This window comes from Telopea speciosissima, chromosome 3, assembly GCF_018873765.1.
Source record: "Telopea speciosissima isolate NSW1024214 ecotype Mountain lineage chromosome 3, Tspe_v1, whole genome shotgun sequence".
Taxonomy (NCBI): domain Eukaryota; kingdom Viridiplantae; phylum Streptophyta; class Magnoliopsida; order Proteales; family Proteaceae; genus Telopea; species Telopea speciosissima.
The window spans coordinates 62084366-62145313 of NC_057918.1; the positions used below are offsets into that span (position 1 = coordinate 62084366).

General features: G+C 38.6%; 1 protein-coding gene across 3 annotated transcripts; it reads right to left on the minus strand.

Annotated features, from left to right (window-relative positions):
• Window positions 1-24355: 24355 nt before the first annotated feature.
• On the minus strand, window positions 24356-47862 carry LOC122656321. Of its 3 annotated transcripts, XM_043850800.1 has the most exons (9): window positions 47214-47856; window positions 38963-39148; window positions 35412-35504; window positions 27737-27919; window positions 27551-27653; window positions 27278-27463; window positions 25586-26811; window positions 24965-25407; window positions 24356-24875 (listed from the first exon to the last, which is right to left on the minus strand). In XM_043850800.1, exons 1-9 carry the CDS (start codon window positions 47484-47486, stop codon window positions 24815-24817), a joined length of 2754 nt encoding a protein of 917 aa, XP_043706735.1. In that variant the 5' UTR covers window positions 47487-47856; the 3' UTR covers window positions 24356-24814. The 3 variants fall into 3 exon arrangements, with proteins under 3 accessions (XP_043706735.1, XP_043706737.1, XP_043706736.1); XM_043850802.1 differs by lacking the exon at window positions 47214-47856 and having other exon boundaries at window positions 35412-35526; window positions 38963-39112; XM_043850801.1 differs by lacking the exon at window positions 24356-24875 and having other exon boundaries at window positions 25185-25483; window positions 47214-47862.
• Window positions 47863-60948: the final 13086 nt, after the last annotated feature.

Consider the following 60948-nt stretch of genomic DNA (forward strand, 5'->3'; position numbering starts at 1 on the left):
GACTGGAGAATCAACAGTCAAGGAATTAGGCAGCCGGGATAGATGGTCTGCAATCAAATTTTCACACCCTTTCTTATCCCTAATTTTAAGATCAAATTCTTGTAACAAAAGGACCCACCTAATGAGGCGAGCCTTGGCATCTTTCTTCTGCATAAGATATTTGATAGCTGCATGGTCAGTATAAACAATCACATGTGATCCAACCAAGTAGGGCCTAAACTTCTCTAAAGCAAACACAACAGCTAAAAATTCTTTCTCAGTGGTGGTATAATTAAGCTTTGCATAATTAAGAGTTCTACTTGCATAATAAATCACATGGGGCAATTTATTGATTCTTTGCCCAAGAACAGCCCCAATAGCAAAATCAGAGGCATCACACATAAGTTTAAATGAAACTGTCCAAATTGGAGCTTGAATAATGGGGGCTGAAGTCAACGCTCTTTCAATTGCTCAAAACTATCATGACACTCAGAAGAGAAATCAAATGGGCAGTCCTTTGCCAAAAGAGAGGTGAGAGGTCTAGCTATCTGGCTAAAGTCCTTGATGAATCTCCTGTAAAAACCTGCATGGCCAAGAAAAGATCTAATGTCCTTCACACTCTTGGGTGGTTGTAAATTGGCAATAAGGTCCACCTTAGATCTATCAACCTTAATCCCTTCTTTGGACACAATGTGACCAAGAACTATACCTTGCTTTACCATGAAGTGGCACTTCTCCCAATTCAGGACCAAGTTCTTTTCTATGCATCTTTTAAGAACCAAATGAGATGATGCAAGCAATTAGAAAAAGTAGAGCCGTGAATAGAAAAATCATTCATAAACACCTCTAGGAAGTGCTCTACCATATCAGAAAAGATACTCATCATGCACTTTTAGAATGTAGCAGGGGCATTGCAAAGCCCAAAAGGCATACGCCGGTAAGCAAAGGTTCCATAAGGGCATGTGAAAGTGGTCTTGTGTTGGTCCTCTAGAGCAATAGGAATTTGGTTATAGCCTGGATAAACATTAAGAAAACAATAATATTCATGGCCAGCTAGTCTCTCTAACATCTGATCAATAAAAGGTAAGGGGAAGTGGTCCTTCCAAGTTGCCGCATTCAATTTCCTATAGTCAATGCACACTCTCCATCCCGTTTGGATACGGGTTAGAATCAACTCATTATTAGCATTCTCAACTACAGTGACTCCTCCTTCCTTAGGCATAACCTGCACAGGACTCACCCATTGGCTATCAGAAATAGGATAAATGATGCCATGATCCAAGTATTTTAGGATCTCTTTCTTGATTGCCTCTTTCATCACAGGATTAGCCCTCCTTTGGGGTTCCCTAGAAGGTTTGGAACTCTCCATCAGATGTATATGATGTTGAACAATGGAGGGGCTAATACCTTTGATGTCAGACATGGTCCAACCTATGGCTTCCTTATTATCCTTTAGAAGCTTAATCAACTCTTCTTCCTGAATAGAAGTCAAATCATAAGCAATAATAACAGGAAGAGTATGATCATGTCCTAAGAAGACATACTTGAGGTTGGAGGGCAATACCTTCAACTCTAATGTGGGGGGCTCAATAATAGAGGATTTGGGAATGGAAGTGGATAGGGGTCCAAGGGGCTCCAAAGGTGGTTGGATGCTCCAGACCTCAGATAAGGGAGTATCATCAACACCCTCCAATTCTTGCATACATTCTTGAAATCCTGAATCAAAATTAATCTCAAAGAACGTATCAATATCATCAGGAAATCCTTGAAGCATATGCACCTCTTCATCCATGTTAGGCTGCTTGCCTAACCTAAACACATTAAAGTCAACAGAAGTATTGCCAAAAGATAATTTCATGAGACCATTCCTGTAATTGATTAAAGCATTACTGGTAGCTAGGAATGGTCTACCCAATATGATTGGGATTTGGTCCTTGAAGTTGGCAGTGGGTTGGGTATCTAAAATAATAAAATCTACAGGAAAAATAAATTCCCCAACCTTCAACAGGACATCCTCAATCATTCCCTTAGGAACTTTAACCGACCGATCTACAAGTTGAAGAGTAATTTTGGTTGGTTTCAGTTCTCCCAATCCCAGTTGTTGGTAGACATGAAAGGGTAAGAGGTTCACACTTGCACCAAGGTCCAATAAGGCATGATCAATAGTAGTATGGCCTATAGTGCAAGAGATGGTGGGGCTTCCTGGATCCTTATGCTTGGCTGCTACTGGCTATGAGATTAGAGAACTAATGTTAGAAGCCAAGAATGCCTTTTTGGGCACATTGGTGGTCCGCTTTTGGGTGCATAAGTCTTTGAGGACTTTAGCATAAGCGGGGATCTGGGCAATAGCATCCAACAAGGGGATATTCACCTGAACCTGTTTGAACACATCCAATATCTTCTCCACAGAAGGAGACTTCTTGCTAACCAACCTATTTGGGAAAGGGGCAGGTGGGGTATAAATTCTTTCGGGGTTGGTCTTTTAACTTCCTCAATAGAATCCTCTTTGGTTTCCTCAACCAAATCATCCGGTATATCTTTAGGTTCATCGACGAACCTGAAGCAGAGGCACTTCAATGGCCTCTTGAGAAGGGGAGAGTCAACAGGAGTATGAGATGATAAAGAGAGGTGCAATAGCCTGTTGATACTCACGGCCACTCCTTAAAGCATAAACAACATTTACTGTCGGAGGGCCCTTGGTGCTGTTGGCCTTGTGCAACATTGGTTGGAGGAGCTTGGGTACCTTCTTTGAATATGAACCTAATGCCTAGGATTTGGCTCAGTGGCTAGGTAACTTCCCTGCTTCCCTCTCATATAGGATTGTGACAAGCTGGGTGAGTTATTTTTCCATGTTATTGTGGCTTGTCATGAGAAGAGCTATCTTGTTGTCCATCTCATTCAGTCTTGTTGCCTCTCCTATATTGATAAACCCTGGGGGTTGCTGATAAGGTGCAAGGAGAGGAGGCCTAGCAGAATTAATAGAAGGTCCTGGATGAGGACGAGGGGGAAAAGGGTTAGGAGACATTCCTTGACTTTGTGGTGCATAGTTGGTCCTTTGGGCACCAACCTGGCCTTGATGGTTAAAGTTGGATGGGCCTGCTTGGTTCCCTTGATTCCATGAGAAATTGGGGTGATTTCTCCATCCTGGATTGTAAGTATTGCTATATGGGTTATTTTGGTAGAGAGCACTTACATTCTCAGTGCTGGAATTGCCCACCAAGGTGTTGGGGCATTCCTCAGAAAGGTGTCCAGGGGTTTGGCACCAACTGCATACCGACACATGGTTGACCTGGTTAATCGGATTAACTGGTATAGACTCTTTAAGAACTATGGACTCCAACCGTTTTATGAGGCTATCAAGTTTGGCCTCCTTGGCTGGCATACCCTTAATGAGATACCCCTTAGTGGTCCTTTCAGCTTCTTGGGAAGATTCCCATTCCCTAGTCTTATCAGCCAAGTTGGTTAAGAATGTCCATGCATCATTCTCCTCAGAAAAAGAAGTAAAGTCTGCTGAACACATAGACTCTACAAGTTTCTTGGTCTGATAATCAATACCCTCATAAATAATTTGGCATAGCTGCCACAAGTCAAAACCATGGTGAGGGCATTCTAAGAGGAGGTCCTTGAATCTTTCCATGAATTTAGAAAAGGACTCATGTGGTTTTTGCCTGAACTGGAGGATGTCACTTTTAAGCTTATTGGTCTTGTGAAGAGGGAAGAATTTTCTCAAAAAGACAATGGTGAACTCATCCCATGTATTAATGGAGTTTGTTGGCAGTTCATAGAGCCACTTCTTGGCCTGGTCTTTCAGGGCAAAGGGTATAAACCTAAGCCTAACTGCATCATCAGTCAAATTCTGGACCTTAATTAGAACACAGACCTCCTCAAATTCCCTAAGGAAGAGATATGCATCCTCATTAGCCATCCCATGGAAATGGGGTAGCATGCTAATGAAGTTGGTCTTGAGTTCATAGTTATTCCCTGTAACAACAGGCAGACTAATGCATAAGGGCTGTGCAGCCCTGGTGGGGTAAAACCTATCCTTAAGAGTCTTGGGTTGTTGGTCACCCATGGTCAAAGGTGGTAGAGAAGGTGGTCTTCTAATAAGACGATTACTTGAATCACGAGTCCACACCTTAGCCACCTAAATAGATATGAGGTCTCCTTTAGAAAAATTAAAGAAAAATAAAACACTTAAAAAAAAAAAAAAAAAAAAAAACTAGAAACAAGAGGGACCCCAAGGTAGATAGTGCATCTCTATCCCTCAAAAATCGAAACAATGGTTCAAAAGCTATAAAGATGCCATATAGGTTGACAGTAAGGGAACCCGTATAGTCTTCTATAGCCACCTACGTGCGACTCCAATATGGATTCTGATGTAGAATGGAGGTCTACTATACGTTTATGTTTCCAACACTCTCACTATGTCGTTTTCCTGTTATCAAGAGTGGTCACCTCCAAAGATAAGTCACATGTCAATCCACCCAACCAAGTCAAGATGTAGCGTCATGGGTAACTTAATCCTATGAGGGACACCAAAAGATGGAGGGTTGAAGCATATGAAGGACTTTAGATTGGGCGCACACTATTTGAAACAGAAGAGAAACAAGAAGAGGTTTTCAAAAACTGATTTTTTTTAATTTTTTTTTTCAAAAAAAAAAGAAGAGAAAATAATAAACTAAAACACTTTGAACTATTTAAAAATCAGATAAATAAAATGGACAATAATCTCCCCGGCAACAGCGCCAAAAACTTATTTGAGTTAAAATAAAACCGCAAGCGTACGGGTCAATCGTAGCTACGGGTCGAACATGAGGAGATATACGCCACTCTATTTAACTAACTTAAAAGTAATGCAAAATGAACCAAATTAAAGTGTTAAATTAAACTAATTAAACTAACAAAAATCAATGCATCCTAACTCATAAGCATCTAACAAAATTAAGGGATTAAATCGGCGTCCTAACACATGAGCATCTAACCTATCAAACTAAAGCGAATTGAAAGGAATAAAAATGCAGCCACACATACTAACCACATAAAAAGAAATAAGGGAATAAAAATGCATCCATAAACCACAACCATATAAAATTAAAATAAAAGAAATAGAGGGGGAAGAAGAAGAAGATAGAGAGAGATAGAGGAGATGGAGAATGAGATTGAGAGTTTAGATAGTAAAACCTGGATGTGCTTGCATGAATGTAAATGAAAAGCTTAAATACTTGCATAAACTTACCATGGCCTCCTCTTCTAAATCTTCAAGTCTTGTCATCAACTTAAGAACTTAGACTAGAAGGCTTAAAACCTAAACTAGAATTAAGAAATTACAATCCAATTGAAGACTTAAATTGAAATTAAAGCATAAACTAAACCTATTATAACCATTAACTAAAAATTATAAAAGAAAACTAGAACTTAGAAAAGCCAAAAATCACAAATTAGAAGGAGAACAAGAGAAGAAATTTCACTAAGTGAATGAGCAAATTTTTACAAGAGAGGTAGGGGGTATTTATAGGTGAAAGAGAGGAGAAGAGAGAAGATGGAAGTGTAGGAGAAATATTCCCTAAGAAAAGAGAATATTCTCTTCTCTTTCCTCTTTTACAATGCCTTGAATCTTAAGAAAAAAGAAAAAAATAGAAAGAAGAAGAAGAGAAGATTGTTTACATAGACCTTCTATTTCTAGAAAAATAAACTTCCAATTCTAACAAGTGCTTCCTTTTCTTTGTAGATATCTTCTCCAAGCAATAAAATCAAAGCATCTTTGATTTTTCAACCTTTCATAGATGAGAAAATATAAATCTATCCCAAGTAGAATTCCAGAAGTGCCCTTGAGAAGTTGGAGGAGAGAGAGAGAGTAAGGGTGATGACTAGGATTCCTTCAAGAATAAATAAAATACCCATTCTATCCTTCAGAAAACGTGGAGCATGGGGTGCTTATATAGGTCTCACCATTGTGTTCCTTGCGAAAAATCACACAAAATAGACCCAAATTTCATCCAATTCGGAGTTGGGGAGCCCAAGATATCTCAAGTTGAAGTTGGACTGTCCAGAGCCTTCCAAATGGAATCTTTCGGGTACAGTAAAGTAACTTCTGATAATTGCATTAAGGCCCCTAAAATCCAAACTTCTGCTTCACTTTGTCCCCATCCGACTGTCAATAATTATAAATAAACCCCTGTAGACCATTTTCACGCGTCGTTACGGAAACGGCCATAACTTCTTCGTTTCAACTCGGAATTAAGTGCCGTTTGAACCATTGCGAAGCTGACTCGATGGGCTATGCATCCATTTACACTTCTAAAAATCTTAAAAACATCTCCTTAGCATCATCTCCTTCATTTTCACAAGAATTCACCTAAACCCTGAAAAGCACAAGAAAGCACCGAGTAACTCTATCCAATGTGGTAAAATGTATAATTTATGCCCTAAAATTTCACACATAAATGTGCTCATTATTTCTCAAGGATGTTTGATACATAAAGTTCTCTAAGGCTTGTGAATACATGAAATTCCTTAAGGCATGTTGGTTCCACTAGGGAGCTTGTTGGAAGCTTTAGGTATTCAATGGGAGGCTTTTTTGACTCTTTGACCTTATTGTCTTATCTTACCTGTGAGTCGAGTCTTGCTAGTAAGTCTTTTTTCTTACATTACGTAACATATACTATTCACAAAAGGTTAGTACATGATTATACGATTATACGGGGTACTGTCAACCATGAGCGTGAGGATGACATTATGAAACTCCACCGAGGAAGAAAGGTCAAGGAAGCAAGCCACTTTATGAAATTTTAAAATTGACATCAATGGTTTTAAGCCACTTTAGGAAATTTTGAAACTGGCATCAATGGTTTTCTTTTGAAATTCTTTTACTTCTTTATTCTGAAAAATAGTTGGCACTCTTGTTCATGACCTTGTAAGTTGTAATGCATAATTTTGTATCAGCACGTCACTCATATCCCTATCGCCTGCATTGGCTCGGTGAACCAATAAGGATTAATGGGTGAAATATGGAAGACGGAAAGGAATTGAGGATTGTTGTGAATAAAATAGATGAATAGGTCATTCTTCTTATGATATTTTTTCTAGTTTTGCAACATTCCTCATTTCCCCTCATCTTCATCTTCATCTTTTAGATGTGAACCATCCCATCAACACTTGTTCACACTTTCATGATAACATCATTGGTAATCACAAGGGTAAGCATATCACTAACATTGTGAGAACGAGCACTTCTCTGGCCATTCCAATCATATCGACAATAATTATAAATCTCAGTGATCTTTATGTTGGCGGACCAACATCCTTTTGTTCTTTCTTTTTTATCACCAAATTAGTGAACTATCGCCTTATGCCTAGGTTAGTGAATGGTCGCTTTTGCCACTAAATTTACTGTGACAGTGGATCTTGTTACAATGCAAGGGGAACCAAAATCGAAGCGGTCACATTGCCTCAGGTTTAAAACCTAAATTCATTGTGTTCACCTCCGAACAACGATGCTTAATCTACTTTTGATATTTTTTTTTTTGTTTCCTCATGAAATGACACACACCTACCCTTAGGGGAGGAAAAACAACAAGGCTTTGTGCGTCCTGATACAACTTATCCTCAATTCTTCTGCCTGCACCTATGAGGGAATTGAAGGACTCGATGTGTTGAAAATATAAAAAATTGTTATATTATGGTTGTAGATCCCATGTGATCATATCTACCTGCTCTTGCTTTGTGTGGCGATTCCACATTATTGTGATTGTCTCCATATTCTTTGTGATGAACTTAGAAAAACCTTCCTCAGGATCTTTCCTTAAAGTCTCCAATTCACGACAGATCACATTAACTTTTGTGTTATATGAATACTATTTGGTGAACACCTGGGTTATATCTCCCTAAGTCTGGGTCTGGGATGGGTTCAACTGCATAAGCCACCAAAAAAAAAATCCTGTAAGGGTGAACTGAAATGTCTAGCCCATTTGGTCATCAGAAAAGCCCCATATTTCATCAAATTTACATAGGATCTCAGATGTGTCCTAGGATCACAAAATCAATCAAATTTATTTAACGACCACTTGAAGTTTTCTAGGATTCTAACATCAGGGAAAAAACACATCCCCTTAGTATCTATCACCTGGTCTTCTAGACCCTTGGTGCTTCTAAAAGCATGCTCTAAATTCTCAAGCTTCTCTCTCATTTTTCACTCTCTTTTGGTCTTTGGTGCTTCCTGAGGGACGTTCATCATAACGTCGTATTCCTCTTCTTATAACACAATCTGTGAGGGACTCAAGGCGCATCTAAGGGTGCCCTAGGTGTATAGATGTAGCCTGGTTATGGTCCCCTAATGATGGTGACGTGCTGATGTTGACCTGAGCCTGGCATATTGAAGGAGTTGGATCATTACCCACCTTATTTCAACCATCTCTACTTACAATTGATCTATGTGAGGATGTACCAGGGCATCCCCACGCTCATTTGATGGACTAAGCCTTAACAAATTAAATCAAATGTAGAGAAAAATATCCAAAACGCGCTCATCAAATGATATCTTATCATGGTTTCTCAGTACTTTTAAGTGTTTATTTTTGTTGTTGATGATGATTAAACCTCGGGTGATAGTGGCAATTTTCAGCCAGCTTCTTGAAGATGTAAGCCTGATTCAACGTGCTATTTTATAAAATACAATGTATTATGTAATGTGTATTGTAAATATATATATATATATATATATATATATATATATATATATATATATATTTATATTTCATTAATGATGATAAGATTTTATAGGATATTTAGTTACATAATCTATATATTGTTTTAATTTTATAGCTTCTTCAAAACAAGAAACCTTGTTTGCATTAGGCAAATTTTGATGTTATCACTTATGCTAATAGAAAATAGAAGAAGGTTTTTTTGAGCAAGCAACATAACGGAGTGCACCAATGAGGTGAGACAGAATGGTTTTGAAGATAGGAGGGCAACTAGGTCATTTCATGTGAGGATAAGAAAGATAGAGAGAGATGGCGTACCCTCCTCTAGAGGCTCAAGAATTTTTTTTCATATTATAATTAATCTCTTTAATTTACTTATAATTCGGACAAAAGTAAAAGAAAAACTTATTAGAAAGTGTCTAGTTAAGAAGCATCCCCCTTATATAATTCTATCATTTCATTAAAATCCTATATAATCAATGGGCAAGAGATCACTGCCTGGTTGCATGGCCCTTGCACTAGCGCAGGGGCCAATTAGAACGCGCAGAGGCATTAACATGGATGGACTTTTTTATTTCACAAAGAATGTTTTGCATGTCCCAATGTTGGCACAGGAGCCATAGCAATCATGAGACTTTCCTTTTCCTAGTACCCCTCTTTTTGTGGTTACTACCAAGTTGAAGAGACTAAAGGTGCATCTCAAGCAGTGGGCGAAGGGTGTTTTTCCTCATACTGATTTGAAAGTTTTACGCATTAGAGTTTGGCTTGAGGATGTTCAAGAAGCTATCGAGAGTATTGGGTTTAACGATGATTTATTTGAAAGAGAGAGAGTTGCTAAGCAGGGTTTTCAGAAAGCTTTGGATTTTCAAGTTTAGATATGGGCCGAGAAATCACGTTTGCTTTGGTTAACTTGTGGAGACCGTAACTCTAAATTTTTTCATCTTACTATCAAGATCAGAAGAGAAAAATGTGCTATTCAAGAAATTCAATGGGATGATGGTTCCTTGATTTCTAATGTCTCTCTAGCAAGTCAATTTGTTGCTTCCCATTTTGAGAATTTTCAAAAAAGGGATTCCTCTACTGGTCTTGCTAATATTCTAGATTGCATCTCTATAGTGGTGACTGAAGAGGATAATAATTTTTTTTTATTGTCTATCCTATCTACAAATGAAATTAAAATGGTTGTTTTTGCTTTGGATGGTAGTAGCGCTCCTAGGCCGGATGGATTTTCTGACACTTTCTTTCATGTATGATGAGACATTGTGGGGATTGAAGTCTGTGTGGATATCTAGAATTTCTTTCAGGAAGGTGTCGTAACTAAAGGTATTAGCAACAATTTCTTTTCTCTCATTCCTAAGGTAGTATGTGCTATTAAGGTTGGTCATTTCAGACCTATCTGTCTTGGGAATTTTTTCTTTAAATTAATTATCAAACTCCTTGCTACTCGTCTCTCCACTATTTTACCATGTTTAATTTCAGAAGAATAAGGGGCCTTTTAGAAGGATAAGATAATGTTATCTAATATCACTCTGGCTTCTGAGCTTACAAATCACATGTTTTCCAAGTCTTTTGGTAGTAGTTTGGGTCTTAAACTAGATATTCAAAAGGCTTTTGACACACTGGAATTGGAATTCTTATTTGCTGTTATGCACAAATTTGGTCTCTGTGACAAGTGGATCGACCATATTCATTAGCTTTTAGTCTACTAAGATCTCAGTTTTTGTGAATGGTGGCACAGTTTTTTTTTTCTTTTGGGACATAATATGGTCTCAAGTAAGATGACCCGTTGTCTCTCATATTTTTTATTTTTGCAAAAGAAGTTCTCTGTCGTAGTCTTTCTTTTCTTCAGAATTAAAGAAAAATCCGGCCTTTATTTGGTCCTAGAAATGTTCGGGTTCCAACTCATTTGATGTATGTTAACGATATTTTTGTTTTTATAAATGCTGATATTAGATGCATCAAGAGGCTAAAGTCATTCCTAGATGACTACCAATCTTACTCAGAGCAGCGTAATAATGCTAAAAAGAGTAAACTTTTCTTGGTGTGTTCTCCCCTTAATCAAAAAAAGAAGAATCAAAGAGATTTTAGGTATGGAGGAGTGAAAATTCTCAACTCGATATTGTGGACTTGATTTGTTCAAGGGGAAATCTAAGAAGGAGCGTCTTCTTCCTCTGGTAGACAAAATTAAATCTAGGTCGGCGGGTTGGAAGGAGAAATTATTATCTATGACAGGTAGAGTTGAATTGGTCAAGTCTGTTATTTTCAGTTTACCAATTCATAATTTTTCGGTTTATCTGTGACTAATGTCTTTGATTAAGATCACGGAACGGTGGATGCAAAATTTTATTGTTAGTGGTGATTTGGACTCCCCTAAAGCAATCTCAGTCAAATGGAGCTCCATATATTTGCCAAAAAGGGAGGGTGATTTACATCAGTCGTTTACGGGATGCCAACATCGCTATGATTTCTAAACTTTGTTGGTTGATGCTTAATGAGGATTTCCATCTTTGGAAAATTCTTGAGAGCAAAATACTTGCACTCTAATGGCAATTTTCGTAAGACTGTGAAATGTTCCTCTATTTTATCTAGAATTAAATCAGCTTTTTGGCCTATTGTGGATTAGAATTCAAGATGGGTAATTGGTGATGGTTCTTGCATTTATTTTTGGAAGGATCATTGGTTGGGTAATATCAGCATTACTGAAATTACTTCTTCTATAAATTTCTCAACTTCGATTTTTCAAGATTTTAAAACAAAGGTTGCTTATATTATTATTAATGCAGATTGGAGTTTTCCTCCCGTCACCCCTGATGCTTTGCAAGAAATCTTGATAATGCCAAAGAGATTCCTCTTTCGTTGCTTCGTGAAGATAAACGGGTTTGGTCTCTCTCCCAATTTGGTTCTTTCTCTATTAAATCTACCTAGAATAATTTACTGGTGAAAGCTCCTATGCTATCCTGATTTTCTATTGCTTGTGTTAAGTTTAAGGGTATTTTTGTCTTTCTAGTATTTTTCGGCTATACTTCCCAGTCTTATTGTAGAGTCGTGGGGTTCAAGGGTATACTTGTCTTTTGTACATATGTTATTTCGTGGTTCATTATTGTAAACATAAGGAAGTAGTCCTGCGGCTAGGTATTCTGTCCAAGCCACATGCTGTCCTCTTCTCTTGGATAGTTTGCTTCTTCTCATCCTCTCTTCTCCTCTCTCTCTCTCTCTCTCTCTCTCTCTCTCTCTCTCTCTCTCTCTAATCTGATTGCAAGGTCTTGATATTGTAACATGGTATCAGAGCACTTATAATCAGATCTGAGATTTCTTTCAATCATTCTCTGTTGGCTACAATTATTATGAAGTAATCACTCATTCTCTTATATATGGAGTGCATTGTACCTGTTTCTGCTCGAGTATCCTATTGTTGATTGAAGTCTACATCAAATTCTGATTCACTCTTGATGTATCCATCTTAGGCAGAATCCTGATAAAAACAATCTCTCTTATGTTGCTGGTTTTGGTGTTTTTTTTTATGGAGCTTATGGGTTCGTGGCTCTTGGTTGCTGTTGTTGTTGATGCCACTTTGTCTTTTATGGTTCTCCATTATTTTCTTGGAATTGAAGTTATTAAAAGCAAAAAAGGGAATCAACCTATCTCGAAGGAAATACGTTTTGAAACTCTTGTTTGACACTAGTATGATTGCATCAAAGTCAATGGATGTTCTTATGGACGCTCATCAGAAGTTTAGGGTTAATGATGGTGAACTTCTCAAGTATGTGCATTCTTACAGAAGCCTAATTGGGAAGTTGATATATCTGACTGTTACAAGAGCGGACATATCCTTTGCTATTGGTGTTCTTAGTCAATTCATGCAGTCCCCTTATAAGGCTCATTGGGATACTATCATTCAGATCCTTCGATACTTGAAGGGTGCTCCTGGTAAAGGAATTGTTTATTGTCCCAATAGGCATATGGAGTTGGTGACATACTCTGATGCAAATTGGACAGATTTGACTTTGTGATTGTCGTTCTACTACAAGGTATTGTACCTTTGTTGGAGGTAACCTGGTTACATGGTGTAGCAAGAAACAGACCACCATTGCCAGGTCCAGTGCTGAGGCAGAGTACAGAGCCATGACTCATATTATTTCGAAGTTGATGTGAGTTTGATCTTTACTCCTTGAGATGGGTTTTACTGTGACAACCAAGTATCTATCTACATTGCTAGTAATCCTGTCTTTCGTGAGAGAACCAAGCATATTAAAGTGGATTGTCACTTAGTTCGGAGTGTAGTATTGAAGAAACTGATTGAGACTCCTTTTGTTCCTTTGTCAGATCAAGTTGTTGATGTGTTCACTAAGTCCTTGTTTGCTTCTAGTTTTCGTCATTGTTGTATCAAGTTGAGCATGGGTTATATATATGCTCCAGCTTGAGTGAGAGTGTTAAGTTTAAGGGTATTTCTATCTTTCTAGTATTTTCGGCTCTATTTTCTAGCCTTACTGTAGAGTCGTGGGTGTACTTGTCTTTTATACTTATTTTATTTCATGGTTCATTACTATAAATATAAGGGAGCAGTTCTGCAGCTGGGTATTTTGTTCAAGCCGCAGGCTATCCTCTTCTCTTGGATAATTTGCTTCTTCTCTCTCTCTCTCTCCCTCTCTAATCTGATTGCAAGGTCTTGATATTGTAACAGTTTTGAATCATTGTCTCACTCCTCGTTTAGCTATTTTTTTTTGTTGGAGATTAATGCATCAAAGCCTCCTGTGTGATGACAAGATTATTCAGAGAAGGGTGCCTTTGGTTTCTTGTTGTTCTCTCTGTTGCAAAGACGTGGAATCTTTAAACCATATTTTCTTGGAGTGCTCTCTTTGTGTGCAGGTTTGGAGTTTATTTTTGAATATATTTGAGATTTTGAGATTCATTGGCTTGGTTTCCCCTCTATCCAAGAACTTTTGTCATGGTGGAAAAGAAAATCTAGAGTCTCCTTTGAAATCAATTTGGAATGCAGTTGGAATCATTATTCGTGATATTATTTGGTCAAAGAGAAATTCTAGAAGGTATGAAAATTTAGCTAAAGACTGTAATACTTCCATCAAGTCCATTATGCAGCGTCTTTTGAGGCTTCTTATATCTCTCCAGTCTCCGCCAAATCTCTTTAAGAGCTTCTAATTTCAAAAAAGTTAGTCAGATTCATGAAGTCATTTGGTTTAAACTTAATTTTGATTGGGTTAAGGTAAATATTGATGGTAGTACTTTGGGTAATCCTAGCCATTCAAGTGCTGGTGGAATTATTAAAAACTATTTTGGCATGCAGCTTCATATGTGAGCATTTCCTCCAACTTCAGGGCTGAATTCGCTGCTTTCTTTGATGGCCTACGGTTAATTCAGGATCTTGGTATTCAAAAATTCTGGGTGGAATGTGACTCAGCTTCTGTTGTGGAATGCATAAAAAATGACTCGATTCTTTTTTTTTTTTTCTCCCAAAAGTGACTTCTTTCAGCCATTTTAATAGACTTCGATTTGGCGTATCACTATAACTATTGTCGAGAGATGAACTCTATCGCAGATTCTTTGGCAAAGCAGACTGCTCTTTCTCATGCCTTTACTTATTGGTCTCTTCCTCCTTTTATTGTTGAAGATTACATATGGGATCTGGAAGACTGCCCAAGATTTAGATTTTGTTAAGCTATTTTAGCTATTTTGTTTGATTAGCTTCCACCCTGTTGATGGCATTGTCGAAGGTGAGATGGGAAGCTGATTTTTTTTTTCTTGGAGATTATTTGTCTCTCATTTTTTTTATGTATGTTCTTTCTCCCATTTTTCTATAGTAATATATCTCTGCTGAATTTTAGCCAAAAAAAAAAAAAAAATCCTTATCGGATCAGGTCAAGGTATAATCGAATTTAATGCATTCACTTATAATTTCTTAATAGATTGAATCATGAGTGAGCACTTATCCGAATAGATTTGGACTAAAATCTGATCCATTGACAGCTCTAATGAAAGCCAGATTGATCTATTGATGTGGAGATTTCTAGAGAATTTCAATGCTAAACTAGCAAGTACATTAGGAGGTGCAACTAGGGCTGAATTTAAGCTCAATTTTGAACCAAATGGGTGCAAGCTTTATAGGGTTAGGCTTAGTGCGGGTCAAAGTTCATTAGTTCATCAATTTTCAAGGTCATACAAGTTCAATCCTTAGTCCTGCGGGAGAAAGTTTTCACAATAGACATGCAAAAACCTTTTTTTTCCCTTTATAAGGGAAAATGATATACACACTATCGGTAGTACATGTTCTTTCACACCGTCTCTTCTTTGACACTCTTTAACACTCCCCCTCCTCTTTGACCATATAGGTCCTCCTATATACAAATCATGAGACACTCCCTTTTATGCGCCCATTAACTTAGTGTGGGAAAAAGGGCTGGTAAAGTTACACCTTAATACAACTTTGCCAGACTTGTACCTACTCTTCTATATATACAAAGATTCTTTTTTTGTTTTTTTTTTTTGTAAAAAGAAGATGATCTTAACTATGAAAAAAGAAGAGTCTACATCATCTACTACAATATTTTTAGTTTTATGTATCATTGCCTTTAAAACTAGGTTATAAGCCAATGATATTATCCTACGATCCTATTTAACAACAGTCACATTCAAGAAATCACTTCATTACATTATTAATATCTTAAAGAATTGTAAATATATCCCAAAGCCAATAGCAATGCTTTGTTGTGACAGGTCCACCAAGCTTTGACGGTCAGTCCAAATGCTTACGGAAGTGACTTCCAATTATTTTGCTGCTTGTATTCCTTCGAGCATTCCTCTTGCTTCGTCTTCCAATCTGCTCCCTGTATACCCAAAATTCATAGAAGCACTAACAAATTTTTTTGTCAAACGTAACCACAGATGCCCATCCTCTTTCAGAGTAGTCACCAGAGAAGCTCCCATCATAGATAACAATGAAAGATTTTGATAAGAACAACTCATGGTATTCAGATAGGGTCATATCAGGGAACTAGGTTGGAGGTGGATTATGACTAGGAAAGAAATGCAGAATACCTAGACTCACTATCCACCTATCAATATTTGATAATTAAACACTAATTCCTAGCCATCCACAAGAAATAATAAGTAATAGAAAATACTGAAATTATGAGAAATATATTTTTACTAAGAAAAGAGTAATGATAGCGATGGAGCTTGAAGAAACTCTAATTTTAAACCCAAAATTTTTTATTGTCCAAATCTTTTTTGAGAAAGCACAAGATAAAAATAGGTGTCAATCGGTCTCTCTTTCATAAGAACAAAAAATGCAGCTATCCTAAATATGCAAAAAGTAGCTTAACGAAGCCCTTGTGGTGATTCCATTGTTAAGTATCTTTCACATAAAGTGTTTAAACGTAGGATGAATCTTAGATTTCCAAAGAAAAGACCATATGATTTGGTTACTTCTTTGAGAATTCAGATGATCTAAACTGTTATCTGCAATATGTGTAGATATAAAATTTGTTCCTACTATAGTTGTCAGTATCCCATATTTTGTTAATGGAGAGAACAAGAAATTATCATGAGCAGACGCCGCTAAGGGAATTCTTACAATCTCCAATGTAATGTCAGGATTGAATGTTGAATTAATTAAAGGCTGGGAAAGAGAACGCCACCCGATCGCGCAATGCATGTTGTCCCTGCACCGACACAGGGGCGTGCAAAATGATCACCACACCCTGGTCATTTCCATCTTTCCAGCGCGTGTGGTGGCCATTATGCACGCCCCTGTGTCTGGGCGCAGGGCGACGTGCGCTGTGCGGGTGGCATTCTTTCTCCCTTAAAGGCCAGTCCAACTTCTTCTAACTACTAAAGTAGAACCATTCTCAATGTGGGGTGTATGAAATCGACATATCCATGCCCATATAAATGCTTGGCCAAAACCCAAGGGTCCTTCCTTGAAAGCGTAGAACCAACTTTCCAACAAACTACTTTCCTTAATATTGGGATGATATGGGAAACAATTCAACCCAAGAGTCGAAGGGTATAAAACGGTTTGTTTCAGATATTTGATTCAGTTTCAGAGAGTGTTGGTGTGAACTGAGAATCGAATCGATTTTGAAAACCGATACTCAAACCGAACCTGCTAGGTCCAATTTATTTCTTACATGGTTCATATACTATAATATATTAGTATTTTAAAATATAATATACTATATATCCTACAAAAATTTTTTATTATATATAGTATAATATTATACTATAGTATAGTAGTATTACAAAATCTAGGGAAAAAGAATGCTACCTGGTTGCGTGGCCAGCGTGGCTCTTACACCTAGACACAAAACCGCCTTGCCCCATGGAAAGTAACACCCCACCCCCATGGAAAGGAGACCAAGTCAATGCTTGCACATGCGCTCCCATTGGCTAGTGCACGCATGCAGGCTTTAGAGGCCCAGGCAGCGTTCTATCGCCCTAAAATCTAATACTAATATTAGTAAATATATATTATAATATATTAATATACTTTCATATATTAGGATTCCAATGATGGTTCGGTTTTGGTTCGAACTGATAATTCCTATGTTGGAACCGGAACCGAACCGAACCAAACCGAGTTCCTACATTCCATAACCGAATTGGAATGAAATTTATTCAGTTAGCTTGGTTTGGCTTATTCGGTTCAATTTCGATTATCGGATCCAGTTCCAATTTGACACCCTTACAAGAACCCTTTTTTGGGACAAAATTATATGACAAAATACTAGATTGTGAAAAATATTTAGCTTTTAAAAAGTGACTCCATAAAGAAGGGTTATTGTGAAACCTCCATCCGAACCAAAGCATTAGAGCTTCATTATCCATATAATTCATCCAAACACCTAATCCTCCCTCTCTTTTAGCTTTGCAAACATTAGTCCAAGAGATTCAAGAAACCTTCCTTTGGTCAAGTCTTTCCCCACCCCCGGAATTTGGTAATGACTCTATCTAACTGCAAACATGTTGCTGATAGAATCCAACCTTGCTGATGTGGATGTCCTGTAAGAGATGAACAGATGATGGGATGATGAACCCAAAAACTCCGATGATAAAATCAGTTCCGGGCAATAGTTAATATGAAAAGTGAAATTTGGTAAGAGTAATAAATGTGATTACCTACCCTTGATTGTTACTATTCCTTTTAGAGTCTAGGTTGATTGAATTGTTACTACCCACTTGAGTGGGTAGTCAACTGTAACAACCCTAGAGTGGTGGGTCGGTCATAGTGACTCACTTGAATGGAAGTAAATAGAAGATTCGAAATCCCAAATATCCCAAATGACAATGGATCACCTGCTTATCAGGATCTCCATGTATTTTGCCCAAGTGTCAGTTGTATAATAAAATATTTTTTGTGTACATCAGATTCCCCCTACTCCCTTGGACATAGAGTGGGTTTAAGGGAGTAAAATTAAAAGAGGGCTTTTCAATATATTTCTGTCTTCTAATCCTTTTCTTGATTTTGAAACTGGGGATATCCTGATCCAAAATGCTCGTGTTGGGACACTAAATAAAATCCTCGGTAGGTAATACCTGACTTCAATGCTGTGACATCCAAGCAAAATAGGCTGAGGACTCACATCCTCGGTAGGTAATGCCCAACTTCAATGTTGTGGCATCCGAGCAAAATGGTCCATGGATTCACATCCCCGGTAGATAATGCCTGACTTCAATGTCGTAACATCCTCGACAGGTAATGCCCGACTTTAATGTCGTTACATCAAAGCAAAATGGGCTGAGGATTCACATCTTCGAATAATAATAAATGTCACTGCCAAAATCATTAAATTCTTCTAACATTTCGAGGGCCACATCAGCTTGGCTTTGAAAACTTCAAAGAGTTTTACCTCAAGAAAGAGGAAATGTCACATTTCGCTCTAGAACTTTCTTTATAAACGAGAGGGGGTTCACTTGGAGGCCTCATTCTAAACTTCCAAATCTCTCTCGTTTGCTCGAAGGTGTTCACGTTTGATTGGGCATGCTCGGTTTTGGTTTCGCCGGTCTCCCTTTTCTTCCAACCAGTTAATCGTCTTGCTTTTAGAATGTCTTCTTCTTTAGTTCATGTCGCAGTTAAAGATGTTTCCTCGTCTCATTCCCAAGCCTGGACAAATAGTGGGATTGAAGCCTCTACCAATGCATTCCCGAGAAAATCTTGGGGAAGAAACCTATTTTAAGGATATCGCAGATGTCGTAGCAACGACCAACCTTTCCCTTCAAGTTGATGTTTTGGACAAGGTTGGCGGTTTATCCCTGTCTGTCCAAGAGCACACTAGGATAGCGTATGCTATCCCGGACTCGTTCATACTGAGGCTCCCGACGGATGCCAAGAGGCTTAGTTTTAGAAATTATGAGGACGCATGCTTCTATGAAGATCATTTTAGGGCGGGCCTCCGACCTCCTCTTTACTCATTGTAGCCTGAGATATTTTTGCATTACGGTGTTGTTCCGACACAGTTGGACCCCAACTCATTTAGAATTATTATGGCTTTCATAGCCTTTGTCAAGTGGTTGGGAAGGCTAGCTACCCTCGAACTTTTCAACAATTGTGTGTTGCTTGCTCCTTTTCTAGACGGAGATGGTTGGTTCTATTTTCGTCAGAGGAAGAATGTACAAGTTATCTATAAGGTGATCTCATCAATCCATGATTGGAAGACCAAGTTTTTCTCTGTTAAGGCCTCAGAGGGATTTCCCTTTTGCACTGCAACCGATCAAAGAACAGCTAATAAGCCTTTTTCCCTTAATCCAAATGATATCGAGACCTTAAAAATGATCAAATCTAGGAGGTTTTCAGTGGTCCGACGCAATCGTCTCGAGGAGGAGTCTTTTCTCATTAGATATGGGATTAGCCCTAGTGAAATATTTAGATTTAAAATGCTTTCCAAACTTGTTCGATTCTGATGGGTTTCTAACCAACCATTTCCATTGGTGCAGTGAGCATAGTTCCTAAAGAGTTTGCTTGGATTATCACCTAGTAAAATGCAAAGATGAAGCGCCAAAAGAAGCAAGAAAAATAATAAAAACGGAAAGGGAAGAAGAGAGGTGCTGAAGAGCCTGGTCGTGGTAAGAGCAAAAAGAAGAAAAAAATTTCGACCGAGGATCCACAATTAGCAATCTAGGCATTGGAGACCCGTGCTCCTTCCCATCTGAATACGGGGGGCGTTGACGATTTGCCCGAAGGATCTACTGCCTGCACCCGTCCTCATACTCCCTTGACTCCTCAAGGTGATATTCCATTTACCACTGCCTGGGGGATAAAGACAACGGACATCATGGTCGGGAGTGTGCATGTGGCGCAAGAATATCTATGTTGGGGACGACTTCCTACTGATTCTCAGCGTGTGCGAACGCTCACCAATTTGAACTTGGCCGCATCTACTTACATTGCTATTGTTGGGATAAATGTTTTATATATTTGTATATATTTTATAAACATCTTTTTAGCCATACTGACTTTTCCTCACGTAGATAATGCTTTATACATCTAAGGTTACCTCTCGGCTAGAGGAGGTCACCAGTTTATATAGCAACACTAGTAAGGAGGTGGAGCTTCTAAAGAAAGAGAAGGTCGAGCTTCAGAAGAAATTGTTGGAGAAGGAAGAGGATTTGAGATCGGCTACTCGACGGCTTGATGATGCTACTTCAGCTAAGTGTGCAGCCGAGACAGCAAAGAATGAAGCCATTGCTGTTGGTAAGGAGGTTGCAGCTCGTGCAGTTGAGTTCTCCACCAAGTTGAGTTGATGCTCCGAGCATAAGCTTTAGCCTTCCTTGTTGAGGATGAACTTTCATCGGTCGCGGGTCTTCCACAGATAGTGGATATTACCCCAGCTAGGGTGCGTCGTTCGGCTTGGTTCCTGGATTGTCCTTTGCTCGGATACTTATTCCACCTTTTATCACCTTGTCCATAGTTCCTACTAGGTTCCCCATCATCGCGGCGGTCACATTGACCACTTCTTTAATTACTTTGGGTCTCTCGATTGCTTCAGTCAATAGGGATCTCTCGGTCATGTCGAGTATCCACATACCAGCCAAGTTAACCTCTTTGGATGAGACTTTCAATCTCGCTCTTGAGATTCCTTCACTCATCGGTATAGTGGCCGTTGCTGCTATGGAATCTACAGAACTTCTCGGGATTGCGCCTCCCTGAATGATTTGCCATCTTGGGTGGCCATTTGATGAACTTCTCGTTCTGAACTTGCATCAAGATCTCGGATCGATTGTGAGTGAGTGGAGTCTACTAATCAAACTGCTTTAGTGGGCTCCCAGATCAACGCTTATCATATTGCTGCTTCTTGTGGTCATCCCTGCGGTCATCCTTCTTGTCTCGCTCCATCCTCTTCTTTTCTGGCTTTCCTTGTGAGTTCTCCTTCTTTGCCTCCATGGTCTCGGTTGCATTCATGTATTTCTCGCACCGAGCTAAAAGTACATTCAGATCTTCCAGGGGCTTTTTGCATAACGATAAGCTTAAATCCACATCGATGATACCGGCTGTGAGTGCGGCTTTTCCAACTGACGGGTCAAGATCCTCAATTTCCAACTTCATACAATTGAAACGAGCTATAAAGTCCCAAAGTGACTCATTTCTTCTTTATTTCAGATTTGTGAGGCTGACCGAGGTTTTCTTATGACTCCGGGTGCTCGTGAAGGTGGTGGCAAAGGCTATGCTCAATTCTCAGAAAACGTGAATTGATTTTGGAACAAGACGCATGAACCAAGTTCTTGTGGCCCCTCCTAAGGTAGTTGGAAATCCTCGGCACATGATTGGGTTAGATGCCTCATTAAATGCCATTAAGGAGTTAAATCCTTCAAGATGTTGTACGGGATTTGTGGTCCCATCATACTATTCGAGAGCCAGCATCGTGAGCCCTCTTGGAAATGGAATGTTCATGATCTTGTCTAATAGTGTTGTTTTGCCGGAAAAGACTAGCTTCTCGGCTTCAGCTTAGACTCTCACCATCTTCTGCACTTGTTCTTGCAACTCCTTAACTTGTTTGTTAAGGTGCTCCACATCTGTTTTCTCTTTAGAGGGCTTTTCCAATTGTCCCCGAGAGGTTGCTGCAACGTGCCTTGCATCAACAGGCGACGGTTTGATACCCAAGCAGTTCCTTGGATTGTGTCGTGAATTTGTAGAGTAAAAAATGTTCTGTCCGCTGATGTTGGCCTTTTGTGTCACCGAGAGCAATTGCTCACAAGAATGGGCTTGAGTGCCTATTCGGGTGTTTTGCTGGATCGCCTTTGTTAGATCTAGAGATGTTGCAGAGTGTCAAACTGAGCTTGAGTTACATGGGCTTGTTGATCACGATGATTTGTTCCCGGATTGGGGTTGATCGGGTTATCATAGTGATTTTCTTGTCGAGACATGTGACCCCAACTTTTTCCACCACAACTTGTGTTGTGTGGTGGTGCTGCAGGGTTGGATGCTTGACTGAGTGGAGATTGATCAGACTGTCAAGTAGCACTGCTCTCGACAATATTCAAATTTCGTTCTTCAGAAGCTTCATGGGAGGCCTACGGATGATTAGAGGTCGTTGGACGTGATGCGACGCTCTAGTTATCACCATGTTTTGCTTTGGTGATGATCACAAATACTCGTGTCATTTCCCACAAACGATGCCATTCTGTTGCCGATATAATCCGACCTTGCTGATGTGGATGTTTTATAAGAGATGAACAGATGATGGGATGATGAACCCAAGGTTAATCTCCGATGATGAAGTCAGATCCAGGCAATAGTTAATATGAAGAGTGAAATTTGAAAAGAGTAATAAATGTGATTACTTACCCATGATTGTTATTATTCCTTTTATAGTCATGGTTAGTTGAATTGTTACTGCCCACTTGGTTGGATAGTCAACTGTAACAACCCTAGAGTGGTGGGTCGGTCATAGTGACTCACCTGAATGGAAGTAAATAGAAGATCCGAAATCCCAAGTATCCCCAATGACGGTGGATCACCTACTTATTAGGATCTCCATGTATTTCGTCCACATGTCAGTTATATAATAAAATATTTTTTGTGTACATCAAAACAAATTATTTAAAAAAAAAAAATAAGAACTTGACATTAGGTATGTAGGGACAAAGCATTAAGACCGATAGAATAAGAGTGGGACTCCCTCCTTATATATACATAGAAATTATGTCCAAAAAGGCAAAAGTACCTATGGATGAGCTAGATTATTATAATTTTACCATGTGGAAGAGTGATTTGGCAATTTTGATTGTTGGGTGTGTAAGAGAAATGGTCTGGATTGACCACATGCAAAATTTTAAATCCAAATTCAATCCATTAGCCTCCCTTGTAATGGGATACATCTATCGATAGTTCACACCCCTTATTGGTGATCTTTAGTTTGCCATTTGGAAAACTCTATTTAGACTAAATCTTTATTTTGCTATTTGGTAAACTTTATTTAGACTAAAACTTGACATGTGAACAAGGGATACAAATTTCTACCTCTACCATCTTGGCCTCTGGGTATCAGTTAGAAAAATCTGAACCACTGAAATAGAAGATATGCCACCAATCTCTTAGGCATGTTCCAAATTTAGGATCCTAATTCAATCATATGTCCCATCTTATTATGCACAATTTTCCCTTTTTTCTATTCTTTTATCTTTTAGGTGTGGACTAAAAAGAGTGCAAGGGTATTTAACTGAATTCAACTAAATTTTGACACAGCCAACTATCTTGTATCCAACATTCAAAGCAACCACATCATTGGTTCATGTGGCATTTTTCCTTTTTCATAAAATATGTTTTAGACAAACTGAACTATTGGGTATCACCAGATTAATTTCTCAAACTAATGAATTCAAGAAAACCACCACCAAGAAACCCCTTGATGTGCACATCCAATCCCCCCCCCTCCGCGAGGGGCAAATATATATGGGCAAGAGATCGTTGTCTAGTCGTGTAGTGCCTGCACCAGCACAGGAACCACTGAGAACGCACAAAGGGGCATCAACATAGTTGTGATTGTTGATTTCATGTGTGTATTTATGTAAGTAGGGAGTGGGATCGCTGCCAGGCAGCGTGGCCCCCCGCAGCTGTGGGAGGGGGGGGGGAAATCAGGGGCGAGAGATTTTTCATTTAACAAGGGTGGGATGGACATTTCACCTCCCTGTGTTGGGCACAGACTCCATACAGCCTGACTGCCTTCTTTTTCCCAAATAAGTAATAGGACAGATGTTCTCTGTGCTGCAGTGCAGCCTACGCCCAGACACATGGGCCTGCCATTCATTTGGGCAGGGTGATCATTTCCCCACCTCCATGTGTCCAGGCGCAGCCTGAGCCCCGGCATAGAGAACATTTGGCCTAAGTAATAATTCCTCACCCATCTCTCAACCGAAAAATAGAAAAAAGGGGAGGGGTGTGAGGAAGAAAAAGCAATGAGCAAACTAAAGCACACCATAGAATTCATTGCTGCCAAACGCAACAACCAATTTACAAAAAAAAAAAAAAAATTCACAAAGAAATAATGCCATAAGGCATCATGTTGCAATTCCACATGTCAGTTAAGCAAGAGTAAAGATTGGCAAGTACTCAAAAGTCACTGAGACAAGTCAGAAACTCGAAATGTATCCTATAGCTGCAAGAATTCACCATCACAGAAATAGGTAAAAATGAATAACTAAAAACAATCTAGAAGACACAAAAGAAAAGAAAGGAAACTGTAAACCTTGTGTTTTGCCTGAAATGCTGGACACCATTCTGGTGCGCTGCAAAAGAGCTGAAAAAGCTTCTAGCAAAAGTACATTCTGTCTAAACAACAACCAAGCTCCTGTACAATCATCGTCACCCATTAAGGGTTTGCAAGGAGAAAAAGGAAAAACAGGGTGAAAAGCATAATCAGAGACATGCATGTAAACCACCTAAATGGAAAGCAAAGAGATGATGGAAGCTCAAAGAAAAGAGTCAGAAGAATGTACAAATAAATGCCTTCTTCCACCACTGACGAAAAATTAAAAAAGACTCCTTTTGTGAAGTTTGAATCAGCCAGATTGGGACTCAACGACCCAAAAGTTCAAGCTTCTGTCCCTGTTTGTTAGCATTTACTGTTGCTGTCTTTTCATCCTTTATCTATACATAACTATTTCCTTCCCAGTTCCCACTGCTATCAAATGGTCAAAGGGGGGAAATCATCATCATCTTTCAGATGGTATGACTGTACTGCAATCCTGCAGGTCCAAACCAGAGAGAGCTCAAATTTTTTATCATCCTGAATATGAGTGCCCAGAATTTTTCCTAGGTCAGAGAGTTCTCATACCTTTCCTGATTCATACTCAATGACGGTCTCAGTCTCTGCACTGTGGGTGATCGGAGGCTTGAAACTGATCCCCGAGTGTTTGGAGAGCCAGGGTCTAGCTGCTGCCTGCTCACATCTGGCAAGCGTGTACCCAATGGCAGTTTCCCAAAAGATCCAAATTCAGGCTTCTCAGAAGGGACAGAGAACCCATTGGGATGGGAGAACCCTTTAATAGTGGGGTGACCTGACTGGATAAATTCCAGTGATTCAGGCTTCCCACGTCCAGGAAAAATCGGGATTTGTACCTGCAACTGCTCCTGAGTGCCTTTTTCAACTAAGTTTGTCTCAGGCGGTGCTGCAGCCCCATCATTGTTACGAGATGCTCTCTGCAACTGACCAAGGGACACTGGAGTTGTATTCTTTCCCCTCCCCATGGAGGGTCTGTCCCTGTACGAACCATGGTTCTGCAAAATTCCAAGCATAAAAGCACTTTGAGACAATGGGACCCCACCATCTGGGCAGTTCAACATGAAACACAAGCTGCAAAATGAACCAATAATTGACACAGAATTGCAGCATTACATGATTAAATTAAATACAATTCAAATTTCCAAAACACCCAAGAGCTTGAAGTGAATGTACCGTGATAGGAATGTATGTGCCAGTTCCCCGTGGTTTAGGCGCTTCAGCACCAAAAGCACCACCAGACACCACGTGAGGGTTCCCAGGGTAGAATGTTGGTCCTGGGACAGCACCATTGGCATTAGGATAAGGAAACATGTTTCGCTTAAACTGCAGAGACTGATGAAAGGGTTCCCAACCATGCTTATTCTGGTAAGAAGATGGAGGAAATGGCATAATAGTGCACAACCGACCATATTGGAGACTTCTGAAGTGACTCTCGATGTCACCACTAAGATCTGCCAAAGAACCCACAGTTTCAGTGCTTCCAGCAGTGCCAGTTGTATCTATAACCCTGCATCCAAGTGACAAATCTTCCAAGGGATAAACAATTGAGTTCACAAATAGAATATCATTTGCTGAGCCAACAGAAGTTGTATCTTCAGGATTACTAAATGAGTAGCATGAACTATTAGTGACTGTCTCACTCCCCTCTTGCTGTAAACTGAAGCTCTTCTCTTCATCAGGAAAAAAAGGTAGCCAAGAAGACACCTTGGGGCTACAAGAATTTAATGGCTTTGTTCGTTCAGAATTTCCATTTACAGGCTTCCCACTTTTTGGAGATGAGCGAGAGAATCTGAGATGAGGTGCATGATGTGCTTTTCCAAATGGTGAACCACCAGTCTCACTACTTGGAGACATAGATTTAGAGGTCTCGCTTGTGTTTCTCAGACCTTGAATTCTGGAGGTAGCAAGATCTTTTGCATCCCCAGCCAGACGATTTCCTGAAACAGAATTTCCAGATGCAAAACCATCCGAGTCCAATGCCATTGGAGAGGGAGCCACTTTGATTGGATATCTTTGTGGCTCAGTTGCAATTTGCATTCCAGGATTTGTTTCCATCTCCGATGTCTTGATGTTAGTGATTTCCTCACGAACAGTTCCCATATTATCAATGTTTGATTCCCCCACTGACGCAATGGAACCAACTGATGATGATTCCAGAATTATAGTATCTTCTCTGCCTTTCTCAATAGCTAACTCCGAGCATGCAGGACCAGGCCCATTAGCATCAAAAGTTGGGAGAGAGTCCTGTACATCTGGCCTCTGTCCACTTCCATGCCTATCCAAGGTGTTCATGAAAAACTTGTTGAGTTCACTCTCTAAACTTTCTCCTGGTAGCAGAAGGACCCGACCAAGCTTTCGGGCCCCATATGTGAAGGCACTACGTATGCGATAGAAATTGCCTACGGCGACAGGAGGAAAAAAGGAAATTAGCAAACAGAATCATCACAACCAACCACATACACATGAGAGGGGAAATGAATAGCTCATTTGCCAAGATTTTCGCGTTGATCTTTCTCCCAGGTGTTTCTAATATTTTAAATAGTCTTTCAATGATTAGAAGATTTTAGTTTTCTAATAGGTAACATAAGTTCTTTTCTTCACTTGGATTTATCAGGAAAACAAAGGCTCAAAATCACCATAAGTCTAAACAAACTCTTTTAAAAACAATAACCAAACCTCCTGACACTACGTCCAAGGTTGTTATTTTCTTTCAAGGGTTGAAAATTTTTCCACAAACATTTATAAAGAATTAAGACTAGGAAGTGCAATGCACTGAGTCTTGCCAAAATAAGTCTTAACAAACTCTTTTAAAAACAATAACCAAACCTCCTGGTCTAGCCCAATAAAGGAGAAAGGACTACCTACCTTTGCTGACACTACGGCCAAGGTTGTTATTTTCTTTCAAGGGATCAATGATGTTAAGATGCTTCTGGGGAAATGCCCGTGAGTTGGTCTCAAACCCTCTTGGTGGCGCTGAATACAAGTCCACACATTTCTTTAAAAATTCTTTACCAAGCAACAAGCCAGCCCCACCATTATCAGGTGTCTCAACTGCAAAAGTCACAAAAGGATAAATAGACACAAAGTCACAAACAAGTGTATCCATCTAGCTTCATAAAGAAAAGGAAAATGTCTTACCCACTATTTCAGGCAGAGAAGATATGCAGACTGGACCATTTAAACTGATACAGTAGTTATCCCAATCAAACTTGCTGTAGTAGTCCAAAAATCTGTATAGAACCTATAAAGAGGTAGCATTTTTAGTCTGCTAAATTCAGCATTGTGCAGGTTTCATAACAACTCTTATTCCCAGCAAGCACTCACCACTAGGGGGCCATTTAAGGACGAATGAAATAGATGGAAGATATAAAAGACCAATATTTCAAGAGCATATGTAGAAATTAGACCATGATGAGCACCAAGAATGCGGCTCTCATAATAGCACCAAGCTTTAATCAGTATAATACTGCGTTTAAAGAGATGGTCCTTGCCAATAAGATCATCAATCTGCAAAAAAAGCAGCAGAAATAATGTTAACACACAAAAAAACAAAAAAAGGTCTGTTGGATAAAAACATATAGTAATCACAATCTGGAACTTTTCTGAATGGGATTTCTGACCAAACTTAAACAAATTGACTACAATCATGACTGAGAAATTAATCTACGAAAATAAATCAGATAATTGGCAGTGAGAAAGAGAAAGTTCTCTGAAACCAAAAGAGGGGAGGGGGGGGCTCAAAAGTCTTTCAATCATAAGGAATGAACTATGAAAGATGAAAGATGAAAGAAGAGGAGGTATATACATTTTAAATAAAACAACTTAACAAAATAGATCTATATAAAAAATAATTATATATATATGCAGTATTGTTAGAATAATAACTGTGGGAGTATTTTGAGCAAGGGTAGAATTGTAATTAGGGCTGTGACACTGTTCATGTGAACAGTGTTGGTGAACAGCGTTGGGGCATTTATGTAATTTTTCCTATTGAGATTTTATTATAAATAAAGAGCTTGGGTGATCACATTGATCAATCCAAGCATTGTGCTCTAATTCTCTCTTGTTAACATGGCATCAGAGCAGGTTTGAGTGTGAGTTCAAATCCCTCTCTCTTTTTTCTCCCACATCTTCTTCTTCTTCCATCTTTCTCTTTCTCTTCCTCTTCTCTTTTTCTGCTTTTTTTCATTGTTGCAGGGCAGCACTAATGAGGTGATCCATGGATCTAGTTGCTGCGCCTCAATACCTCATTCATTGATGACCTAATTCAAGATCGATAGCAGCTGTGCCACTTCCTAAATGCAATTTTTGAAGCTTCAATTTGGGGACTGCTTCCTTCTCTATCAGTGAGGATCAATTCTCCTTTTTTTTCTTAGAAGATCAAGACCAGCAGGGGTTTTCTGGACAAGCTACTATCTTCCAGCCTCTTCCCTCCATCGATATCAACAAATTTTTGGGTTTTTTTAAAACCCTGACAATATCGATCTAGGGTTTCTGGGCATCTGTTGTTGCTGATTTTTGGAGTGTTTCACCATCATCTCTGGAGAACTCGATCTGATTATTGGCCCCTACTGCATCTTTTTTGGTTGTTCATGTACATCAACAGTATCTTGCAATTTGGATTTTTTTTCACAACCCTAACAGGCATCGATCCTATTTTGAGGACCTTCTGCTGGCTGGTTTGTGAGAACTGCTCCCATATTCAACTGAATCAATTTCCCTTGACATCATGTCTGGATCTGACATCTCTTCTGCCAACTCTGGTTCTGATGGACAAGGTCACGATTACTACAGTCCCTTTGCTGTTAATTCAATAAAATTGGATGGATCATGGATCCAATTATTTAATGTGGTCCAGGTCTACCTATCTGGCTATTGTTGGTTGAGGGCTTACTGGACACATTACTGGTACTACTGAGAAACCGATTGCACTTGGTTCTGCGGCTTCTGCCCAAGATCGCTGGATCTCCAATGATTCACTGGTTATGTCATATTTACTTGGTTCTATGCAATCTGATCTTGCCAGTGGCTATCTATTATTGGAGACTGCTTCTCAAATATGGTCTGATGCAAAGGAAACCTATGGACAGCTAGGGAATGATGCACAGGTGTCTGAACTCAGAAAAAAAATTCATGACACCACCCAGATTGATCTTTCTATTTCCAAATACTATGCTGCCATATGTAGTTTATGGCAGCAATTAGACCATTACTCTGATTATCATCCCACCACTGCAACCGATATTGCTGCCTATAGGAAGCATGTGGATAAAATCAGGGTTTATGATTTCCTGGCTGGGTTAAATGTTGAATATGACCAGATTCGAGTTCAAGTTTTGGGCAGAGTTCCTTTTCCCACCTTGGAGCAGTCCTATGCCTTAGTTCTTTCTGAAGAAAATCGTAGGGCAGCAATGTTACATACTCTCACTACTAACCAATCAGCTCTACAGATTGCTGCCACTGCTGCTCCCATATCCGTTGTCACTGCTGCTCCTAGTGATTCTTCTAAAGGGATTGTGAAGTATGAACATTGTAATAAGCCCTCTCACACCAAAGCCACTTGCTCGAAGCTTCATGGTAAACCAGCTGATTTTGAGGCTAAGTGTGCTGCTCGTGGGAAGTCGAAAAACAAAGCCAATCATACTGAGTTTGTTACCACGACTCCTACTACTGACATTGGTCTCTCCCAGGATAAACTTCAAGCATTTCGTCATATGTTACATGCTTCTGCTGCATCTACTACATCAACTCCTGCCAATCCTTATACCACTTCAGGTTCCAATTTTACCCATTCAAGTATATTTTGTTTGCTGGTCATTGTGCATCGGTAGTCTCCACTCCTTAGATCATAGACTCTAGTGCCACTGATCATATGACTGGATCCTCTAGCCTCTTTCATCGCTATTCACCCACTTCTGGGAAAGACAAAGTTTGGATAGCTGATGGGTCTCTCTCCTCTGTCTCTTGGAAAGGCTCTATCAGTTGCTCCTCTTCTATCACTTTATCCTCTGTTTTACATACACCTAATTTTACAACTACTCTTCTATCCATTAGTAGTCTTACTCGTGACTTGAATTGTAAAGTGATTTTTTTTCCTTTCCACTGTGTTTTTCAGGATCTAGCAACGGGGGCGACGATTGGAGGTGGTAAAGTGCATGGTGGATTGTACCTGCTAGAAGATGGTTGTCCTCTTCCACCAACACCACCAACTCCCATGCATTAAAATTCATTAGTCTCTTATGAACTTCAACGATGGCATAATCGATTAGGTCACCCCCCTTTAGAAACCTTATCTCATTTATTTCCAACATTAGTTAAGCAACGTAATAAGGATGAATTTTTTTGTACGGCTTGTGTTCTAGCCAAACAAACTTGTTCAACTTATTCTATTTCTAATAAAAGAAGTCTCTCTTTTTAATATGTTTCATATTGATGTGCGGTCCTATCGGAAACCTTCTCTTTCTGGCCATCGTTGGTTTGTTTCCTTTATTGACTATCACTCTAGGAGTACATGGGTGTATCTGATGCATAATAAAAGTGATGTTTTCTCGTGTTTTCAGCATTTTCACAAGTTGGTTCAGACCCAATTCAATGCCTCTCAAAATTTTGAGGAGCGACAATAGCAAAGAGTATATGGAAGGTCAGTTCCAAAAATACCTTGCTGCACATGGGATAATTCACCAGACCAGTTGTGTTGATACACTAGCCCAAAATGGAGTGGCTAAAAGAAAAAACTGCCACCTCTTAGAGATGGCCTAGGATCTTATGTTTGCTCGTAATGTTCCCCCCTAAAATTGGGGGGATGTTGTTCTTACTGCAGCTTACCTAATTAATAGGATGCCTACCCGAGTTCTTGACTGACGTACCCCCATTGACCTTTTACATGGCTCCTCAGCATTTGTAGTTCCCACTAAAGTTTTTGGTTATGATTGTTATGATCGGGATACTAGGTCCCTGTGGTCTTCGCTGCATTTTCTTGGGTTATTCTCCCTTCCAGAAGGGTTATAAAAGCTACTATCCCCCACCCGTCGTACGGTGGTATGGATGTTGTATTTCATGAAACCCTTGCCAATTATCCCACTACACCTCTTCAGGGGGAGAATTCCAGTGAAGATGTGTTGACTCTTGGGGCCCCTCTTGAGGCTCTGGTGTATAACTAGCTTGAACCCACTTGTAACCAGTCTGAACCAACTCCTCTTATTCCTCCCATACCATCTACCGGAGAGGATCCCACACAGGGGGAGACCTTGGGTACTGGTAATGATGCAGTTCCTATTCAGGGGGAGCTTACTCCAGTCCAGAAAACCATTGGAGAATTTCATAAGAGAATTAATGACTCCAATCTCAAAACATATCAGAGAGAATGTTCCAAATACAAACAGCTTCCGTCCACTGCAACACCAGTACCCCATTCAGTTGCCGACTCTAGACCCGGATCATCCTTCCACTCCAGGTAAAACCTCTTCTCCTGAGTTACCTATTGCTCTTCGTAAAGGTACTAGGACTTGTACTCAACATCCTATATCTCATGTTGTCTCTTATAATTCTCTTTCTCCATCCTTTCGTGCTTTTGTTTTTTCTCTTTCTGTTCGTATTCCCCAAAATTGGCAGGAAGCTTTTACAGATGGAAAGTGGAAGGCAACAATGATGGAAGAAATGAGAGCCTTACAAAAAAAAATGATACATGGGATCTTGTGGTTCTTCCTCTAGGGAAAAGACCAGTTAGATGTAAATGAGTATTTGTGGTGAAACAAAAGGTAGATGGCACTGTGGATCGATATAAGGCACGGTTGGTGTCAAAGGGATTCACTCAGACATATGGGATTGACTACCAGGAGACCTTTGCACCTATTGCTAAACTAAATACTATCAGAGTACTACTATCTTGTGCAGTAAATCTGGGGTGGGATTCACAACAGTTGGATGTGAAGAATGCCTTCCTCCATGGAGAGCTTGAAGAGGAGGTATAAATGGATATTCCACCTGGTTTCTCATGTGACAAAACCAGCGGCAAGGTATGTAAGTTGAAGCGTGCTTTATATGGGCTAAAGCAATCACCTCGTGCTTGGTTTGGAAGATTTCATAAGGCTATGGTTTTTGTGGGATATAAGCAAAGTAATGTTGATCATACTCTGCTTATCAAAAGGAATGGTGATAAAATAACCATTCTCATAGTCTATGTTGATGATATTGTGGTGATTGAGAATGATTGTGATGAGATCAACAAGTTGAAGACTTTCCTTGGCCGTGAATTTGAAATAAAGGATCTGGGAAAGCTGAAGTGCTTTCAAGGGATAGAGGTTGCTCGATCTTCAAAGGGCATCTTTCTTTTTCACAGGAAGTATATCCTAGATCTATTATCTGAGACCGGGTTGTTAGGGTGTCACCCTTTGGATACACCTATGGAGGCTACTACAAGACTCAAGGAAAAGGAGGTTGAACCACTTGACAAAGGTCGCTACCAGCGGCTGGTGGGAAAACTTATTTACCTCTCCCATACATGGCCAGACATAGTCATTGTCGTGAGTTTGGGAAGTCAGTTCATGCATGATCCTAATTCCTCTCATATGGATGTTGTTCTTCATATTCTTCGTTATTTGAAGTCAGCCCAAGGAAAAGGAATTCTTAAATCTCCTCATGATCATCTACGAGTTGAAGCGTATATTGATGCTGATAGGGCTGGATCTTCTGATAGAAAGTCCATATCTGGTTACTGCTCATTTGCAGGTGCAAATCTTGTCACTTGGCGTAGCAAGAAACAGAACGTAGTGTCAAGGTCTAGTGCTGAAGCAGAGTTTTGTGCTATGGCACAAGGCATTTGTGAGTTATTGTAGCTTAAAGGTTTATTGCAAGATCTTGGTGTTCCTGTCTGTCTCCTTATGATGTTGTATTGTAACAACAAGGTTGTTATTAGCATTCCTCACAATCCGGTTCAGCATGATCGCATACTAATGAGCATTGCATATACGAGTTGAAGCGTATACTGATGCTGATTGGGCTGGAACTTCTAATAGAAAGTCCATATCTGGTTATTGCTCCTTTGCAGGTAGAAATCTTGTCACTTGGCGTAGCAAGAAACAAAACGTGGTGGCAAGGTCTAGTGCTGAAGTAGAGTTTCGTGCTATAGCACAAGGCATTTGTGAGCTGTTGTGGCTTAGAGGTTTATTGCAAGATCTTGGTATTCCTGTCAGTCTCCCTATAATGTTGTATTGTGACAACAAGGCTGCTATTAGCATTACTCACAATCCGGTTCAGCACGATCATACCAAGCATGTGAAGGTTGATAGGCATTTTATCAAGGAGAAGCTAGAAGGACTGATCTATGTTCCCTTTGTGGCAAGGTCTAGTGCTGAAGCAGAGTTTCGTGCTATAGCACAAGGCATTTGTGAGTTGTTGTGGCTTACAGGTTTATTGCAAGATCTTGGTGTTCCTATCCGTCTCCCTATGATGTTGTATTGTGACAACAAGGCTGCTATTAGCATTACTCACAATCCGGTTCAGCATGATCATACCAAGCATGTGAAGGTTGATAGGCACTTTATCAAGGAGAAGCTAAAAGGACTGATCTGTGTTCCCTTTGTGAAGTCTGCTGATCAATTAGTTGATGTATTCACAAAGGGGTTAAGTGGGAAAGTCTTTCATCCTATTTTAGTCAAGTTGGGCATGTTTGATATTTATGCTCCAACTTGAGGGGGAGTGCTAGAATAATAACCGTATGAGTATTTTGAGCAAGGGTATAATTGTAATTAGGGCTGTGATACTATTCACATGAACATTGTCGATGAACAGTGTCGGTGAACAGTATTAGGGCATATATGTAATTTTTCCTATTGGAATTTTATTATAGATAAAGAGCTTGGGTGATCACATTGATCAATCCAAGCATTGAGCTCTAATTCTCTCTTGTTAACAAGTATTTTAAAAGAGTAGATATATAGAACTGCAATAGACAATTGAGGGACAAAGGAAAAAGTTCACATCCGAGCAACAAGTGAACTATTAAAGAGCATAGATTACAAATGATGCATGAAGGAAGAGAGAAGATGAGAACTAGGACTAGGAAAAGACGAGGAGACAACTACAATAACTATAAATAATAGAGGGAGGAGACAGGAAAGCACTTCAAATCCTAGTAACAAATAAATAATCATTAACACAAGGAGAGGAAAGGAAAACACTTCGGCCAAGGATAACAAATGAACTATTAAAGATTGTAGAATATTAATAACACAGGAAGAAGGAACCTGCAATTATATAATTTAGAAATTACCAACGACACTAAATAAACCATCGAAGATAGATCATCAAGAATGAAAGAAAAAGAAGAAATGAAAACACTCAAAAAACTGGCAATTATATCAATGAACTATCAAGGACCACAAAATGTTAATTATGCAAGATGAAACAAAAAACTCCACTTGAAAATAACTTCTATGATTTTTTATATTCATGGTTGTATGTGCATACAAGCTTCTACCTGCAAACAAATTGTTGTTTCTTCTAACCAATTGAGGCACCTGGAAAGCCAAGTTAGATTATCATGCTCTTTTGGGCTCCATTTTTTTCATTGGAAAATTACTTTATAACCCCCCCCCTTTTATTGCACATAAAAATGAAGCATATTAGGACATGAGAGATTTAAAACACAAATTTCTTTTTGGTGGTAAATAGCATTCAAATACTTTTGAAAGTAATTTTCCAATAATTTTCTTTGATTCATATTTTTACAAAACTACCTATTAAGAGAATTAGAATATGAACAGTTCGGTTCCTGTAAAATGTTCGCTGTTGAAAGAAAATGGAATCTTAGCGTTTCAATATATGTGTCCAACTCTAAAGTGATGCGGCTTGAAGCAAACGAGCTCAGCCTAGAAAGCATTAGTTCAGTCAAGCTTTTCTACTAACTAATAATAATAAGTTATATGGTAAAATGAACTTTCAAGGGAGCCATTCAGTATAGATTTGGAACTGGAACCTTCAAGGGATGCACGGATTATACCTGCTCAAGAAAGCATAATGTACAGAGTCCTCCGATTTGATTGAAAGAGATGTCTACTACAATATTCTGTACAAGGCATTTGACGAGTTTAACCTGCCACCAGAAATCCCAACATCTGAGCATAAGTTAGATCAAGTTAGGAAAAAGATATTAACAAAAATTTAACCCAACTAAAAATTATCGGATGCGTAATGCTAGAAGCATCTTCAATAGGATGAAGAGGAAAAATGAGTTTCACAACGGATCACATGAAGCATTGAACACATAGAAATACAAGGCTTTATAAGCAAATTATAAATATACAAGGCATTACATGCATACTTATAGAACTACATAAACACCTAAAGACATCATAGACTAGATGATGATACAGGCTGAAAGTGGAGGGTTTCATTAAGCTCATGGATGGAAAATGGAACGATTACAAGGTAGAAGCATCAGAATCTAAGTTCATATAAGTCTAGGATCATGAAGCAAGATAAGACTGGTTTTGGAAAAGTAAACTAAAACTCCACTAAGCCATTTCCCAACTAAATTGGTTCAACTCTATACACGGCCATATTTGTTGTTAATCCTACGCTATGCATGTCCATTCCCACAACTTCTACAAAAGTTACTGTAGGCCTACCCCTAGTTCTTTAAGCTCCTCGCTCTAAACCACATTACTCATCCTTCCCAGTGAATTCAGAGAGAATGCTTTGGAACAGTAAGGACTAAGGATGCAAATGATTGTGTAGTCCACAACACATTGTGCTTGCACTTTGGAGAGGAGGATCGCCTATTTCCCTATACTAGACACAGAAAAACCAAAAAAGCCCATACAGTTTCGTCATGAAAAGACTAGTGATTTTAAAAAATCTACAAAGTGCAATTAAAGCACTGCAATGTCAAACTTCTTGACCTTTTCTGGTGTTTATTTCAACAAACATAAACTAGTGTGTAAAATTGGTGAGAAAGTTTTCAAACTGTTCATCTGAACCTATATTTTACATCCAAAATAGGAAGTCTTTTCTGTGCAAACTGCCTCTATAGTTATGACAAATATACACCAACAGTTTTTGAAGTAAACATAACTATTCGACTGAGTGGTCCACTCTGCCAACAGGGCTTTGACAAGATTGTTTTCCATGGCTGCTTGCTTGGTATTGAAGACCCTCAAGGATTAGCGGAGTAGTTCTAAGGGATTGCAGCTTATCCTGGCTAAGCTGGAAAATAGCAATTAAATGAAGGATAAGTGTGATTGGCTGACTTTGAGATGAATTTTATCAAATACATGCTGGACAGAACAAACGGATTAATATTGTAAGTGATTCTAGGTCAAAATAGAACCCTTTTCGAATCAAAAGGGTTTAGATTTAAAGAATTACAAAGCAAATCAGAATATAGGAATATTATGAATCAGATCAAACAGCAAGTAATGTTGAATAGAACTGTAGAGTGCAGATCAGCAAATCTGGATTCCAGCAAAGGGTATTCAATCATCCGATAGGGGAACAGAATAGTCATCATGCGATGGGAATCACTCATAGTTGTCATGGTCAAGGCGATCGATAGACACCTTTTTTTCCCCCCTTTGCTTCCCCTTTTTCCCCCAGGTCTGGTCTGGTCACCTTGACACTCAAGGTAACTAGTCACCTTGGCTGTCAGGGATTTCCATATTGCCTGGGTAATGTTGACAGCAAAGGAATCACTGTCAGAGAAAACTACTGGCAAGGCAACAGAAACTAGAAATACAGAAAATAAATGCAAACAGTAGCTGATTGAATTATATGTTTATAATGAAAGTTGTGTGTGTGTGTGTGTGTGCGTGTGAGCCGGGGGGGAGGGAGAGAGACAGAGAACATCCATACAAGTCAAAAGCTAGAGTACGATTTCCAACAATGTGTTAGGCTGTTAGCTAATCTCTCAAACTCACTGTATGAATACTAGCACACATTGAACAGTCTCAAAGGCTCCAAATTTCAATCACGAAACCACCCGTGGAGCTTCTCTCAATAACCTCCAACGAATTACAGTTAAAGACTAGAAAAAATGAGCACATAATGAAGGCCACATGCAGATAATGAAGAACCAAAATGATGAATTACCTAGGATGCCTGTGACCATAAAAATTCATGGAGCCACCTATAATAGTATAAGAACTTTATGTTTTCTGGCCCATGATCAAGTTACCAACACTTGATCACTCACTACCCAAAACATCTGCGGCGTTTTCTAACTAAAACAGAATATTACTACTGCAATTGCATTCAACACCGGAATAAATCAAAGAAGACATGATCCTAGGCAATACTTGACATGTCTCCCCCACCCCCAGGTCCATCACAAGGGCCCAGGGAAACGAAAATTGGTATTTGCTTTACATTGGTTGTAGAACCTATCTTGCGTCACTTGTTAGGCAATTCAGTGGCTAGAGAAGGTTTAGAAGGGGCTCCTAATGTATTTAAAATTCACTTCCCTTCCATAGGCTTTGTTTTGTTGTTTTCACATCTTTCAAATAAACTCCATCATTAATCAGAAGTTGAGAAATGATTTTGGAGTGAGCTAAAACATGCCATAAATCATCACAAATATGGTGAAAGGTTCCTGGTCTGCACAGTCTAGGGGGTCTCCCTGTAGTACAAGCCTGGTTCTGCCATGTGGAAGAATGATGTGGCAATGTAGACTGTTGGATATATCTGGAGAATGAGTTTGATTCGACACATGTCAAAATTTCAGACTCAAATTCAGTCATGTACCCTCCAAAGTATTGGCATGCAACCTCTTGGTGGTCTTTGATTTTTTTATGCTTCATTTTGCCACTTGGCCAAGTACTTTTGGACTGAAACTAGACATGTGAGCAGGGGACTTTGGGGTCAAATTGTTTACAAAATTTGAGCCCCATCCAACCTGCCACATGGCAGAACCAAGTGTGCAGTCCAAGAAAATTCCCTAGACTGTGCAGACCAATAAAAACAAGCCCCATAAATATGATTAAAACAGAAGGAAGAATTAAGGAAAAGGGTACTACCATACTAGAGACCATACTTTTGAAAAACTTGGACGAGACACGCCAGTCAAACTGGGTTCAAACAGAACCGGCCTCTTTACAGTTCGGTCAAAATGCCCAAAGCCAGGACTACACCAAAACCAGTAAAAAACCGGGTTCACAGTTCAACCACTGGTCTGATTTTCAAAACTATGATAAAGACATGCAACTAGATGGTGAACTAGCATTTTTTTTTCCTGATCTATATTCCAACATTTATTTTACATGAGATACTCCAGGAACATTAAAAGATTACCATCTAATTGTCAAAATGGAAAAGAGAGCATAACAAAGACAAAGGAGAAATCAATTAATCCTTTAAAAAAATGCTTGAGAAGATAATTGGCAATATATGTAAGATCTAGCCAGGGACAGCATACTGGAACATGGCCTAAGGAAAATGAAAAAAGCCATATCTATGCTAAATAGCAAGTCAAACCCTAGGATATTCCTATAAGTGCTAAGAGATATGTGTCCTCACTACACAAAAGTTAAAATGTTTAGAAAGTTCAGAGTGAAGAACCTCAGCATGAATGTATTGAACATCCTTTACTTCGAACTCAGCAGCCTCATTCCGCTCTTCTACTTCAAGAACATCATGAACGTCATTTGCCAAAGCGTCTTCAGTATTTTGACTGCTAACGGCAGTCAAATCAATATCTCCGTCAGGAAGATAGGTTTTCAGCGGCACAGAACCAAATGGGAAGACCTGTAAAAGTGCAAAGATAAGTTATCCATAAAAATTTAGAAACAGTTCAACAAAATGGACAATCTCATCCAACATAGCTCGCTTAATTAAAGAGTGACACTTGCTTGTTCTTGGAAAGCATTTGATGAGGTTCACAGATCTAGAAGGAATTCTATAAAGCAAACAAGTACTAGAACGATACTTAAAAACCAGGATCAAAATTTAAAGAATGAAATAAATTGAAGAATTTGACAAAGAAAATCAGAATTTTAATGCACGATCAGAAAAATGAGTTATTCTGGAATTTACCAAACAGTAACTAAGTGCTGTACTTACGAGTAAGCAAAAGTTAGAAACATAAATACGCAGTAAACAGGGACTGGAGGAAATTGAACTGTAACATTTAATAACTAACTAAACTGGGATGTAATTCTAGAAACGGGGTTGCCTGGTCCTAATGGATGGATCCAAACCGATTAAAAAATAAAAGGAATTAATAGGCAATTGAAGTGTGCGATTGAGATTGAAAAGCTAAAGATAGAAATTGAAGAAGAACAATGATAAAGGCCAACCTTAAAGTTTCAGAACAAAAGAATGACAGCTGGAAATTTAGATGAAATAGATGAACTGAAATAGGTTCCAAGAAACAAAATACCGTCTCGTAAGAATAATAGGGAAGAATCAAGGAATTTTTATCTGCTTCTGTGCGCATCGTGCGGCGCAGCAGCGGCCATGTGTGCACAGCGGGCCCCACTGTGCACACATGGCCGCTGCTGCGCCGCACGATGCGCACAGCAACGCTCCAGTTACAGCAGCGGATAAAGGTCCAGAATCAAGGGGGAAAAAAACAGAAGAGAAACTGGAAGGACACCAGCCTGAACTGAAAGGACTACTAAAAGTAGGAAAGAAAAAAAGGAACCTCAGGACTGGGATTTTCACCAGTCTCACACAATCAGAGCACATAATATAAAAAAGTAGACAAATCTTCATTGAACTGTAAAATTGATGGGTAGTTTACAACGTTAAATGACCAACTTTTCTACCAAATGACTCGAAGAAGGGATCCTAATTAGACCCTCAAACAGAAACTAACAATCTAACTCAGAACAGGATACTTAATCAATCTGCTGCCAGCTTCTAAGACTACCATAATCTCCCAATCACTATTACTGGATGACTAACAAAAGGCTAAACCAAATACTTCCTAAAGACTGAACTACTCTTTCTGCTGCTCCCAGCCCCTTGTGAGCCTCCTATGCTATGGTTTAGGGAAGGTTTTAAAATCCAGAATCAGACACAGGACGGCCTCCTTCAATTTGAATAGAATCAGAATCAGCAGAAACCCTAGAAAAAGGAATTGGGAAGAAGAAGCAAACATTTCCACAAATCTTTGATTTTTGGAGTTTATTTAATGTTCGTCTAGATCTAGCTACAAGAAGTAAGTTTCATATTGGCGGGTCAAATAGTTTCTTGAGGTAAAGGACTTCAACCTCGCAGTGTATGATTAAAAGCCCTCACCAAGATTGTAGTTCCAGGTTGATTGAATCAACAATTCCCTCTTTGTGATAGCTGAGAAGCGTTTTAAATACTTTTCGTCAAGGAGGGCAAAAGATTGAATTGAATAACTGGGGAGAGTGAAGTACCATTCCATAGCTTGATCAGTAAGGCTCCTTGGGAATAGTCTTATCATCAGACTATCATCATGAGCCACTTCAGCGCATTAGGCGGGTGGGCATAAAAGGATTTCACGTACGTAAGGGGATCCCCCCTTTTGCTATGTAGGTCCAACTACCTTTTGATGTGGGCCCTCTCATTCCTTCTGTAAATAGAAGAGAAAGAAGAAGAAGAGAAAAGAGAAGAGAGTGAGTGAGAAGCTGGTCTCACACTAGAGAGAGACCAGAAATATCTCGTTATAAATTTATAATATAGATCTCTTTACAGGGGCAGAAAGGTAAAAAAACATAAAACAAAAAGAAGGAAGGAACCCCTTCTCGGTATTAGCGCCAGATTGCCTGACTCTAATTCCGAGAAGGGTATTACCCTTTCTACCCTCCTACCTCATCTCATACTTCTAATACCTTCCAAATCTAAGGATCATAGGGTTGAGGACCTCTTCATACGAATCTTTATATTTCCTCTTAATTCTTCTATTTCACTGGCTAAAAGCAAGGTTCGAAATCTAGGTTTCAAGGCCGGTTTTGGTCAGGCCCCGAAAACTTGGTCGAAACCTGGTATTTTTCTAGGCCAACTTGAAACCTTGGTTTAAAGACCCAGAAAGTGGTTTTTGCCCTGATTGTTCTTGTGCGGCCTATTTTTGACATTTTAAACTCAATCCATGAATTAGTTTCACAAAAAGATCAATAAAAATGGTACTTGTGGTTTTGACCCAAGTTTGCTAGCGTATACTGTTCTTGGAAATGGTATTGAACCTGGTTTGGTACACTTATTTGTTGGAAAGCTGGTTTTGTGCTCTACCCAAACAAATCCAAGATTGCTTAAATCTTATTTATATTGAAGGAGTTATGTTGTTTAAAATTGCCCTGAATGGAAATAAATTTTTAGACACCAACACAAAATATTTTATTGCCGCTCTTTCGGTTTAGCAATGTTTTATCATATTAAGAGTTATGGAATTCTTATATTTGAGAAAAACCCCAGCATTTGAAAGTTGAAAATTTTCACCTACTGCCAAAAATCCAGTTTTTGGTCTTGAACTAGGGGGTTGACTTTTTATCTTTTTGGAATTCGATTTTTTAGTTATCATTATTGGATTCAAAGACGGGGCATTTGCTTATTCATGAATAATATCTTAAGTAAAGGAAATAACAAATATAAAAACATGATATTTGGCATAAATAAGTGTCAAATCTGGTTCGACACCTATTCGAGGCCAAACCCAGGTTTCGCCAAGTTTTGATGGGGACAAGTGAATTTATGTATGTGGTTAACCCAGGTTCAGGTCGAAACATGCGAAATGGGGGTGGCATCAATGGGGATGGGGTATTTTAAGTAAGTTGTTCAACCAGTTTCAGTCAAACCAGACCGAAAAATGTGAAATTTCGTCAAAACTTGTCAAAACCAGGTACAAAGTGGTATTGCATGTAGGTTCTGTTTCGGATTCTTGCAAAATCGAGATTTTGAACCATGACTAAACGAAGAAAAAAATGGAAAAAAATGAAGATCTAAATGCATCCATGGCCGATTCCAATTCGATTTTTAAATCCATGGGCTTAGGCCTCCATAATGGATCAAATCGACCCAACCAAATTGAGGCTTCACCTGCTGCAACAGTATTTCTAGATTGTCCCATAGATTTATGCAGCACATATGTATGAATATGATATTGCAAGAGGGGACAAAATTAGGTTGTGGAAGGACATTTCAGAGTAGATTCCCTAGGTTATATTGTTTGGTGAGGGAGAAGAATAAGACCATTAGGTAACATATGCTCACAATGAGGGGGGGTTTACAATGAAAGTTTTGTTTGAGGTGGGGGTGGGGGGACCATTTCAGAGTAGAATCCCTAAGTTATATTCTTTGATGAGGGAGATAAGTAAGACTATCCTTCCATAAGGCATAAACCCTATAGTGCTGCAAACAAAAGTTCCACAGCAAACTACCCTTCTCTCCACAGGGTCTCTTTGGCACTTGAATAAACAGATTATCAACATTGCAGGCCAAATCCTGTGTTCTCCAAACAGACTCAAGAAATATGTCCAAACTTTCACCGCCAAGGTTCTAAAACTCGGGTTTCGACCGGCCGGAAACCGAGATCTGGTCGAAACCTGTGATTTTTTCCCATCCAACTCGAGCTGGTGGTTTTAAAGCCTAGAAATGCTTTTTTTTATGAGTTTTTTGTATACAGCCTATTTTTGACATCCTAAACAAAATGCATGAACTATTTTCACCCAAAAAAAAAAAACACTCAAAATGGTACTTGAGGTTTTTTACCCAAGTTTACTTGTGCACACACAGTGTACTGAGAATCATAGTTGTCAAGACAAACACTTATTTATGCCAAATATCATTTAAGTAAATGTTTTTGTATTTGTATTTCATTTACTTAAGATATTATTCATAAATAAGCAAATACCCCATATTTGAATCCAATAAAAATAGTTAAAAAATCAAATTCCAAAAGGATAAAAGTCAACCCCCCCAATTCAAGAACAAAAACTGGATTTTCGGTGGTAGGTGCAATTTTCGACTTTTAAATGCTGGGGTTTTTCTCAAATCTAAAAATTCCATAAATCTTAATATGGTAAACATTGCTAAAAACCAAAAGTGCGGTAAAATATTCATTTGTTTTGATGTGTAAAAAGTTATTTTCAATCAAAGCCATTATGACAGAATTCGCGCACACCAAATTAACTTTGACCGGAACATAACTCCTTCAATATAGATCGGATTTAAGCAATCTTGGATTTGTTGGAAAGTAATGTAGTCCAATGTGGCAAGGAGACCAGCTAGGAGCCAAGCAACAGGATCTGCTATGAACAGGCAGTCCAATTGGGCAGAAATTGGGATTTTAGTCCAAATTAGGGTTAGGGTTAGGATGAGGTTAAGATTTGGATGGTTGGTTTTGATAGGCAGGTATAGGGGAAGCTAACAGTGAAGGTCTAGGATTAAAATAATGAGTGGAAGTGTATTACTTCAAGTTGCAGCAAATTTGGGTTTCGGGTTTTTAAAAAGATGAGAGTGAGGGGATCTAGGGTTTAGAGATGGATTTAGGGCAGGGGGTTAAGGTCAAGTTCTCCAGGGGTGGGAGAGTCACTCGGCCAAGGTATGGAGGCTTAGTGATGGTGGATGTGGCTAGGTAGGATTTTAGAGTTTGGGTAATTAATAGGGATGAGGAATTAGGGGTTCGATGGGGATGGGCTGAAGTTAAGGTCAGTGGTAGGAGGCTATGAGGGTATTATGGTTAAATGAGGGATTTTGATGGTGGAATAAGCTGTGAGTGAAATTAGGTTTAGGAAAATTTAAGAAAATAAGGGGAATGTTAGGGTTGGGATGTAGAGGGTTTAGAGGTAGAGGATTGGGGATGGGGTGACCTTGAACTTACTTGAAGATCGGGGATGTAGGCAGCAGCAGCTTGAAGAAAATTCGAACCTTGCCAGAATACCTAGAGGAAGCTTGTTCGAACCACGGCCGACAGGTGCCGATTGATCACACACCAATCGCACCTCGCTTTGATCAAACACAAAGCAAACTCACAAAGAGAGAAGCAGCAGTTTGCTAACAGCAGATTTTAATTCATAAAAGTGGAAATGAGGAGCTCCACGATTTCATTAACTTAAATAGGGCTTAAGAGCCTAAAACATATTCAGCCTAGGAGTCTAAAATACCCCTGGCCGACCTATCTAACCCACACTCCTCTCTAAATCGTGGGAGTGTGGTGTGGACCCAAAAAAACAGAAAATTACATCATTAAATAAAAGCTGACTTAAGTCACTTAAACTAGACCAAGGTTGAACCAGGTTGGACCGGTTCAACTTAAAACATAAAATAACACTTTAAAAACAAAAAACTAAGTATGGATCCATCTAACACTACTGACTATATCACTTGGACAGCAGCTTATTCTTCTTCCTCTTGCGGATGTAGGCCTGTAGCTCTGCATCAGAAAGCTATCAAAACAAAGCTTTCTAACAAATCCAATATTGCTTAAATCTGATTTATATTGAAGGAGTTATGTTCCGATCAAAGTTAATTTGGTGTACGCGAATGCTGTCAAAATGGCTTTAAATGAAAATAATTTTTTAGACACCAAAACAAATGAATATTTTATAGCACTTTTGGTTTTTAGCAATGTTTTACCATATTAAAATTTATGGAATTTATAGATTTGAGAAAAACCCTAGCATTAGAAAGTTGAAAATTTTACCTACCGCCGAAAATCTAGCTTTTGTTCTTGAACTGGGAGTTGACTTTTTATCCTTTTGAAATTTTATTTTTTAACTATTTTTATTGGATTCAAATAGGAGGTATTTGCTTATTTATGAATAACATCTTAAGTAATAAAAGAGAAGTTGCAGCAACTTGCAAATCAGAAGTTTATTTTCAAAAGTGGAGAGTGAAGTGCTCCATGATGTCTATTGCTTATATAATGGCCCAAGGGCCTTACTCCTATTCAGCCTATGAGTATGAAAACTCCTAGCCTGCTAACACTATTCCACCTCTCTTCTAAATTCATGGGAGTATGGACCCCCCAAAAAAAAAATTACATTAATTAGAGTAGTGACTTAAGTCACTTAAATTGAACCACCGGTTCAAACTAGCTTTAGACCATTTCAATTTAAACCATGAAAATAAACTAAGTATAGAGCTAATGCCGTATGAAACTTATGTACCTCTACTTTATGCCCACAAAAATGGCCTATTACATAGAAAACCCATGGGACCAAAGGCCCAGCATGTATATAAACCAACCTTAGACTTATTCCTAAGCAAACAAGCCCAATTTGATGATAAATCTGCATCACTGTTAGCAGACTCGAACCCGTGACCAAAAAAAAACAGAATGAAATAATGTCTAGCTTGGGATAGGGGAAAGAGAGAGAAAGTGTGTCTATGTGTGTGAGCTTATTAACCAAAAGAGAACCTATTTTACGTAATGGAATGATGATGGACTCCATCACACACACACATATATGGTTTCCTACAAGAAAAAACATATTTATTCTACGCTGCTCTTTATTTCTTAAAGCTGCTCTCAACCAAACATGTCAGTGGACCCACAGATGGCCCCATTTGGATTGCAAGAGACCAGAAATGGTGGCCTACAGCATTCTGTCATTCTTTGCATCAACTTGTGCAAAACCTTGGTTTTACAGATCAAAGAAAGAGACTTTCATCATTTTGATTACATGCCATAGTGCCCGTAAAAAAGGCCCCCTCAGGGAGGAGGGGGGAATTAATCTTAGGAGAGAACCCCAATCAATGAAAACAGATCCTGTATATGAACATAGCCTTGTCATCAAAAGATCTTCCATGTCAGTGTTTCCAAATAACAAATATTGGAAAATATTGGGTAATGTCTTGAAATTTTCATCAGGAGAAAATGCAAAAAAAAAAAAAAAATGAAAGACCATGAAGTTATGCCCATAGGAAAGCAAATGAAATTGCCTCAACCGAGCTGATTCATTGGTGCTGGGAGGTTGTAGCGATGGGGCTATCCTGATCTGTTGACAAAAGATGGGGATAACATCTGCTTCTCTTCTCCTTCTGTCCTCTCCTGATTTTTAAACCTTATTATGTTCTTTCTGATTGCATTTAGAACCAACAATACAAGCCTAAGGAAGCACAAAAATACAAGCCCAAAGTATTTTGTGATCATATCCACTGCAATCCAAACTAAGTTGAAAAACATACAATCATGAATATGCATTTATGAGAGTGAAAAATGATATAAAACTGTGGCATCCCTAAAAAACCTGTCATACTTAAATGTCTGCATTTCCATCATTGCAGATTATTTTTTTTAGCCTGTTACACTTGAGGACATGGGACAATGTTATAAAGTGTGGGATGAATTGCTAACCTTATCAAATAGACAACGAAGACATCTTCACTCTCTCCCAATTCCTAATATGATATTACTCTACCATTTGAACATCAAAAAGTGTAGGTCTCTACTAACCAATTAACTGGAGTCCAAAGAAAATTGGATTAAAAGAAGAGTAGGTAATGCAAATAGTAGAAGTTGAGATGCTCCTCTTGGAGGAGCTAATTTGATACAATGAATGCCTATGTATAAGTGCACTTTTTCATTCTTTTTATAATAAGGTGTATCTATGTATATTCCAACACAAGTTTCCCCATTTTTACCTAACAGAACAGAAAATCACAAGAGATCCCAAACTTAACCCACTCGAGAGAAAGAACAGTCAAATGAAGTCCGAGGAAGGCTCCTAAGTAAAACCCATCAGAGAATGAAAGAAATACAGGGTGATAAGTAAAAATAAACTAACGCAGAGACAATAAGATCGATAATACTAAATAAATAGCTAGAAAACTTCATGAAATTCTATATTAATTAAGAACCAGAAAAGATCAATAAAATAGGCCGAAACGAATCGAATCTCACCTCGCTTCCAAGGTAATTTCTAATCAGTCTCTGTACATAATCGATTACTTCCTTCCTCCTCTGCTCAGAAACTACAGTAGGCTGAATCCGGCAAAAAATCTCATGGGTCTTCTGCTCGGCTTTTATCCAGTTTTCTTCACCAATTGACAATGGATTTGGATTACATGAAGACGACGACGACGACGACGACGACATAGACAACGAGGAGAGGCACGAACCATCTTCGTTTAAGACGCCGTGTGGCTGTGGCGACCAAACTTGAAGATCGCCCATGCAATCAGAAGTGGAAAATCACGATCACTCAAAAGAAAAAGCCGGAAATCTTCACATACCCAATGGCCCTCGGACGGTTTTCGCCACCGAAGGCACAGAAAAATCGGAGCAAAAACATTCGGGAAGTCAAGAGATGAAAAGGTTAGATGAAGCGCTGATCATAGTCGAACAGAAACATTGGACGCAATGCCAGAAAACGATTGTTAACGGTGGTATTTCGGGAAATTTTTTTATCTTTGGCTTGTAATAAATTAAATGGATAGAGGTTGCAGATACGAAACTGTGCAAAATATTTTGAGTTGTCGAAATATGGTTTGAAATTGGGGAAAACCAGCTGCTCGGATGGTTTTGGGGCGATCCAAGGTGCTTCCAGAGCTCTGCTGTTTCCGAAACGCTCTACACAGACGCCAGGCACATGAGCTGATGGGCAGTCTGTGCAGGGGGCAGGGTGGTCATTGCGTTCACCCCCATTTGCCTAGGTGTAGGCTGCGCAGCGGCACAGAAACAGTGCCCAAAAATTAATAGAATATAAACTTACCAAAAAAAATTAAAAAAGGAAAAATATTCTATGCACGGTAGGATAATCGCCCAAACACGTGGGTGTCTGGGCGGCAAAATGACTGCCCCACCCCTTGAATGACTAAAATGACTGCCTCATCCCACCCCATGTATCTAAGCACCCCTTAAGCTCCAGGGCACAGAACATCACCCCTAAAAAATGAAAGGACATGTTCTCTATGTCGGGACATAGGATGCGCCCAGACATATAGGGGTGGGTGAAATGACCACCCTGCCCCCCTTGAATGGCCCCAATGACTGCCCATTTGTCTGGGCACAACTATTGCCCTAAATAAAATAAAAAGAACAGAAAAAATAACCTGAGGGTTTAAACTTACTGCGCACATGTCCTTTCCTTGGGGACACATATCTCTCTCTCTCTCTCTCTCTCTCTCTCTCTCTCTCCCTCTCGCTCTCTCTTGTTGCGTTTGTATTTCTCTAGTTTAGAGTTGCATGGGCAATGAGTATGCAACACTATTTGAATTATGGGAGAGGATTTAGAAGGAATATCTACGCTATCACCAGTGAAAAAGGGTATCAATTCATATGGATCCCATATTTTGAAATTAAATAAAACAAAAACATGTTTGAAGCCCTCACTTTTTGTGAGAGAATATGGAAAAGAATCCGCGTGTTCGGATTCCCCTTCAATTATTGTCCCACAAGAATATATCGATTTTGATATCTTTGTTCTTTTATTTTATTTAGGGAAAGTTTCTCTTTCTTTTACTTGGCTTATATTTACTCATATTCTTATATCCCAATCTTCTTTTGTATGCAATCGAGTGCAGATTGGGTTCATATACAAGAACCATCTAGTGCACCCTTGAGCCACAAAGTGGATTCCATCAAGTCGGCTTAAGGGTGTACGAGATGGTTCTCGTACACCCCTTGTATTGTATCATGTATTCACCATAGTTTCTCTACATCTAGTTTTGCCTTGCTATTGTCACCAATTGTATGCTTCACATGTTGTCGTTATTATTTTCTTTACATTATGTATACTGACTCTTACCATGTAGCGAAGCTTCCAGGTACGTTTCTTTACCTTTCCTTGTACTTTGCCTTTGTTTTTCCCTTTTCATGTATTTTACATTCCTTTCTCAAAAGCATGTTATAACATTGCCTAGCCAAGTAATAAAAAGACTGGCAAGTCCGGACGGACTGGGGTGCCTAATACCTTCCCTCGACCTTAACCTGACCCATAACCAGACCAATGGACGAATCAGTCCCCAAAAGGGCGTTACATGCATGAGACTTATTATATTTACATCATGGGTCCTAGATCCTCCTCTAGATGGCGACTCCCAACATTCAATTCACCTCTCTCTTCCTCCCAAAGAGGGACGAGGTGGAGGACACGTGGTGATCCCTCAACATGTCATTGTCTCCACATGTCTCACCTTCTCTCTCTCTCTCTAATGTTGCGTTTGTATTTCTCTAATTTAGAGTTACATGGCAAGGAATATGCACTGGTATTTAAATTATGGGAGAGGGTTTAGAAGGAATATCTACGCTATCACCACTTAGTCGTCAAAGTTAGAAAGAATTTTCGTGTACCACCACTTAGAGTAATATGAAAAAGGGTATCAATTTATATGGATCCCATATTTTGAAATTAAATAAAACAAAAACATGTGTGAAGCCCTCACTTTTTGTGAGAGAATATGGAAAAGAATCTGCGCATTATTTGTGTGCGAATCTTTCCCCTTGAATTATTGTCTCACAAGAATATGTTGATTTAGATATCTTTGTTCTTTTATTTTATTTGGGGAAAGTTTTGCTTTCCTTTACTTGGCTTATATTTAGCCAAATTCTTATATCCCAAAATTCTTTTGTAATCATTTGAGTGCAGTTTGAGTTCATGTACGAGAACCATCTCATACGCCCCTGAGCCACAAAGTGGATTCCATTAGGTCAGCTCAGGGGTGTACGAGATGGTTTTTGTACGTGAACTTGAGCCAACATCTATTCATTTACCCATAATAGTAAACTTTCACCTCTTTTTTTCCATGATAATTCAAAAACCCTATACTATCAATTGATCCCCCCACAACCCCCTGTAGACAGCTCATTTTGTCATTTTTCTCTAGGCTTCCCCTGACGATGATGAGTATCCTCCAAGGCATAGAGTCGATGTATCTGTAGATGTAGCGCAAGTGTGCACTGCCCGAATCCTCCACAGATCGTTCAAACCTCTGTTGGAGCCAAAACCAGAGTCTCAAAGCCCTCCAAGATCCCCTGAAAAGGCTAGCCTTGACCTAGACCCTCTTAGAACTAGCTTGACCCAACACAAAACCAGCCCAAACAGCCTAAAGCTTCTTCTTTGACACCCAAACCAAGGTCGACACAAAAAGACCCCAAGGACATCGACCCAACTCCCTTGAATTTCGAAATAGAGCCATTCTACTGTCCATCTTTAATTGACATTTAGAGCATTCATACCGACACCCAAGCATTCCCACCAATGTCAACAGTTGTTCATCGATAGTAGCTCGATGTCGACCTACCCCCTCCTCGATGTTAACTCGACCTTGTTGAGGAGAAAAACCTCATACACTCCAAGTCATCCATCATGATGACATAGAGGTTTTAATGATAACAAATAAAACCACTTTTGGACTAACTCTTGTTTAAGTTGTTTAGATAAGAGCATAGCACCAAGTGAGGGGGAGTATGCACTCAATTAGAGCAAGCACTCAAGTCAAGTGACTAATGCTCAAAGTTTATCTCAAAGACATGAAATAAAGAATTAAGTCTTGAAGATAAAGACCAAGTCAAAAGATAAGAAGTCTACAATGAAGACTGTCAAGTTTGAGTCTTGAAGACTTGTACTTATGGGTGCAAGTTTGGCCCTGCCGGCCCGAACCCGCCCTGAGCCCGAATAGGGTATGGGCTGAGATATTTGGCCCTGAGGGCGAGTCAGGGCTGGAAACTTCTGGCCCTGAGTTAGGGTCGGGTCGGGTTAGGGTTGAGGCCTCGAGCTAAGCTTGGCCTAGCCCAGCCCGACCCTGATTTAAGTTATACTATAAAATATATATTGATATAATTTATACATTATGAACTTTAAATTTCACCCACATTTTTTTATATAATATACTATATATGAAGACAATAAGTGTTATAATATAATTTATTATATTGTTATTTTATGTAAAATTAATAAGTTCTTCCCAGCCCATTTCAACCCATGCATTTCTTTCCCCCTCCCCATGATCAGGGTCAATTAGGGTCCGCCCGGCCCGACCCTAAGGGCAGGTCAAGGTTGGATTTTTCTGGCCCTGAGTCAGGGTCGGGTCGGGCTTGGGCCCAGCTAAGGGGACTTAGGGTTGGGCTAAGGTTTTATAAAGCCCGGCCCAACCCGACCCTGTTGCAGCCCTACTTGTACTATTTTATAAATTGTTTATTTAAAGTCAATTAATGTAATGGATACACACATGCATACATTCATATAGAATGACTTTAGGAGGTTAAAACAACCCCAATTCATGTGACCAATTTAGTTTGGAAATCCTCAAGGTAGCCCCATAAAGGACTTAGCTTATTTCAACAGAAAATAGCTAATCCGGCATACCGGATCATTATAGATCTCAGGAAATAGCTCACAATAGCTTTCTAGCGCACGCTGGATAGTGATCCAGCATACCGGATCACTATTGGCTATGTTTTACCCTGAACCGGCATACCGGATTATGATCCAACATACCGGATCAAGACATGACTATTGGAATTTGACCGTTACACCTTAGAACATATAAGGAAATTTGGTGAACCGGCATACCGGATTAGGAATCGGTATACCAAATTATGACTGTCTAATTCAATCCAATCTTAAGACAGTTTCTATAATTATTAGAGCCACCTAACCTATAAATAGACTATTGTTTAAGGCTCTAATCATAACTACTAATCACAATTAAGAGCCTTCAATATAAGATTCATTGCAATAGCATCAAGTGAGCCATTCATTGATTGTAAGCATCAATTCATCACAAAGCTCACACACTCAAGCTCCTCTACCTCACTTAGCTTCAAGCTTCAAGGGTGGAAGGTAGTTTACACACTTACTAAGGTTGAGGTAATCCTTTTTTAGTAAATTTTCATTATATTGTTAAGTTGAGTCCTCTTGCTCGGAATCAAGATTGATTGAGTCCTCTTGCTCGAAATTAAGAGTAGTTATTAGTGTTGAGTTCTCTTGCTCTCAATCAAGATTTGTACGAGTTCTCTTGCTCATTCTCAAGATTCTTTTTAGTGGAATTCTCTCTAAGGTGAGAGGAGTGGACGTAGGCAAGTTTTGGCTGAACCACTATAAATTCGTGTGTTATCTTTATTATTTACTTGTCTTTCATTGATAACTCTTTTATTTTCGCAATATTTTTTATATTCCACTACCTTCACCTATTCACCCCCCTCTAGGTGAATTCACAGGCCCTAGATCACTGTCGACCATGTGTAAATCCGAGAAACCCAAATTTACCGTGTTTAGCTCCGATTTCACTTTCTTTTACACCCAAGCCTATACTTGGCAACTTGAATGTGTATTTTGGCTTTTTTAGGCCCCAGGTACCTCCACCTTTGGCAATAAATCACTTGTCCACACCTTAGTTAGTAAGTTCGGGAACGGCAATTGAACGGGAACGGATACGTACGGCAGTTAAGCGGATTAGACGGTAATAATACTTTTCAAAAATCCGGCTTCATAAAATGCATACGGTAATAATACGATGCAGCGTTTAATACGGATATAATACGGCATAGACGGCAATAATACTTTAAAAAAAACGGACATATATTCATTATATAACATGCATTCACCACCTAATAAACAAAATAATATCATGATTTTATTAACTAAAATAAACACAATAATATAATATGCTATATAACATCTCTAAGATTATCATTTAACATACCAAAATATCAATAATCTACAAGAAATGAATGTAGATTGTCACGAAAATGACATGAGCAAGTTGAAAGACCAGGAGAAACAAGAGGAGAGTACAAGACTTAAGTGCCGCTTTGTTGAACGGAGATGGCGAGGATGATTGGAGATGGAGGGCGGCTACTTTTGCCTGCTACGGTTGGATGTTCAACGCAAATCGAAAGGGACGAAAGGGAAAGTGAAATCGTTTCCCTAAATTCTAATCTTTTGGATAATTTTTTTTTTATAAAAAAAACGTATAATACGTGCTTGCTTAAAAACGCGTTTTTTATAAAAATACGGGAAAATACGGGGACGGGGAGTATTATATGTTTAAAAATACGGGAACGCGTATAATACGCGTATGATACGCGACTTTACTAACTAAGGTCCACACCCCCATTGGCCATTACTTTGACTAAACACCTACCGTCGATGCAAAGACACCCTTTTCGATGTCTCACCGATAATCCAGATCAAACCTTGTTGAGTAACCTAGAGGGGGGTGAATAGGTTACCACTAGTGGATTTTGCCTCTTTTTTGATTGGTTGCACACTTATATTAAATATAGCAATGTAAAAAGCAAAAGTAAATGAGGCATAAGATTTATAGTGGTTCGGCTAACTTAGCCTACATCCACTCCTCTCAACCTTGAGAGAATTTCACTAGTATTTTTCTTTCAATACAATAGGTGGGAAAATGGCACATTTACAACTCTTTTTAACAGGATAAGAGGATCCTTACAATCTTAGTTCTAGGACAAGAGTATCCTTTCAATCTTAGTTCCAAGACAAGAGTATCCTTCCAATCTCTTACGGATGAGAGGGTTCTTGTACTAATCTAAGTACGGTCTAGATTAATACAATAATGTTTTATCAAATCAAAAGCATAAACAAGTAAATACAATAGAAGTTTGGTATAAATATCTATCAAAGAGTAGTGACACTTTTACCCTTTGAGTGATGGGGCTCAATGATATGAATGAGAATGATGCACCTTGAGTCTCCTAGATGATTCTCCTTGATGGCATGAGTTGGAGAGAGTGGAGAGTTAAAAGCTTGGTAAGATCTCTTTTAAGAAGCTTGAATTGAATCACTTAGCTCAATAACAAATTTTTACTTTTGTACTTTCACAAATATACTATGCACTTTTTCTAAAAAAATATGTATTTTATTTCTTGTTTGGATGTGTTTTATAAAGCCAAAAGTTAGAGTTTATTTGTTCTCCAACTAATATAAAACAGTCATATTTTTAGATTGTCGGTCGACCAATAAAGGTTGTCGGTCGACCATTAAAAACTAGCCGTTGAAAAACTAGCCATTAAGGCCAAGTTTGGGGCTGTCGGTCGATTATCGATCGAGCTATGGATTGACCTACAAGTATCGGTCGACCTATAATTCTGTCGGTTGCAACCGACAGGCTACTGGAAATAAGTGTGTGTTTTTTATATTCTGTAGGTCGACTGACAGACAGTTGTCCTATTTTTTGACTGTCTATCAAGGGGATTTTTGGTCCAGCTTGCTTGGGACTTCATAGGTTCTTGTCCAACACTTTAATGGCCATGTTTCTTAAGTCTAGGGCATGGGAATGAGTTCCTTCTAGGGTCTCTAATATGTGAATGCAATGTGTGTGCAATGTGATATGCACATGTAAAGAAATGTGTTCTAATGCACTTGAATCTTCTTGGAGAGTCTTTGTCTTGTGAATTCTTGGCTTCCTTTATAAGATGATCTTCAATCTTCAAACTTCTTCTTTTCCTTAACTCTTCTGTTGTGAGCTCCGTTGATCAAGTCTTTCCTGGGTGCTTGATGCTTCCAACGTCTAACTATGAAGCTTGCTTAAAGATTGGAGTATTAGTATTAATCTTAATGTTTGTTATCATCAAAATCAGTTTATAGAGGAATGTGTTTTCCTCGTCATCATCATTGTTGCCATTAGTACCAAGTTGACGGCCTCTTCTTTGGATTCATTATTTTCTTCTTCACTATCACTTGAGTCCCATGATATCTCGGCGGTGCAAGCCTTTTTCTTTCTACTTTCCTTTCCTTCCTTTCCTTTTAGCTTGGGACACTCGGTTTTGAAGTGTCCGGGTTTTCTACATTCATAACATATAATATCCTTGTTAGTGTTGAAAGGTTTTTCTTTTGAGTATGTCTTACCTTTGTTTTTTTTTATGGTTGTCCTTTGAATCTTCGTCCTCTCTTCCTTAGGAATCTTTGGAATTTCCTTGTGATTAGAGAGATTTCTTTCTTTAGATCTTCTTCATCGCTTTCTTCTTCTTTGGATTCATAAGAGGTCTTGAGTGCTATGGACTTTCTCCTTGGTTCTTTTAATTCTATAACTTTATCATTTTCAAGGAGTTCAACTTCATGGGTTCGTAGAGTACCCATCAATTCATCCATGTGTAGGACCTCTAAATCTTTTGCTTGTTTGATGGCGGTCACCATTGGTCTCCACTTGGAGAGTAGTGATCTCAAGATCTTCCTTACATTCTCCGCTTTGGTGTATTCCTTTCCTAAGCTTTTCAACTTGTTAACAATATTAGTAAACCTAGTAAACATGTTAGAAACATTTTCATCATCAAACATTTTAAATAATTCATATTCATGAATAAGCTTATCAATTTTGAGTTATTTAACTTGTGATGTTCCTTCATACGTAACCACAAGAGTATCAAACATCTCTTTAGCCGTGTTACACATACTAGTTCTATTGAATTCCTTTTCACTAAGAGCACATTGTAGGAATGCAATAGCCTTGTAGTTTTGTTGTATGTGTGTTTTATCCGATGATGTCCATTCAGATTTCTCCTTAGGTATAATTTTTCCTTCAATTTCTTTTGTGATTTAGAAGGGACCTTATTCAATCACAGTCCATACATCAATATCATGAGCACACACATAATTTTTGAACCTACACTTCTAATAGGCAAATCATTCACCATCAAAGTATGATGGCCTAGAAGTGTTGAGCCCCTCAATTTCGTGTGTAGATGATGATGATGCCATGGATCATTTTTAGCACAATATAAAGATAAATTTGGTCTTAGTTTTGAGCTACCGCTCTGATACCAATTGTTGGGTAACCTAGAAGGGGGTGAATAGGTTACCACTAATGGATTTTGCCTCTTTTTCGATTGGTTGCATACTTATATTAAATATAGCAATGTAAAAAGCAAAAGTAAATGAGGCACAAGATTTATAGTGGTTTGACTAACTTAGCCTACATCCACTCCTCTCAACCTTGAGAGAATGCTACTAGTATTTTCCTTTCAATATAATAGGTGGGGAAATGGCACATTTACAACTCTTTTTAACAGGATAAGAGAATTCTTACAATTTTAATTCTAGGACAAAAGTATCCTTTTAATCTTTGTTCAAGGACAAGAGTATCCTTCCAATCTCTTAAGAATGAGAGGGTCCTTGTACTAATCTAAGGACGGTTTAGATTAATACAACAATGCTTTATCAAATCAAAATCATAAACAAGTAAATACAATAGAAGTTTGGTATAAACACTACAAGAAATTGGGCCTATGACGGCATTTTTAAACGCCGCTATAGGTCACTAAAACGCCATCGTAGGCTATAGCGACGTTTATATTTTGTGTCGCAAAAATATCGGCAAAGGTACTACCATTTTTGTACATCGGCATTTTTTAAGAATGTCTGTGAATGTACGTTTTTAGCGGCATTTTCTAATCAATGTTGGGACAGTATACTACAACGGCGTTTACAAAAGTGTCGTGCTAAAACATTACATTTCTATTTTTTACGGCATTTTTTAATAAACGCCGTTAAAATATATTACAACGGCCAAGTGAATTTCTATTTTTAACGGCTTTTGTAATAAAACGCTGCTAAATGGGGTTTTTTTTCAAAAAAAAAATCTGTTTTTATATCCAATCGATTGACCTGTTTCAGATTATTCCAGGGTCATCATGTCACCTATTTCTTATATAATACATTCATCCATATTAATCCTGTCAATCACCTATTTCATACATAACACATCCGTCCCATATAAAATAATAATTTTACTAATGCCAACATAAATTAAAATATGTCCAACATCCACTAAATATGAAATAAAAACAAGTCAAAAGTACTAAGATGCATATACACAACAAAAAGATATAAAGAGACCCCCTCCTATACAAAATCTATAACCCAACCAAAACAACAGTATGAGTTCATGGATATTTGAAGCTGCAGAAGCTATACTCTTAGTGAGGAAACCAGGCCCAAAACTGAAATTCCAAGATCCAAGACCTGAACACCATCTCTATCCTACACAAAACCATCAAATAACAATATAAACTAATTAGTAAGACTGAGGTGTTAAGAGGTATGCACAGGTACCAATAACTAAAGCTTATTCAAATAAACTCTGATAAACAACAAATAAGAAGATTAAAAGCCCCCCCCCCTTCATTTTTCTCTTATTCTCTTGTTGTTTTGCTCGACAGTGTCTTCCATATACAACTATGGGATGAGTTTGCAAGTTACATTAAAACACCAAATTAAAGCAACGATGAACATTTTAACTACAACCAAAGCACAAACTCTAATCTTAAGGGGATATAATCCCAAAAAAAAACAAAGAATAGAATTAAAGAAGCAACGTTACACACAAAAAAAGGTAGAAGATAAGAAGATGCATTGCAACAGCATCATGGGACCAAAGAAAAAAAATACAGTAGAAGAAGAAGCAGGCAAGCAGCAGCGCTGCAACAACCAACAGCATCATCGATTCATCATTACGAAAGAAGAAAAATACAAAAAGAAGTAGTCTGTCGAAGAAAGAGCATCCAACATCATCATCATTAGTCATTACAAAGAAAAAAATAAACAGACAAGTAGAGAAGAAGAAGCAACAACATTCACATCATTATTTACTTATTCTTTGAAAAAATAAAACTAGCTAGTAAACCTAACTCAAACCTTATGATTTTTTATATGGTTACCACTCTTTCAATTTTGGCATTCAATCTTGATATAAAAACTATGGCAGAAATAAGAGAAATGTGAATGGATATAGCAACAATCACAAATAAAGAAGACTAATCCATGCTAAAATTATGAAAAATAAACTCTTAAAAGAACTTTATAATGACATACTCATTTCAATATCTCAATCATGGGAAATGAAAGTGAAGTTGATGACCTAACAATAGTCTTAATCTTTAGTGGATGACAGATCCAACTTCTTAAAAGAAGCTTACCAGATGGTGTAATACTACTATAAAGATAGCTACCTCCTCGACTAGCAACGACGACGGCCAACAATTAGTTATTTACTCTATCTTTTCATGTGGGGGAAAAATCTGCAATGATGTTATTAAAAAATTATTCACTTGAAACAGTGGCTATTGGGGATCCAATGGGGTTTAGAGAGAGAGAGAGAGAGAGAGCATCATTTCACATTTATATTAAAAAAAAAACAATAAAACCTGTTCAAGTGTCCAAACAAGATATGGCTGAAATTTTATCTAAAACGTAATAGGGGCACAATAGCCATAGTTGTCAAGACATCGCCTCGCACTGGTTGCTTTGATCACCTTGTTAGTGTTGCTTTGCATCCAGGCCCTCTCCAATGCTTTGGATTGCCTAGACTATTATAATTATGATAAGAACACTTGGAAGGTAATCTGATATTTTGTTTCCTAAATGCAAGCAAGTATTGAGATTGTTAGACAACCAAAGGACACATGAAAAATTAGGTAAAGGAGAAGAGTTCGATTTTGGTCAAAACTCAAGCTTAACAATTGGTGAACCTCATGGCATTCAAAGGATAAGAACAAGTAGTTTAAGATCAAATCCTAGCCATCAATTAATAGACAAATAGAGGGTAAAGAATATTAAATTGTTGGACACCGGCTTGACTAACAAGCAAATGAAAAACTGATTAAGGTCCTGTCTAAATTCTACAATTGGCCTTCCACTTAGCTCCAGCCTGTGTGGTTACCAAAAATTAAGGTATAAGAGTGTTTATGATAGATAACCATCAGGGGTAGTTGAGTAGTAGTACATGATGGCATATGGCAGCATCTGCAACTTTGCATCTTTTTTTTTTTTTTGAGTTGGTGGTTGGGGTTTGGAACAATGCATATAAGCATTCCTTGAACCATGATTCCAACATAAGAATCACCATATCAAACTTCAATATTTAACTAGCAACTGAAATCCCTTAGCTGTATTTTTTTACTGAGCTTTTTCCAATATTTTTCTCCACATGGTCATATGCTTTGCCACAAACTAATGGTCCAATACAAGAATATTAAGATCATTACTGCAGCAAAATCAATTGATCAAAAGAGACAATTTTTGTTATTACCTCAACAACTATCTGCAGAGCTTCCTTACAAATTTTATCTAGAACGTAATAGGGGCACAACCTATAGAAACAAGAGGGCAATGTATGAAAAATTAATAGGAATCATAGACCAAAAGCAAACAGGAAAACAGAAAAGTGCCAAGTTATTGGAACTTCAAAGCATTTATTTTTAGCAAATGACATAACGAAGCTAAGAACCAAGCATTTAGATTCCAGCAATTGAGGAAAGTTACGAGAGAAAATATTCATGCAAAGAAAAACTAAAGGGACCTATCAGTTCTGTCTGGGCCTTTTTTACAAGTTTCTAAATTCTTCTCTTACTTGCTTACTTCTGTTCACTTAAGACCCCTAATCTGATTCATTGTTTCTACTTTGGAACTTGACGTGCTATTTTCTAATAGTTACTAAATCAGGACTTTCTATTTTAGTGACTACCTATTTTTGAACTTCATTATAACATGAGATCTAGCCATTGGACTTAAATCAAAATTACTGAGTTGTTACCCTGCCTTACTAGACTAGACCATTTGATCAAGATTTGGGTAAGATCTGTTCAATCTTGATTCAGTTATCGGGTTTTCTCTAGTTTTCCCAATTGTTCCTTACATGCGATTCTAGATCTCATCATGGTTTCTAATGCCTAACCCTTGGGTGACTGGATATCATTACTGCACCTAGTTGCAATAGAACTACGTAACATAGATAACAATAGAATATTGCAATGATTGTTTGTTCTACATCTAACGTACCCAAGAGCATTCAATTTGATGCATCAGTCAATGTAGCATTTAACCTTCCATTTAATGCAAGTACATAAACTTAGCTATCAAACCAACAACAGTACACACTTCTCAAAGAAACATTACATTGGGAAGGAAAACAAAAAGAGAGGAGGAAGTAGAGAACAACCAATCTCATGTCATGTCACAATGCAATTTATCCAATTTCATCAAAGAGAATTACCGAAAGGCACTCCAACAGGGCATTCCAGTAAAATGATCAAATAAATACAATAACTTAATAGTACGGTAGCAACTTTCAAACCTAACAACTTTAACAGCAAGGGAAAAAAATCCAGCGAATAACAAGTAGAAGAAGGATTCAAAAGGCAAACAGAAACTTCACACATCCATTATTGAGAGAAAATATTAGTTCAGAAACAACAAAATATGTCTAAGGTAGAATATTAGAGGGAGACAGTGGGTCAGAACTGACCTTACAACCAATAAATAGTTTACATGCTCTAAATATAATCACAGACAACTAAAAATACAACTATGACACTATCAAAGGATCAAACAACCTCCCAATGATGATGCACATGAGATGAGTGCCTAATACACTTCATGCCCCACCTACCAAGGAAATGATAGAGAAAGAGAGAGAATAACCTCTCAACTCTTTCTCCTATACTATGTGGACTATTCTACAGGTATTTTTTAATGGTTAACTAGTTATCTTTGGGGTTTTTACTAATTTCACATTCCAAATACTTGGTGCTTGTCACTAGAGATACTTCAAGAGGATTTTCTATGTATTGTTCTCTTTCTTAATGGATAGTTAGCAGGGAAAAAAAGAGGGTGGGGGGGAGGTCACGAGTTTTATTAAACCATTTGAACATAATAGACTCTAGAGCACCGTAA

Coding starts and splice junctions, on each gene's coding strand:
- LOC122656321 (XM_043850800.1), bottom strand. CDS start 47,486: ATGGGCGATCTTCAAGTTTGGTCGCCACAGCCACACGGCGTCTTAAAC. Junction 27,464..27,550: donor TTCTCTGCCTGAAATAGTGG/GTAAGACATTTT, acceptor TGACTTTTGCAG/TTGAGACACCTGATAATGGT. Junction 26,812..27,277: donor TGGCCGTAGTGTCAGCAAAG/GTAGGTAGTCCT, acceptor CTGTCGCCGTAG/GCAATTTCTATCGCATACGT.